Genomic DNA, 69340 nt, shown 5'->3' on the forward strand with positions numbered 1-69340 from the left:
AAAGTCCTAAATGGCCTCAGCCCTGTATCCTTCAAGGAGTGTTTCCATCCCCATCGTCCAGCCCGGACACTGAGGTCCAGCACTGAGGACCTTCTGGTGGTTCCCTCCCTGTGAGAAGTGAGGTTACAGGGAACCAGGCAGAGGGACTTCTCGGTAGTGGTGCCCACCCTGTGGAACGCCCTCCCATCAGATGTCAAGGAAATAAACAACTATCTGACTTTTAGAAGACATCTGAAGGCAGCCTTGTGTAATGAAGTTTTTAATGGTTGATGTTTTATTGTGCTTTTAATATTCTGTTGGAAGCCACCCAGCTTGGCTAGGGAGGCCTGGCCAGATGGGCGGGGTATAAGTAATAAATCATAATCATAATAACTACTACTACTGGGAGCCACCCAGAGTGGCTGGGGCAACCCAGTCAGATGGGCAGCTAATAATAATAAAAAATAGTAAATGCATTTTCTCTCTTCCAGGCTCCAACTATAACATCATCTGTGTCCCCCCACAGACGTCGGGCTCCGATGACTCTAGCCTGCAGGGTGCGAAAGTGCTGTGTTCTATTGAGCCAGAGGATAAGATGAAACCTTCCTATTACCACAGCTTTGGTGAGAGTTGCCAGCCCTCTTTTTAAGTGGAGCAGATGTACCCATAGTCGATGTTGCAAGGATGGAACATCTCTGAGTCAAAGCCAGACGAAATGAAAGCCTAGTCAGTGGGTTGGAATAGAAATTCATCAAATCACTTTAACACAGCCAATAGACTGAAAAGAACAGAAGGGCACCGGAATCTCAGAGCACAACAGATTCAAAAGTGTAACATAAAGATTACCAGTTAGAGCTACAGTTATCTTGGACTGGTCCCTGGAGATAGTCCTTCCAGTTTCAGATGTTGAGGAATCCTATTGTTCTCACTGATATTAATAGAAATTTAGCCACCATCAGTGATACCCTTGGGTTTTTATCTTCCATGGGATATTTAACTTATCATTTTACTGACCTTCCTGGAGATTTGGTTACTAAAGGGCCAATCGTATGCTGCCAGACTCCAGCACTGAAATTATAAAATAGGACATGCTCTACAGATTCTACCTCCTGTCATGTCCCATATGGAGGAGGAGGAAGGGTGAGAGCCGAACACAGACAGCTTGGAGGACAACAAGCTTTGTCTAAGCACTGCAAAAGGTGCTCCCAGGTAAATGTGCTAACAGCCCTGTTTCCATTAAAAAAACACAAAGCTCTTAAGCCAAAGGTTTAAGGTTGGCAACCATGCTCTTATCTCAGAAGAGCACTGTCCTGTTTCCAAAAGTGCAGCTGCATTAGGAACACGTCTTGGGATCTGTATGAATTTAATTTGGACAATATTTAACTAGACCGCACTCCTCTAGTCCAAAAAGCAGCTCCATAAAGAAATGGGGAGGTTATCCTATTATTACAAACTTTTAATAGCTGCAGGAATATACTGATCACTTTTGGTATTCTTTTTTTTTTTTTAAGCAGACTAAGCACAAATCACAAGCGGTGAGATGTGTAGTGAGATGTGCTATAGAAATAGTGCAATCAATACTCTGATTAAATATATTTTATTCAAAGCTTTACACATTGAAGCCTTCCCCAACCTGGTGCTTTTGGACTACAACGCCACACGCTGGCTGTGGCTAATGGGATCTGTAGTCCAAGATCGTTTAGAGCATACCAGGTTGCACTGGATGCAATTTGAAACTCCTTCGGCAAGGAAAGGTCAAGATAGCAGGAGGAAAGTTAGGCGTGGCCATGACGGAAAGCAAAGCAGCAGGGGCTTAGCAGTGTTGTTGGAAGCGTTTGTCCTGAGCCTTGTTGTCTCCTGTTTGTAGGAATGAGTGAAAACTATGTGATCTTTATTGAGCAGCCACTCAAAATGAACCTCTGGAAGTTCATCACAGCCAAGGTTCTTGGGAAATCCTTTTTGGAAGCGATCAGCTGGGAGCCTGAGCACAGTACCCGCTTCCATGTAGTGAACAAGCTCACTGGGCAGGTACGTCTTCTGGGTTCACTGCCTCATGACCTGTTTTTCTTTTCTGGGCAGTGCCTAGCTTTTGCTACAATAGGTTTACCTACTGAAAAACTGCCCAGCAGCCAAGTCTGCTGACTTCTTGAGTTTTGAAGGAATGAGCTCATGTCACTTACTCATAATGCAGCTGCAAGTATATAAGGGGTGAGGAACATTCTGCAGCTTGGGGAACCATCTGCCCTCATGGGCAAATGCACAAGGGATACTGTATGTATCACAGTATCCAAGGCCACATTTCAGCCTGGCAGAAGCACTCAAGGAAGATGCAGTGATGGGCCAGGGAGTGCATGGCCTGGGGGCTGATAGAGTAATGTGGAGGGCCACATACAGCCCATAGGCTGGAAGTTCACTACCTCTGAAGAATTTCACTTCTTCATAATGTACCCCTGAATACTAGCTTCTGGGAATAAACAACTGGGAAAGATCTCCTTGCATTCAAGCCCTGCTTATGAGATTTGAGAGGCCTCTGGCTATCAACTGGGGGGAAGTAGAAAGCTGCACTAGATGGAACTAAAGATTCACCTTCCTGGATGATATATTCTCAAACTCCTGCAAGGCTTGTGCAATCTGCCTCTGTTGTAACAACATGAATTCAGTTGATAGCCATGTCACTTTCTCAAAACCAGATTCTTGCCGGAGCGCCAAAACCTGCACACCTGGTACAAATTTTGCATGTTGGACAAACTCTGCAATCATCTACCATGGGCTGGGGAGCTTGAAATATCAGATTCCTCATACGTAGCTATCTGGCTGTTGAAGTTTTCAGGTATACAGTGGTACCTCGGGTTACATACGCTTCAGGTTACATACGCTTCAGGTTACAGACTCCACTAACCCAGAAATAGTGCTTCAGGTTAAGAACTTTGCTTCAGGATGAGGACAGAAATCGTGCTCCGGCGGCACAGCAGCAGAAGGAGGCCCCATTAACTAAAGTGGTGCTTCAGGCTAAGAACAGTTTCAGGTTAAGAACGGACCTCCGGAACGAATTAAGTATGTAACCCGAGGTACCACTGTATAAGGCACCATCTCATGACATTGCTAACTATTGCCCCCCAACCCTGCCCCCTCACTCTTTGTGAAGTGTGACACTTTAGCCACCTCCTGTAGCAGCAGAGGGCTATGAAGTAGAAGCTGGCTAGCAGACTTCCTACTTTTGCCCCTGTATTAAAAACCTTTCCAGCAACGCTGAAATATATAACTTAAGATTTTCGGAGGGGATGCTTTGTGGAATGTTCTCTAGGTGTCACTGAGGGCCTGAGATGCCATCACTGGCATGTCTTGTGTTCCTTGCACAGGTGTTGCCCGGGCAGTACTGCAGTGAGCCTCTCTTGTTTTTCCATCAAATCAATGCCTTTGAAGATCAAGGATGCATCGTCCTTGACCTATGCTGTCAAGATGATGGAGGGGCTCTTGACGTTTACCGGCTGCAAAACCTCCATAAGGCAGGCGAGGCTCTGGATCAGGTAAAGCCAATGTTTGGAGGCAGTTGGGGAGGCCAGTAAGCTGAAGCTGAATCCTGTCAAGATGGAGGCACTGTTGGTGGGTGGTTCTCATATTCAGGAATTGTGTAAGCAGCCTGTTGTAGGCAGATGGCATCAGTGGCAAGGAATGCCTAGGTACAGCTCCTGTTGCATTCAGCTATGTCTTTTCCTGGAGCAAGATTCCCTTTCCCTCTCATTACATGCTGTGAAGGTGGAGTTTAGTGCATAATTAACTATGGGGAGTACAGCTGTGCTGTTGTTGTGGGTGTGGGGTTGCAGTCGTGAGCGCAGCATTTCAGTCCAGTGGGTCATCTTCAGTGCTAGTCCTACATAAAATTAATGAACTTATAGTCATGTCCATTAACTTCAATGGGTCTACTCTGATTTGGACTGGCATTGGATATAATGCCATTCTGTGCCCAAAGCATGTGTAGCTTGTAGCTGCACTTGACAGCTAGTCATGTAGGCAGTTGAAATCTCCAGCTTCCAGAAGAAAGAAGCTTTGAATCACCAATGGTGCACTTTAACATTTCACCATCTTTAAATCCATTTTGTACAGATTATTTGGTTGGAGAACAGCAGCATAAAATTCAGAGAAGTGCAAATATCGAAGGGTAGCTATATTTTGGTTTGCATTTTATTTTAGAAAGTGCAGGTTTGCATTAAAATCAGAACTGAACCAAATTTATCCCAAGAAGGAGCCCAAGCTGGGAGGCCAAGGAATTCTATTTCTCTACTGGTTGGTTCTTGCTCCCTATCTCCATACCAGGCCTGCAAAAGGGGACCAGTTCTTCCTTTTGCAATGACATCCTGTCTCCTTGGCAGGCCTACAATTCAGTGGCAAGGCCGTATCCACGACGCTTTGTTCTGCCCATCACTGTGGATCCCAGTGCAGCTGTGGGACAGAATCTTAGCCCCTTGTCCTACACATCGGCGACAGCCACAAAAGAGTCCAACGGGAAGGTACGTAGTCTCTGTACAAATGGATGCTATAGGGGCTACCGTTTATGCCTGACATTTCCATATTGTGCTGAACTCGCTCTCCACGTGGTTGTATTGCCCACCAACATCCCTTTTGCTCCTATGTGCTGTAGCCGCCAAGCTGCTCCTTGCCAAAAGAAAATGTAAACACTGGGCTCCAATTTAGCAAGCATGTGAATATAGGAACTGACATTTCCAAAGGATCATGGGAAAGACCACTGCCTGGTGCCCTGAAGAGCTACTGCCAGCCAGAGAAGGCAATACTAGGCTAGATGGAGAAACAGGCTTACCTAGTATAAGGCAATGGCCAATATACCTATAACGTGCCGATTCCTTTTCCAGATCTGGTGCACATATGAAAGTCTACATAATGAGAACCTCAAGGAAGCAGGGGGTCTTGAATTCCCCCAGATTAACTATTCTTATTACAACACGAAGAAATATCGTTACTTCTATGGTTGTGGCTTTGGGCATATGGTTGGTGACTCACTGATTAAGACTGACATAAAGACCAAGGAGATGAAGGTAAAAGGATGAAACACAGTTAATTTCAGGGTGGGCGAGAGCCGGCTCTTAAAACCCACAATAAGGAGCCTGTTTTGTCCCCTTGTTTTTGCCTGCAAGATTTGGCGACAGGATGGAATGTATCCTTCTGAGCCAGTGTTTGTGCCAGAACCTAACTCTCCTGCAGAAGATCGTGGGATTATTCTGTCTGTTGTGCTCACAGCCAAGCAGGTAATTTGGTCTTCATTGCCTATATAAATGGGCCACTGTCTGAACGCTAATTTTAGGGCCAGGAATATATAATATATAATATATAATATATAATATATAATATATAATATATAATATATAATATATAATATATAATATAATAAACAACAACAACAATGATCTCTAGTGAACACTGGTGTGTACAGAAGGATCCTGTGTTCTGCTTCGAAACGCAAGAACTTTGTGGGTGCTTACACACAACAGTTCAGTGTGTGGATTTGGTGCTGTTCCTGCATGCAACCTTTGCATAGCTTCCATGTGACATCCTCCTCATCAAAATGCCAATCCCATATAGTTTTCTCTCATTTAATCTGAATTTACCATTTCTGTGGAATATCTGATAAGTGAAATAACCCGGGCAAGGTCTGGTTCAAATTTGGGGCAGGTGAGGATATCAAATGGAATTTTGATGAGGATGGCATTGGGAAGGTGCTGTGCAAAACTTGCACGCATGGACAGTGGTGGGTCCACAGTAAACTGCCATGTGGAAGCACCCTGTACAGCTTCTCTGTTCCTCTGTGTTTCACATTTCTAATTTAATTGAAAAGAGCATCGTGAGAGGGTGCATTGGTGGGAGATAATCCTGCATTTCAGTATTGTTGTTCGACTTTGACCATCATTCTTGTTTCAGAATCGAGGCACCTTCCTGCTCATTCTGGATGCTGAGAATTTTACTGAACTGGGCCGGGCAGAAGTCCCTGTCCAGTTCCCCTATGGTTTTCATGGCATCTTTGTTCCAGGTCAATAGAGATTAGCCAGTGGTCACATAGCAGGATGCGGAGGAGAAAGAGTCTGCTCTACAATGCTCTGCGCTTAAAACCTTTGACAAGATACTTAATCTTAACCTGTCTAGGGGTGCCAACAGGCTGTCACTATTTGAGGGAGGGATTGAAGTGCATCTGTGAACTTTAGGTTTGCAGAATTAAGGCGGATTAAACACAGGAATCTGTTTTATACCAAGTCAAACCATTGCTATGTAGCTCAGTATTATCTGCACTGACCCAACAGTGGCTCTCTGGGGCTTCAGCCCCACCAAGAGATGCTGGTGATTGAACCTGGCTTGAACTTCTGCATGCAAAGCAGGTGTCCTACCATTGATCTACAGCCCTTTCCTTGGTACAGAAAAAACCACTAAAAAACTGACCTTTTAAAGTTTGGAAAGCTACAGGGAAATGCATTGGAAAATTGTGGGATTAACAATTTATTAACGGGAAGATCCCACCAGCAAATTGCTGTGTAACCTTGCTACAGATTTGAAAGAATACTCTGCAAAGACCACTCCTTAAACTTCTTAAGTAAGCTTTGCGCAAGCAAATCAGCTCAATAAACAGGCCTTCTAGAGGAGTTCTCGGGACTATTCTGATCCACAGAGATGTTCAAAAGGAAATAGGTTAATGAGTGTGAGAGCTGTTGCCAATGAAAGAAAAACATTGACCATAAATCCGAGTTTTTTTAAAGGAGGCACTCAAGCAATATCAACTTCAAATCTAACCTTTTGGACAATTCTAATTGTTTAGCCTTTATTTTTGTATTATCTATATTGAGATTTACTTATCTAAATGCAATTAAAGCGCTTTGGACATATTCTGTATATTTTCAAATCTTTTCAATGATAACAGCAATGTTTTAATGTGCTTTGTACTCTTTTGGAGAAGTTGGCTGCTGAAAACGAAGGGGTGGAGAGAGAAACAGACAGAGGAGAGAAACAGAGAAAGGGATGCCCTGATTCTGTTAGGGATTCGTGTTTTGTTTTTTGGTAACACAACGTTGCACCTGCAGGAGCTGACAGGTGGAAATGAGGTCTTCTTCCCAGGGGCAGTATGCTAAGAACCAGACGACCGCCTCCGTGTCTGGAGGTGTTGCTTTCATTCATTAGGTCAACCTTCACCATATTGGTACCCTAAAAATGTTTTGGAGTACAACAACCATCAGCCCCACCCCACCCAGAATTGAGCTGTAGTCCAAAACATCTGGGAAGAGCACCAGGAACCTAGGAAACTGCCTTATAGTGAGTCGCACCATTTGTCTGTCTATTTATTGATTTATTTAATAAAATTTATATACCGCTTGGCGTAGATAAACCTCAAAGCGGACAACAAAAAGATAAAACAATAAAATTGTCACTAAAGACTTGCAACCATAATTTAAAACATAAAAATGTAAAGGTAAAAGAGCCCTGACAGAAGTTTAAAACGGCAAAAAACTAGACTTAAAACAAATTAAAATCAAGAAGGCTCAAAAACAGAGTCTGCAGTGTGGGAGCCAGGGTGGGAGCCAGAAAGCCCTGGCAAGGTTTGTAGTGCCACCTGGTGTCTTGCTGACCCAGTGACCAGCATGTCTGTGCCTTACATGTATTAGAATTGTATTGACCTTAAAAGGAGTTGTGTTTCCTCTGGGCAGTGTTGACCCTATATGGTGTGGGTGGGTTTAAGCTGGCCAGATGAGGTAACATGAGACACTGGCAAGCAGCCATGCGGCTGGAGAGAACAAAGGGTAATAAAAACGGACTGGAGAGGAGAAGATGTCTGAAAGAGCTGCTCCATCAGTCCAAGGAAATAAGCTAGCTCTCTGCGTCTTTATTTTATGCTGAAAAGCGCCATTTGTAACGGCTGGCCCGACAAGTGGTGCCCCGTGTGAGGCTGAATAAAAGATACGACTGAGGTTTTTAAAAGAGAGCTAAAGAAGCAAGATTGAAGCAAACAGTCTGGGCAAGACTGTGAGAAGATTTTTGATCCAAGCAGTGGATATTCATCGACTTACCTCGCCTGGAAAAGGCTGCAAGCGCTATTCATCTACGGATCCAAGGTTAGTCGATCCCTTAAATATTGATTTTAGAAAAATGGGCAGCTCTTTGACTACTCCCCAACAGAAATTTTTAAAAGACTTAAAATTTCTCCTCTCCTGCAACAAATTGGAAGTCCCTGAGGGAGATTTGATACAGCTCATTCTGGCAATCGATGAACATTGCCCCTGGTTTCCTGCAGAAGGAACTTTGGAATTAAAACATTGGGACAATATTGGAACACATTTTCATGGGCTTCCCAGCATTGATGTTCGAAATTTAAATGCATGGTGCAAGGTTCGATATGCTATGGGTTCTTTATCACCAAAAAATATCTCCATAGCTGCATTGCCAACACAGGCTTCAGCTTCTTTAATTCAGCCTGCTGTCCTGCCATGTGTTCCAGCCCTTGCTTTGCCTGCAGCCCCAGATCCCAAACCTCCAGACTGCAGTTCCTCACCAGAAGACCCAAATCTGCAAAAATACCGTGGTCTGGCTGGAAATGATCCTGCTCTTTCAGCAGCAGCAAAAGCAGCTACCCCTTTGCAACGTGCAGTATTTGCCTGTTCCTTAACTCAGGATACTAAGGCATTCCCTGGTGTTCCAGCAGGAATTCAAGCCCAGCTTTTGGCTCCAGATGAATTCAAGCCTTTGGCACGTACAGTTTTACCCCCATCAGCTGGTGTATTGTTTGCTCACGAATGGGAAATTGCCTGTGGTGTTTATGCTCCTGCTTTACTGCAACAAATCAGAGGAAAAAATCCTAATCCTACCCTCGCAGATGTGATGGATGCTATGATGGAGCATGGCCCCATTGCTCAGGCTTCAGTACAAGCCACACTGCTGCAGATCTTATTGAGGGATACAGCTCTTGCTGCTAAACAAGCAATGAGAAAAATCCCAGAACCTAGAGAATCATATCCTTCCTTTATGGACAGGCTGATTACAGCAGTGAGTAGCCAAATTGAAAATCCTGAAGCCAAACAAATAATTATCAAACAATTGGCCTTTGAAAATGCCACTGAGGATTGTAAGGTTGCGTCGCGCCCGATAATACACCTTCCTGCCACTACGATGCTACGCATTTGTCAGTCTGTTGGTACAGCCACCCACAAGGCTCAATTGCTGGCAGCAGCGCAAGATAAAAACCAGCCTGTAGCCATGAATACAACATTTCCAGCATGGCAAACCAAGATCACTGATACCTCAGTGTGGGTAGAACAGTGGCCTCCACCAAAAGAAAAAACCGCAGCAATGGCACCATCTCGTTTCTGAACAGCTTATTTCTGAACAATTAACTTTTGGCTACATTGAAACATCTCTATCCCACTGGATCCAGCAGACAGGAACAGTTTGCTTTTACATTGCCAGTATATAACAAATTGCAATCCACCCAGTGATATCAGTGGATTGTTCTGCCACAACAGCATGCGGAACTCCCCTACACTTTGCCAAAATTTTGTGAATGAAGCATTGAAACCTTTCCACATGCGCCACCTAGAGGTGCTGAACACAAGCTGCATCTGGCAATATTTGCTACACCATTGTTGCCAACAGGAAATTTATATGCTCAGACGGACAAGAAGAAGACTATCTGCATTATAGAATGGTTACATTTACCTCATACCCCTTTGAAGAACATTTATTCCGCAAATGAATCCACATCAGACAATTGTTATCAAAGGACGTTCACGTGCTATAACTTTGAGCAGTTTTGATGTTGCATCAATTTATATGCCATTTTCACAGACTGAACAGCAGCATTTATTGATCACAAATGCTGCCATGCAAATTGTTTTGGCTGATTTTATAGGTCATCATTTTTAATCCTCCAAAGGATGACCGTTTGACATTTCTGACACAAGTCACTTATGTTTTGACAAACCCCTTGTCTCTCACACTTCTCCCCTCTGCATTAATCCTCTTCACAGATGGAACAAGAAGTATGGGGGTGGTGATGTGGGAAGAGGGAGGAAAATGGAAAAGGTTATTTACCTCTTCACAGTCTTCTGCCCAGCGAGCAGAGCTAGAGGCTGTGATTCTTGCCTTTCAATCCTTTCCTACTCATTCTTTCAATCTTATTGTGGATACTCAGTATGTATATCGCTTTTTGCTATTTTACCAATATCTTATATAACTCCTTCCTTGGATTCTGACTTGTTTTCCTTGTTTCTTGCCCTGTAGGCCTTACTTCAGCACAGAGAGTTCCTTATTATGTTGCACATCTTCGCTCCCACACATCACACCCAGGGTATTTAGCAGAGGGAAATTCAAGAGCAGATTCAGCTCTGAAGAACATTTCTGCCTTCTCTCTTTTCTGATCCTATACTATGTTATAACAACCTTCATCTCCCTGCAAAAGCATTGGCTAAGCAGTTTTCTATTCCTTTGGCCCAGCATATATTTCTAAAACATTTTCGGAATTTTGTATGTTGTGGAATGTGAAATTAACTCATGGTATACACTTTAACTCCATAGGGCAAGCGATAGTGGAAAGAGCGCACCTGATGTTCAAAACACTATTGCTAAAACAGCTTGGCGGCCGAAACATCCAACAGCACTCATTCCTTCAGCTGTTCACCAAGTTCTTTTTGTGTTTAACCATCCTTATATCCAAATACTAGGACCCATACTCCCGCGGAATTGCATTTTAGGAAGGAGGAGGCACTCCCTTGCCCCTTGGTGGTGTACAGACGCTTGCCTGATCCCGCATGGCATGGACCTGTCCCGCTGATCACGTGGGGACGAGGGTACGCGGCAGTGGACATCGAGGACAAGCCTTTATGGGTTTCAACTGCAGAAGTGCTTCCTAACCATTTGCCTTGCCATCCTTTGCTGCACCATTATACAAGGAAGAGAAGCAGACGACACGGTCCAGTTGAAACCACCATATTTCACCTTATTGGCTGGCAAGCAGCAGTTGCCTGAATCCTACACTGGCTGGCAGTATTCACGGCTCAGCCACTCTCGAACTAGAAGAACAGTGTTGTTGAATAAGACTTTTAGGGGTGAAATTATCATAAGATATAGAGGAATAATATTTTTGTACAAGTTATGATTAAGTTTACTAGTTTATTGCATGCTTCTACATGTTGGGTATGTATGCCTGCCCCCAGTTATTTTCAAATTAAAGAGGGAAAGAATCATGGGGCATATATCCAAACTGTCAATATACATTGAAATTCATGTTTAATAGCTCTTGTTGTCTTACAGGAACATACAGTGACCAATCTCAGTGCTATAGAAGTGACACCAGTGCATGGCTAAAAACTAGAAAGGAAGCCTACCATGCAGCATGGAATCAGAATTCTTATATTCTTATGGAAGTTGGCTTCGACATTTATTGATTATAGTGATTATTATAGTAGTTATTTGCATTATTTTGTGTTGCTATATACAATGTATTCATTCTTTAATTTCTGTATGTACTGCATGGTTCTCCAGTCCACGGCCCGCTTCCGGTGTCAAAAGAGTCGCTTATCACGCTCGACAAAGCCATTGGTACTGATATATATGATTATGCTTAAAATATAAAGAAAGAGGGCATGTGGGAGCCAGGGTGGGAGCCAGAAAGCCCTGGCAAGGTTTGTAGTGCCACCTGGTGTCTTGCTGACCCAGTGACCAGCATGTCTGTGCCTTACATGTATTAGAATTGTATTGACCTTAAAAGGAGTTGTGTTTCCTCTGGGCAGTGTTGACCCTATATGGTGTGGGTGGGTTTAAGCTGGCCAGATGAGGTAACATGAGACACTGGCAAGCAGCCATGCGGCTGGAGAGAACAAAGGGTAATAAAAACGGACTGGAGAGGAGAAGATGTCTGAAAGAGCTGCTCCATCAGTCCAAGGAAATAAGCTAGCTCTCTGCGTCTTTATTTTATGCTGAAAAGCGCCATTTGTAACGGCTGGCCCGACACTGCAGTGTGTGTGTGTGTGTGTGTGTGCAGTGTGTATGCGTGTGTGCAGTGTGTATGTGTGTCTGCAGTGTGTGTCATTCTGAACTTTTTCTATGGTTTATTACTGAAGATCATGGCACAAATAAAAAGGTTGACATAAGGAGATCCCCATTCTGAACTTTCTTGACCTTGGTACCAATCTTACCTCAAACATGCCCTGGAAGACTCCTGAGCTCCTAATACCTTGAATAAAGATCAGTACATGTAATCTAGTTACCAGTAAAATCTAATCAACATCTCCCGTTAAAGAATGCTTGCTACCAGGCAAACTGCCATGATAACAAGGAAGCAAAGAAGGATAACCAGTTTAGTCATTGCTCACTAGGATTATACTTTTTCAACTTTTAATTAAGCAGAATAAACAAAATGGGAAATTTTGGGAAGAAACAACATGACAATCAAACTATTGGAGTTATAGAAATCTCTCCTCTCAAAGCCCATTTCCCGTTTTCATTAGATTGCATTGGCTAAAATTACTACAAAAACCTTATATTCTCAATGGTTTGTCAGCGCTCCAAGGTCCAATAACGAACCTAGTCACACTCTTAAGGAACCAACATATGTTTTGCCCTTAAGGACAGGTATACCCTTCCCTCTTCATTCCTTGACTTGCTATTAGCATGGGGTTCAGTGGCAAAATTGTCACTTCCCACTCACTTTCTGTAGGCTTTTGAGAATAGTTAGGGATTCTTTCACTCTTTAAATCAAGGTGTCTATGTACTGTAAGATTTGCTGGCTGCTTAAATTGAAATTTTGCTGTCTGAAGCAGCATTTATATATTCTGTCACTTTCATTCCATGTCTTAAACCAAGCTTTCTTTATTACTTTTGTATACGAACCTCTTGGGGGCATTGGGTTAGAGAAAAATGCACTCATAATGGATGCACATCATAACTCTAGCCAAAGATTCTAAACCCCTTGGTAGTGTGCGCATGAATACATACAAGTGCTGGACACGCCTGTGGGTTCAGACTTTGTAACCTGTGAAGGATCAGTGGATTTTCCCTAAGCCCACAAATGGAGCACATGGCAGGAAGGGCGCAATTGTGACCAGCAGTTACATATTTTTAGGACTGCTACAAAGCTTCCTTTGGTCATCTGTGGGGGGCATTTTGCAGGCGTTCACAACAGTCGATGGAGCTGGCATTTCTCCCCTATAGACAACGCTGCTCTCATCTGTATTGTAGAGTTTTATTTTATGAAGAGCCGTTGCAGGCAAGTGCTTTTGGAGGTTCTCCCAGATGAATACAGCGAGATTCTCGGTTGTGCTGGAGATTTGACAGAGACAGAATCAGGGCATTAGGCTTGTCTGCATCTTTCTTGCATGCGACTTAGAGGAACACAAGAGAAAGTGGCGAGTGGTTTGCTGAGGCTTTAATAAAAGATGTGAGAGCTGGACAAAAATTGAACACAGTTGAACTATTCCTGTGATTTGTTTTAACTCTTTTTAATAGCGAATTTTAAATTGTTATAACCCTCCCAGGAACCTCACAGGTATCACACTGGGTGCAGAGCCTTGGGGGGCACTGCAACTATGTTGTAGAATGGAAGGCGAAGGTTGGGGGAGGGCACTAAATTTTGGTGTTGCACAGGGTGCTGCTGAAATTTGAGACCCCGTGGTCCACTACTGACAGTGGGTAAGGTATATGACTATCATTATCGTGAGCATCATCCTGGTTTCTTACCTTACAATGTTGGTAAAGTAGGAGACATCTCGGTCAAGATCCTTTTTGTCAAGGGGCTTTGTGATGGCTTCCTGGGGAAGGGCAGAAAAGGATACTAAGCAAGATAAGGCAAAGGATGCGAAGTGAGTAGCAAAGAGCAGTAAACTATTATAAATTCATTTAGTTTTCACAGAGCTCTATTGAAGAATTCTTCACCAAAACAAGTCAAAATCTTACACCAAGTATAATTTAATTCTTCAGTTTGAACGTACTATATGAATGTGCCTATAGGGATATTCATATAAGCCTATATGAATATGAGTTCTTGCTTTGAAGAACAGGAGTTTGGACTTGATATCCCGCCTTTCACTCCCCTTAAAGAGTCTCAAAGCAGCTAACAATCTCCTTTCCCTTCCTCCCCCACAACAAATACTCTGTGAGGTGAGGGAGGCTGATAGACTTCAGAGAAGTGTGACTAGCCCAAGGTCACCCAGCAGCTGCATGTGGAGGAGCGGGGAAGCGAACCCGCTTCACCAGATTACGAGTCCTCCGCTCTTAACCACTACACCATGCTGGCTTTGGGCAGTGTGCAAGGAATTCTGCTTTTATTTTTGCTACAGGGCAAAAAGCTATGTATAGAGTATCGAATTCTTATCATCAGTGCAAGAAAATGTTACCCCCAATCTCCTCCTCCCCCTCTGCTTTAACTTTGGAGAGTTCACCAAATATATTCAAGCCTAATAGGGCATTTATTTATTTTAAAAAACTGGGTCTTAGAATGCTGAACTTTATGTTCAGCACCAAATTATGAATTTGTGTGGTATGACTGCAAAATATATGCAAGGCCCTGTATCACAGAAGAGTTTTTTTGCTGAACCTATTCCTTGGTACTTTGAAAAGCAAGCAAACCAACAGCAATATTTTGATTAATCAGTTTTACTTTGTGGCATAGCAGGATTGTTAAAATAATTGTTATTTCCCTTATGCACATATGAGTTAACTCGGGAGTGGGGAACCTTTGGCTCTCCAGGTGTGGCTGAACTGCAACTCCTATCAGCCCTGGGGTTGATGGGAATTGTAGTACAGCCATGTCTGGTAGGCCAAACGTTTCCCTGAGTTAACATGAAATTCATTACAACAAGATACGATGATGGTCCTTAGATTGGGATGCTTTTAAAGCTACTAGTTATTATGGCTACCTTCAGGTTCAGAGGCAACATGCTTGGGAACATGAGCTAAAAAGGGCTATTATCCTCATGTCTTACTTACAGGTTTCCCATTGGGACATTTGGTCGAGCCACTCTGGGAAACAAGAATTGCTAAAACAGATGGAACCTTTCATCTGATTGAATAGTTTTCTTCCGACATTCTTAGTACAGTATATACTCATTTCTGCAATGTCCTTCCCTCTTTTCTTCTCCGCAAGGCAAAATAAAAATAGATGGCTCACTAGGCTGACTGAAATTGCCAAAGGTTTTAGTTTGCATTTCAAACAGACATGCCAGCTGCTGGTTTGCAAGTCCTTGAACAGACTTTGTGATTGACTGCTTGCGCTCTCAGAATGAAAGCTGGGTTACGCGAGGTCTTTTTCTAATAAACAGCAGTCATCAACCTTATGAGAGTTGGAAAGCTGGGAAGTGCTGAGCAGATTTGGGCTAGAGAACCATTGCCCTCCCCTTTGTGTTTACAGTTTCAGCCAAGAATCTCCCAGGCACAATCCAGCATCTTTACCTTCATGAATGCTTTCAAATCCTCCAGATTTATCACCATCCCAGAAGTGGGATCAATCTAGAAAGAAGATCAGTGGGCATCTCAGCAATCTATGGACAGGTGATTTTGTGGGAATACAATTTACTCTTTGAATTCCTGATGGCTGCTGGAGAATTTCTACAGCCATCTAGGAAAGGAAAGTCTGGGAGCTGGCCAGCACACTAAAGTCAAATATACACAGGCATGACCCAGAGGTTAGTGGCGACCCACTCCCCGCTAGAGGGTGTGGGCATGAAGTCTATTGCAATTAGTCTCAGAGCCTTCTGCATGGCACTCCCAACGACCCAGAACTTTGTGTCTAGTTTATAATGGCTGCCTCATGACATGGGTGTGCAACCTGCAACATTTTTTTAAAGCATGGTCTCTATGATCTGACGATGTGGGCTTTGCAGGTGGAAGCTTATGCCACAATAAAGCTGCTTGCCTTTGAGGTGTCACCAAAGCTGCAGCAATGGGCTAATGTGGCAACACCACTCAGAGTTAGAGACTTGGCTTTTACGGTTACAGGTTAGCAATATAATAGCTAATAGTGGGGTGGAAAAAAGGTCCATTGGGTACAATCGACCTTGCAAGCTCCAAAATGAATTGGGAGCTGCCTATTCAGTCTGGATCACGTAGGAGAACTTCTTGGGGGTTAATCAAAATAATAAATTTACATATACATGGTGTCTATGTGAAAAAAGCCTCTAGCTCTGTTGTTGTTGTTGTTGTTGTTGTTGTAGTAGTTTAGTCATTTAGTTGTGTCCAACTCTTTGTGACCCCATGGACCAGAGCACGCCAGCAGACTAGTTCAGTAGACGTTAGCATTTTCAGACCAGGGATCCATCATTAGCTCAAACGTGCATTTGGAAGCCCACATTTTTTTATACCATATATTTGTATGGTTGTAGGTGTTGCTGCTGCAATCCGCATTAGGTGAGGCTGCAACCCACCAACTAGACAGATGTTCTAGGCAACTTAGCAGCTCACAATATCATAAATACAACCCTTAACACAAGCCAACTAACCAACAGCAGAACCCTAATGCCTTTCCCCTCCAATGTTCTGTCAATTTAATGTTAGGATTATGCACATTCATGGGCTCCTGAATCACAAGCCTTTAATACTCTTAGTACCTTTAGTAAGGTAAAGGGACCCCTCACTGTTAGGTCCAGTTGCAGACGATTCTGGGATTGCGGCGCTCATCTTGCTTTACTGGCCAAGGGAGCTGGCGTACAGCTTCCGGGTCATGTGGCCAGCGTGACTAAGCTGCTTCTGGCGAAACCAGAGCAGCACACGTTTACCTTCCTGCCAGAGCGGTACCTATTTATCTACTTGCACTTTGATGTGCTTTCGAACTGCTAGGTTGGCAGGAGCAGGGACCAAGCAATGGGAGCTCACCCCATTACAGGGATAAGAACCGCCAACCTTCTGATCAGCAAGCCCTAGGCTCTATGGTTTAGACCACAGCGCCGCTCACGTCCCTATAAGCTTATGTGCTTTCCTTCAAACCACATAATGAAGACTTTCTGGAAGATGGTAAGTTAAGTCTCATCACGTGTACTGTAGAATAATACCAGCCTGTTGGTCAAATATAATTTTGGCATTCTCCATTTTTCATGATAATTCAGTGATGAGCAGGTTGTAGTGGAATGAATGATGTTCATGGAAGAACATATGAGCCAAAACACCTCTTGAGTCTGCCAGTCACACCTAGCTACTCATTTTTTCTTCCCTACGCCACCCATGGTTTTACTTACTTTTCCATGGACAGTTACCACAACTAGAAGAGAAGAAGAAAACAATTAACTCTCCAAGACCAGCAATGTCTGCAGATCCTCCTTTATTGCTTGTTCTGGAATGGGGACAGTGTTGGAATCTCAAGGCAAACCTGTCAAAATGTGAACTTGCACAAAGCTGAACAAAGAAAATTAAGTTGATACAGCAGCTAACACATACATCCCTTGAATGGTGAATGGATGCAATAGTGGTTGAAACAACAGACATCCGTTTTGCTTCCAGGCTATTAATTAACTCTGAAAATTCTCCATCTTACCAAGTTCCTCCTGGTTACCTTGATCCTGACTTATTCCAACCCAACTTTGCAAACACATCTTAATGCACTGGCACCTGGTGCAATTTCCATTTTAGTCCACCTGGCCCCATTGTTCACCCCTGATTCACCTTCCAAGAGTGATTCCAAAGCACTCAACCTCTTGTTCCTCCACCTCTCAGCTGTGTTTAGGCTCCTGCCATTCAATTTGGAGGTCTTCTACTCTTATTCAAATCCTAGGCTCTGTGAATCTTTTTTTTTTTTAAGAATAATTTTTTATTAACCGACCAATCACATCAAATCAAACCAAATTACATAAATTCCAAATTACACAGCCGAATTTTAAATTTTTGTTGGGGGTACCCATATTTCAAGTTCCGAAGGGATCCAATCAACTTCTTGCTTCTTACTGCTGTTTTAATGTCCACAAATCTAACCTTATGATGTTCACAGTACTATCCAGTCCTTTCTTATTATTTTTCCACATCTCTTGTTGTTATTTTCATATATTTTTCCTTTCTCTTTGTGACCTCTGATAGTCTCCCTAGGCTCTGTGATTCTATTCCTGGCCATTTATTGGCATGAGGAACCTTATGGGGATTGACTGTGTATTCAAGCCATGTAACAGACAAATATATCCAGCCTCTGCTGTTCCACTATGTATCTGCACAACAGATGGAGAGAATTGCAGGACTACCGGGAGGCTCGAATTGTCAAGAGAAAATTCAGGCGGAAACCCCCAAATAAATTTTCAACAGCTGCTCTACCCTCCCCCGCATGGTGGTGTTAAAAATAAGCAGGATCACCCACAAAGTTATTCAGACCACCTCACCTTTATAATTGTGCCCATGCATCTGACTGCACGGCCCAAACAGCTTCATATTCTCTGCATCGCTCAGCATCTTGCTAGAAAGAAAAATAATGTGTCACTGGTGAGCAAGCAGCAAGCCTGGGAGCCAGCTGACACTGTGCAACCCAAGCTGCTAGTCCTATTTCTGGTTTATTTTTTGCATCTGTTGTTCCGGATGGGTCCCACTCAAACAAGGGGTGCACAAAAGCAGCATTCCCTCACTTGGCACTAGCACCCAACAGGACAGCTGTGCTTCTCTCTCATAACAAGCCTTTAAGAAGCCTGGTATTCACCAGAATGACCTTTCAGTGGCACATAATTTGGAAGGGACTGGTTCTTCGTACCTCTGGGAATTTACATTTCTAGCTGAAAGATTCCCTCCCCTCTGGTCCCATTCCCCAAACCCTCCCATGTCTTCAGTGAATTCAAGATGCTGAGCATTAGTGCTCCAGTGTTAAGATAGTGCAAACCCAACCCCAGCCACTAACAAGGCTCACACCTCTCTTTGCTTTCAAGCATTCCCAGCCAGCTCCCCCCCCCCACCCGCCCCCGGCTTTTTAATACACCATCAACTTGCTTTGCATATGCTTGCTTTCCCAAGTGAGCACTGGACAGGCACAGGTGACTTATGGGTAGCTTTCCTAACATCCAACCAAGGCTGCACAGATGGACTCAGACTCATTACTGTACACACATTCTGCACAGAAGGGGCTGCATTCATCTCCATGCTCCAGCAATTGTGTGAGCATTGGGTGAAACTTTGTGCACAAATTATTATGTTCCAAAGATTTAATTTCACAAGCTGGAGGAAAGAGGCTAGTGCGAGGTACATTTAAGAAATGGAAATGTTTCTGAGCAACACCAAAAAACAGCAGTTTACAGTCTCTCACCCCAACCCTTGCCTTGTTACCCATGCCTCTTTCATTCCTCCCTTCTTCCAGTTTTCTTCTCTTACCCTGTTGCTTGACTCCCACACTTTTTCAGCCTAGATGGTAAATTCCTTGGGGCAGAGAGCTCCCCTCTCTCTTTGGCTTATGCTACGCTGCAAAGTGCACTTCCATTAACGGTGCAGCACAGCAGCAAGAATAGCAAGATTTCCAACAAAGCGCTTTACCTATGACTGTGCCACAGCAGTGAATGCGGGGAAAGCATTTCTATTTCTTAGATGCATTAGATATTAAAAGCATCAACCTGCAGTTTTCAAAAGTTTTAAAATCCCCCAAAGTCCCATTTTTCCAGCCACTGGGTACCAATCCTCCAGCCAACAGCTGTGCATCCCAGATGTATCCCCTGTCAGAAACCACCAAATCATTGGAAGCAAGTTACCAGGCCAGCCTATGGGAAGCACTAAATGTAGTTATCCTGGAGAAGGTCGCTGTCCTCGCAGGAGAGGTTGTTAGGATCGTTCTTTGAGACCCCTGGTTCTGCATTGCTGGAGTTGAGCTGATCTTCCGTCGGAGGGCAGGAAGAGTGAGAGGCTCTGCTAATGACAGCAGCAGAGGAGCCACATCCTAGATAAAGACCAGCCGCTCATCACATGATCAAGTCACAGAAGAACTTTATACACTACATCTTGGAAGCTGAGATCATGGGATGGATAGAAGAACCAATCAATTGACCCAGAAGGAACGTGGAGCGCATGATTGGCATGCTGAGGTTTCTGGGTTATTATGTGGCAGCTATAGTTAAAAGGGTCTCATGTGACGTCACAGCTGTTCCCAATCCTGTACTCAGTGGCCAGCTACATGCGAGTGGGAAGCAGGACCCGGGTGCAACTGCACTCTCAGCTTCTGCAGTTTCCAGAGACTGTTTTTCAGACACATACAGCCTCTGAACTGTTCTGTTGAACTTACTGGAACTTACTTATGAGTAAACATGAATAGGATGGTAGCCATGTGTCACAATTTCTTCAGTGTTGGGAGCAACAATAGTGGACAGACTTGACAGTCAAAAATGTTTGTTTCTTCGACTATTGCCAAAAATTGTTCATTGCCAGCATCTGCTCCCTGTGCCTTTATTTATTGTCGCAGTAGGACAAAATAGTGGCTGCAATCCAACACAAGACTGGATTTATGCCTGTCTGGAACGCAAAAAACCACAACAGCAACAGGGCCAGTCAGAGACAGGGCCAAGAAAATGCTGCATTCATTCATACTACGGTTGTTGTTGTAGCATTTCAATGCCAATATCATTTCAAGCCAACTGACATCTATTCAGAGTAGACCCATTGAATGTGCACCGATTTAACAGGTCTAAGAATGACTAGCGTTGCATGCAAGCCTAAACCTTTCTACCTAGTACAGTGGTAGCTCAGGTTACATATGCTTCAGGTTACAGACTCCACTAACCCAGAAACAGTGCTTCAGGTTAAGAACTTTGCTTCAAGATGAGAACAGAAATCGTGCTCCGGCGGTGCGGCGGCAGTAGGAGGCCCCATTAGCTAAAGTGGTGCTTCAGGTTAAGAACAGTTTTAGGTTAAGAACGGACCTCTGAACGAATTAATTACTTAACCTGAGGTACCACTGTATTTCATCTGTAATTATAATGCGCATGCTTTCAGCCTTTAAAGGGCACTGGGAGACTGGGCTTGCCCTGCCTTTTGCCAGCTCTGCAGCCCTTCACGCATATTCCAAAACTTTTCCGAATGAAGCAAAGCCCCCCCCCCACCTGCGTCATCCTCTTAACAGGCTGACACAACAGGTCTCCTTTCCTTTGCTTTTTCAGCGGCAAACTTTCTCCATCTGTGGGCAGAGGATGGGGGGGGGGAAGAGGGATAAGGAAGAGGCTTCAATTGCCGCTACTGAGCTTGCGCCTTCTGCCCGCCGCGCAGGCTCAGTAGCGCCCCCTCGGGAAACCCAGAAGCGCGGGGCCCCCGGCGGCGGAAAGCGAAGACCCCCGCCCACCTACCCGGCGTTGCCATGGCGCCGCCTTCGCGCTTCGCCGGGCCTAGCCGCCTGGCCCGGGTTTCCCGCTGCGTCTCCTTCAGCGCCTCCCACCGGCTGCACAGGTGCCGGGGAGCGGGGAGGGAGCTGAGAAGCGGCCCTCTTCGGCTGCTTTCTGGGAGCGAGGGGGCAGCGGGCGAGCGGAGGGCGCGCGCATGCGCAGGGGGAAGGGGCTTGTGTATATATGTATGTATAAGGGGAGGGGGCGTTCGTTTCCTCCCTTTGCACCAAGACTCGGCTTTCTTTGCAGCAGGATCGTGGCTGAGATTCCCGATGTGACGTTAAGGTTAAGGGAGATGGTGGCTCTGAGCATGTGCAGAGTGCTGCCCGAAGAAGCCGTAGGGAGGCACCCCCTATACATATCCCCTCTATATGGAGCCGTTCTCTGTGTGTGTGCATGTGAAATTTTTTGGCTCCAGGGCTCCACCTCAGAATGGTTGGTCATACCAAAATCCAGCTCTAAGCAGGCTTTGTGAAGTTAAGGGGGATAGAAAGGATGTGGGGCTTCCAAACTTTCTTTCCTGCAGAGCAAGGTAAATGTGCTGCTTTGATGGGTCAGGACTGGGTTCAAGGCACAGGTTTCACTTAGACTAGGGCTGAACTTCAGCACCTGTTTGCAATACCAAAGTGTGTTATGCATCCTCCCCACTCGCCACTGAGCAACCATTGTCTAAATTGCTTGGGTAAAGGTAAAGGGACCCCTGACCATTAGGTCCAGTCGTGACCGACTCTGGGGTTGTGGTGCTCATCTCGCTTTATTGGCCGAGGGAGCCAGAGTACAGCTTCCGGGTCATGTGGCCGCTTCTGGCGAATCAGAGCAGCGCACAGAAACACTGTTTACCTTCCCGCCGGAGCGGTACCTACTTATCTACTTGCACTTTGACGTGCTTTCGAACTGCTATGTTGGTAGGAGCAGGGACCGAGCAACGGGAGCTCACCCTGTCGATTCAAACCACGACGGGGTGAGCTCCCGTTGCTCGGTCCCTGCTCCTGCCAACCTAGCAGTTCAAAAGCATACCTGGTACTAATTCATCCCTCTTTCCAAAGCATGGTGATGACGACGACACACATTTGTGTTTCACAGTAGCCATGTAAAAGAGGAGAAGTGGAGATTTGTGTTTCCACACATGCAGTGGACATAAACTCGGGTGCAGCACCCAGCTGTGGGGCTTCATAGTTATTTGGGGGGGGCATGGCGGGAATGATACACCCTTCCCTTTTTCCTTCTGTCCCTAAAGCTGAAGAGGGGTTGTGACTCTTCAGCTTTTCCCATCCTTACACATCTACTAAGAAATACTCGGTGTACTACTCGGTGGGGCTTACTTCTGAGTAAATATCTTTAGGGTTGGGCTGTAATCCTTACATGTGAAAATGTACCCCAAATTGTTTCTGCAGCTATTCAAACAGCTATTTCAGTCCTTTAAAAAAAATATCTCTTGACTAATTTTTTTGCTTCTTAACTGTGTTTGATTGTGGGTTGTCCTTGAATCAGTCTTGAATGACTCCCGTGTTTTAAAAATTATGCAATTTACAACTTTGGAAAGGAACTACTGGTTACGAAAGTTCAGCCCTCTTGTGATACGTCTTAGTCAGAAAAGATAAGGGACAAAAACCTCTTGTTTATTCTCTAGAGATGGGCGTGTTTAGAATAAGACCCCATGCAGAAATGTGTGTAAAACTCGCGTTAAAACTGTAGCAAAAACAAAAGTTGCCCCACCAGGTTAGTGAGAAAGCACGTGTGTATGCATGCACACACATTTTCACATGCTTAAATTGGTGAAACTGGATTAGTAACAAGCTCTTTAATGCACTTCTCCACAGTAACTTGCTGAGTGAGGAAGAAAACAAGAAACTTTTTGGGAAATGCAATAACCCCAATGGACATGGGCACAACTACAAAGGTGAAGACCAGCTAATCTGAGCACTCATGTACAGCCATACCTGTGTGTAGTTTTAAAACTCATGGCATCAGGATGAGATTTGATCCTGGGCTTACTAACTTAAGTTCTACTAAGCTACGACTTGTTGGTACTTATGCCTGATAAACTTGGTGTATTCCATTGGGTATATAATGCAGGAGATATTCCTGTGTGGGTGATAAATCCTTTGCAGGAACTTCTTATGCTTGACAAACTCAGTGAGAATTCACAGCTCAGTAGCTGAGCAAGTGCTTTGCACACAGAAGTTTCCAAATTCAATCCCACGCATCTCCCAAGTGGAAACTGTGGAGAGCCACTGCCAGTCAGTACAGATGATAATGATCTAGATCTGGGATGTCCCACCGGTTGACCACGATCGACAGGTTGATCCCCGGGTGCTAGTGGTCGATTGCGGTAGATCATGGGCTCATTTTCCTCTGCATGGGAGAAAGAACATCTTATTGTTTACTGAGCGATCATTTGGGGAGCCCCCCCTAAAAAAAGCTCAACAACTTTGGTTCCGTTCCCACCCCCAATGGGTAGATCACTGCCATTTGTTTATACTGGGAGTAGATCTCAGTCTTTCAGAGTTGGACGTCCCTGATCTAGGTGAACCAATGGTCTCACTCAGCACATGGCAACTTCCTGCATCCTTGTGTTTTAAATTTGAGGAGGGGATGCTCAGCTATGTGAACCACTCCCTACCCAGCCCCCCCTACCTTGATTCTGCTCACATTCTACAGCTCAGATGGGAGTGATTTGGAGGGCTGGGTGGGGGAGAGAAACCCACCCCCAGGGGACTCTTAAATCACAAGACTACCCCATATGGGCCGAGTGTGCTCCCCCAGTAGCTTTTCATAAGCAGGCCTTCAAATAACCCCGGCCACAAACTGATGTACGTTCTCCTTCTTGGTTTGCATGTGGGAGGTGGGGAGGAGTATTTGGAGGGCTGCTTCTGGGGAACAGTAGTCCACCCACCACAGGACATCCTTTTGCCATAATGAACACCCTCCCCACTCCTGGATGGGGTGGGCTTTTCCCCTCAACATCAGTTTTTTACCAGGCAGGAGCAGTCCTTGTTATTCTGAGTGTTTGTGTGGGGTTTTTTGTTTGTTTTGCTGTTGCAAGCATTTGTTTTGAGTACTCAGAAAAGTTGTGGAAACTGGGTGCTTGCAAAGACACAGTTAGGTAAATGCAGAACTGTTTTGCTCCTGTATTGCTAGTTAAATGCAACAGAGGAGAAGTGTCTGAAATGGCTTTTCCATATAATAGTGCCTCTTTGTGGCAGAAAATCAGAGGAGTTACCGGTACTTTGCAAGCGAAGATTTAGGGAAAAAGGGTTCTTTTTTGAAAACTTTTGGCTGAACTTGATGAGTATCTCTATGTACGTCATCATAATTGATTTGAAACTCACTGTGACTTGATCTTTTTCTTCTCTTTCTGCTTCCCCACCCCAGTGGAAGTAACTGTACACGGAGAGGTAAGTGTAAACTTTTCAAGGCTTTTGAAGTACATTTCAGATTGTTTGGCACCAATGTGCCATTTTTTAGATTCTAGATAACAACCAACCTGGGTTTTATCCAGTCTTTATTTTGCAACATTTTGGTGAGTCACAGCCCATATTGTGGCTTTTGGATTTCAGCCTAGAAAGAGGAAGCTGTTCTCAGTGAGTGCTAGTTGTGAGGGCAGAAAAAGGGATTTCCTTCATATTGTGGGAGTGACTCATAAGAACATACACAGATCCCTGAAGGAACAGGCCAAAGCATCCTGTTCTCACAGAGGCCACCAAGATGCCTGTTATGGGGAGCCTGCAAGAAGGCCCTCAGTGCTTCCTACTTAGTTTGGATGTGATATCCTGCTTTTCACTCCCTTTAAGGAGTCTCAAAGCGGCTAACATTCTCCTTTCCCTTCCTCCCCCACAACAAACACTCTGTGAGGTGAGTGGGGCTGAGAGACTTCAGAGAAGTGTGACTAGCCCAAGGTCACCCAGCAGCTGCATGTGGAGGAGCGGAGACACGAACCCAGTTCCCCACATTACGAGACTCCCGCTCTTAACCACTACACCACACTGGCTCTCAAACCTCAGCAATTAGTGTTCAGAAACATATTCCCTCTGACAGACTCAGTCATAATTTTGGATTTCCAAAATTTCCAAGGCACAAAACTGTTTGTCTTGCACATCCAGGATTTTCTTCCTTTCTTCCAAGGTGTGGTGCGTCACCCTCTGACCTCAGAACTCGCCATGGGGACTGGGCATCATGCCCAAGTGAAGTTTTAGGATTATCTCAGCACTCAGAAGGCTGCATTCATGTATACTTTACCTTGCAATGCCTGCAGTTGTTTTTTCTTACTCAGATATGTGAAACTGGTGCTGTGATGGTTATTGTCATGGAGAGGTGAAGGCAAAGTGGTCCAGATTATGCCAGTGCTCAGTAGCAGAACATAGAAACCTGTCTTGAGTCAAACCATTTTTCCATCTAGCTCAGTATTGTCTACACTGACTGTCAGCAGCTCTGCAGGGTTTCAGACATGGAGTTTGTCCCAGCCCTACCCAGAGATGCCCAGAATTGAACCTGGGACCTTCTGCATGCAAAGCAGATGCTTTATCACTGAGCTACTGTCCTTCCCTTGCTATGCACACAGAAATTCCCAGGTTGGTTCAACACCCCCACATCTCCAGCTGAAAGGTTTTAGGTAGCCAGTGGTGGGAAAGCCCCCTGCTTAGAACTCTGTCTACCAGAGTAGACTGTGGGGCTCAGTGGGCCAATGGCCTGGATCGGGATAGAGAGTTCCTTGTTAGGGGTTCTGAAGAGTTATAAGGGGCGCAAAGCTCCAAACATTCCCCAGATCATACTGTCTTTTTCTTAAGAGATCTTGTTACCTAAAAAAAATGCCCAGGAAAAAATGATTTGATGGCTTAGATCCAACTGTACCGGGAATCAGATAAAACGCCTTTTATCTGAGAGATGTCAAGTTTTAGAGAGTAAAATACTGATTCTGTTGTCTTGAGTAGATCTAGCCTGTGACTTGTAGGAAGGAGAACTAAAGCAAAAGAAGAGCCATTCCTTTGAAACTTATTTCCCTTCTCTTCCCTGCCCTGTACCCTTTCCTAGTTTTGATTCCAACAACAAGCTTTGTGATAACAAACTTGGACAGAGGAAACTTCTGTCCAGCACCAGAAATTCCAGAGAGGCTTCCCTGATTCATTGCTGCTGTTGAGGGTGCTGTGATGTTGCTCGCAGATCATGACTACAAAGTCCTAGGTCTATAGCAAATCTCATAATGCAGAGCTCTCTGTTCACTCACCCATTGCACCAGACCAAAGTCCAGTGTACTTGGCAAGCTGTGAGCTTCAGAAATCTTACATTTTGGCTCTCAACAGAGTGGCAAGGCCTTCTGTTGCGGCTGATTTTTGAACAGGGGCTATGAGAGGAGCAGTTTAGCAGCATGAGATTTCGGGTACCAAGTTGTGTGCCTTTCTTTGGACTAAGACTTAGAGGTAGTCACCGATAGGCAAATATCTCTGCTGTTTATGTTATCGAAAACATAGCTATTTGCTTCTCGTCAGGCTTAAGAACATAAGAAAAGTCCATCTGGTCCAGCACTCTCTGTTCTCCTTTGGCATCTGGTTCAAGCTCTGTTTGTGCTTGTCTTGTAGATTGATCCTACGACTGGGATGGTGATCAACCTCACAGATCTGAAAGACTACATGGAGGTAATAATGCCATATTTTTTTCATAGTTGAAACTTTGTCTGCAGTACGCCCCCAGCCCAGTGTATGTTGCAGGGAATAGTGGGTTGTGGGGGCAGGAGGCTGATGCAGGAGAGAAACATGACTGGGAGAGCAATGAACACAACCTGAAAGCTTTTGCATTTTCCTTCAGACAGGTAGAGGAAAAGAGACAAGGGACGCACCAGTTCTCCTAAACTAAGGCCAGAGGGCGGGGGAGAGAGAGCAGACCAGTTGCTTGTCTTTCACGATCTGGACAAGGAGGGAATTCTTCCAGATCAATAAGTGATCAAGACACCTTATAATCCAAGCAGTGAAGTATTCATCTCCTGCTTTGCTACAGCCTAAGAAGAAATGGCCCGTTGAAACAGTTATGCATCATTGCAGACCTGTAATAAGAACCAACAGCATTCTTATTTACGTTTTATTTATTATTTATTTCCATTATTCCCTTTTTCCAGGGAGCTTACCGTGTCTTAGGTTTTATCCTCAGAACAACCCTGTGAGGTAGGCTAGACTGAGAGACAGTGACTGGCCCAACGTCATTCAGTGAGCTTCCTGGCTGAGTGGGGATTTCAACCCTGGCCTTCCAGGTCTTTAGTCTAACACTACTATGCCACACTAGACATGGACATAACTGTTTAACCTCCTTTCCTCTCTATCCTTAGGAAGCTATCATGGAGCCTCTTGATCACAAGAATCTGGATAAAGATGTTCCCTACTTTGCTGAAGTTGTAAGGTAGGGGAGCTTTCTGTATCTCATTATGAACTGGGGCTGTTGAGTTCCTCTTACACAGCTAGTCCTTTTTTGCTTTTTTATCACTGAATTGTGGGAATACTGTGGACATAATTGAATTTTGATTTCATTTGACAAAGTCCTCCATGATATTTTGGTTAGCAGGCATGTTCAATACAGGGGTTGGCAACCTGTCACCCTCCAACATGGTCAGGGATGATGGCAGTTGTGGTTTAGCAGTATCTGGAGCAGTACCTAGGACTGCAATACATCAAGGACCGCCTCTTTCCATTTGGACATACCTGGACCCTGAGATCATCTTCTGAGGCCCTTCTTCGTGTGCCCCCTCCTTGAGAGGTCCGGAGGGTGGCAACGCGAGAACGGGGCCTTCTCTGCAGTGGCTCCCCATCTATGGAATGATCTCCCCAGGGAAGTTTGCCTGGTGCCTTCATTATACACTTTTAGGTGCCAGGCAAAAATGTTCCTTTTTAACCAGGCCTTTGGTTGATCTGATTTACATCCTATGCCCTTTTAAAATGTGTTTCTTTTGGGGGGGGGCTATTGGGTTGTTGTTTTAATTTTTATTACGTATTTTGTGGTTTTATATCTTGATTTTATTCTGTGAACCACCCTGAGACCCCCAGGTATAGGGCGGTATATAAATTCAATAAATAATAATAAATAATAATAGAGGGCGCTAGATTTCCCATATCTAGGTAAGTGATAATGTGGTCAGCTGGGTTCGTGGTGGGTTGGAGAACCATACTCAAGAGAGTGTTTATCTATGGCTCTCCTCAAACTGGAGGGAGAGTTCAATTCAGGTGCCATAATTCTCTGTCTTAATCCTGAGACTCCATAATTTTTTATCAGTTACTTAGATTGATAGGGGGTGGTTGGGATCCTTATCTTACTTGCAAATGACACGATACTGGAATGGGATTGCTAGCACGTCAGAGGGCAACAACAGAATAACAAATTAAAAATGGCCTTGACCAGATGGTAATTGGGCCAAAACAACCAAAATGAAATTTTGCATAGGTATAGAGGGGATACCTGGCTTGGCAGTAATATTTTATTTATTTTATTTTTAATTTAATTTAATTTATTTAATCCCCACTCAGCCATGAATCTCACTGTGGCCTTGGGCCAGTCACATGTGTGAAAAGGATCATGGGATTGTAGTTGGTCTCAAGCTGGACATGTGTTAGCAGTGTGATGCTCCTATCTAAAAGGCTCATGCAATTTCAGGCTGCATTAACAGAATCGTAGTTTCCAAGTCACAAGAAGTAACAGCTCTACTAATTAGGCATAATTAGGCTGAACTAACTAGGCATAATCTGGAATATTGTGTCTAGTTGTGGGTGGTGCACCTTAAGCAGTGTCTGGACAAGCTGGAAATGGTTCAGAGGAGGGCAACATAGAGGATCAGCGATATGGAGAATATGCCCTACGGGGAAATATTGAAGGAGCTAAGAAAGTTTAGCTTGGATAAGAGAAGACTGTGGGCCAGAGGGACGTCACAGCCCTCTCCAGATTCCTGAAGGGGTTGTCGCAAAGAGGGAAGGACTAGATCTAATGGCCGCTGCATAAGAGAGGGCAAGTTTTGGCTGATCATTAGGATAAGCTTCTTGATAGGAAGCCAACAGTGGTAATTTAATGGGACATTTTATGTAGCTAGAAGTCTTTAAGCAGAGCCTGGACATCCATCTGTTTGGGGGTGGGGCGCAGGGAAGGCTCGTTCTATGGATTCCTTTCACTGAGCAGGGATTGGACCAGAAGACTTCCAAGGCCCCCACCAGCTCAAGGAACTTGTGATGCCGCTTGCCATTCTTTTGTGCATGTCCCATTGGGTGGGAAATCTGTACATGCAATGCTTGTGGCCCTGTCCAACTCTGTAGACTTCAAACCTTCCTCAGCAGTATATTCTAATGCAAGCGCCCAGATAATCTGTTTTGGGTGAGTGAAAAAAACTTTCTAAGTTTATGCAACTCAAAAGTGAATCGGTGAAAATGCTCAAAGAAGCACAGGCGTGGACATCAAGGGTACATCTATAAAGGATTCTTGTAGATCGTTGTGCAGTGATCCACAGCAGCTTCTCCCTCTGGTGTAGGCCTGTCCCGAGTGTCTGTGAGGATGACAGAAATCTAACTAGAAGGGCAGAATGGCTAACTCACTGTTCTTTCTTGCAGCACTACAGAGAATGTTGCTGTGTACATCTGGGAAAACCTCCAGAAGCACCTTCCTAAGGGGACTCTTCATAAAGTCAAAGTGTATGAAACAGACAAGAACATTGTTGTTTACAAGGGAGAGGGGACCGTTCTGGAGAAATGAAGATGCCTTTGTCTTGATGCCTTTGATCTAGTGCTGGTGAAAGAACCCAATCAACTGGAGGATTAATGAGCTTTTATCTGCTAAGTGTAGCCATGAGAAATCTAGAATGTATCTTATTTGTTAAAGATATGCTATAACAGAAAGACAGCAAGGCTTTTGTGAAGGAAGTGAATCTTTTGTGCAGTTCTGTGCTGTTGGAATTTGTTGCTGTCTTGATGTGTCAAAGTGTCCTCTATTTTTCTAGGTAGCGAGAAAGATTTAGCTTCTCTGCCCTTTTGTATCTGTTTCCGTTTACATGGCACAAGAGTCACACCAATTCAAAATCCTGAGTACAGTGGTACCTCGGGTTACAGACGCTTCAGGTTACAGACGCTTCAGGTTACAGATTTTACTAACCCAGAAATAGTACCTCGGGTTAAGAACTTTGCTTCAGGATGAGAACAGAAATCGCATGGTGGCGGGGCGGCGGCAGCAGGAGGCCCCATTAGCTAAAGTGGTACCTCAGGTTAAGAACCATTTCAGGTTAAGAACGGACCTCCAGAATGAATTAAGTTCTTAACCCGAGGTAAGTAAAGGTAAAGGTACCCCTGCCCGTACGGGCCAGTCTTGACAGACTCTAGGGTTGTGCGCCCATCTCACTCAAGAGGCCGGGGGCCAGCGCTGTCCGGAGACACTTCCGGGTCACGTGGCCAGCGTGACATCACTGCTCTGGCGAGCCAGAGCCGCACACAGAAACGCCGTTTACCTTCCCGCCAGTAAGCGGTCCCTATTTATCTACTTGCACCCGGGAGTGCTTTCGAACTGCTAGGTTGGCAGGCGCTGGGACCGAACAACAGGAGCGCACCCCGCCGCGGGGATTCGAACCGCCGACCTTTCGATCGGCAAGCCCTAGGCGCTGAGGCTTTTACCCACAGCGCCACCCGCGTCCCTAACCCGAGGTACCACTGTACTTATTCCATCTGGCAGCAGCTTTTCATGGTCTAAGGCAGAAAAGGTGTTTCACTGATCCCATTTTCTCAGTGGTGGGGGGACCTCCAGCCCGCAGGCCTCATTAGACCTGGAACAGATCCCATGTTTGGTCTACAAGGCCATTTCCCCCAAATCAGAGGCACCCTCCCCCCATTTGATGGAATATGTGGCACCGTGTGTGGCAGTTAAGGACTTGACTCTAGAGGAACAATTGGGGTACTTAATGTGAGCTCCCAATTGCTCCTTGCCAAGTGGGGCTCGCTGACAGCTGATTAGCACTGAAAGAGATCCTCGTTGGGATCGGCTGCTCCAGACCGTTCCCCATTGGGAGCTCCCTAGTGCAGCTCAGGGGGCCTTATTGATAGCTGGAGATCCCATGGATTAAACTTGGGAGTGTCTGGAGGCGGTTGGAGGATGGATGGCGGCTAACAGATTGAGATTGAATCCTGACAAGACAGAAGTACTGTTTTTGGGGGACAGGAGGCAGGCAGGTGTGGAGGATTCCCTGGTCCTGAATGGAGTAACTGTGCCCCTGAAGGACCAGGTGCGCAGCCTGGGAGTTAATTTGGACTCACAGCTGTCCATGGAGGCACAGGTCAATTCTGTATAGGGCAGCTGTTTATCAGCTCCATCTGGTACGCAGGCTGAGACCCTATCTGCCTGCAGACTGCCTCGCCAGAGTGGTGCATGCTCTGGTTATCTCCCACTTGGACTACTGCAATGCGCTCTACGTAGGGTGCGCTCTTTGAAGGTGACCCGGAAACTACAACTAATCCAGAACGCGGCAGCCAGACTGGTAACTGGGAGCTGCTGCCGAGACCATATAACACTGGTCTTGAAAGACCTACATTGGCTCCCAGTACGTTTCCGAGCACAATTCAAAGTGTTGGTGCTGACCTTTAAAGCCATAAATGGCCTTGGTCCAGTATATCTGAAGGAGCGTCTCCACCCCCATCGTTCTACCCAGACACTGAGGTCCAGCACCGAGGGCCTTCTGGCGGTTCCCTCACTGCGAGAAGCCAAGTTACAGGGAACCAGGCAGAGGGCCTTCTCGGTAGTGGCACCCGCCCTGTGGAACGCCCTCCCATCAGATGTCAAAGAGAACAACAACTACCAGACTTTTAGAAGACATCTGAAGGCAGCCCTGTTTAGGGAAGCTTTTAATGTTTGATGTATTACAGTATTTTAATATTTTTTGGAAGCCGCCCAGAGTGGCTGGGGAAGCCCAGCCAGATGGGCAGGGTATAAATAATAAAATTATTGTTATTATTATTGGGACCTACATAGAAAGCATGTCCTCTCCCACTGAGTTGGCTGCGGTCTTTTCCCTTTACTCCTATCAGGGTCCCCAGTTCAGATCTCACTTCTGCCATGAATTTAGGCTATGTTCACATACCACTTCTCGAATTGATGCAGACCGAGCACTTGGTTTTTCTACGTAGTCCACACACAATCTAGCTCCGTTGCATATATTTTTTTGCCCCTGAAAAGCACTAATTAAGAAAATTGGTTCTATTCCAAAAATAAAAGGTCGTTGCAGATTGAGCCTGCATTACCCTGCAGTGTGTCCATTTGAAAACATGCAGGTGGTCCCAGATATGTGTGTGTTTGGAGCAGGGCAGCTACACCCACCCAATGATATTGTGGATGGGTGTATACCAAGATTGCTGTCACCATTCTCTTCATTCATCGGGGCTTGTGCTGGGAGGATAATAATAATAATAATAATAATAATAATAATAATAATAATAATAATAATAATAATACTTTATTATTTATACCCCGCCCATCTGGCTGGGTTTCCCCAGCCGCTCTGGGCAGCTTCCAACAGAATATTAAAATACAATAGTCTATTAAACATTAAAAGCTTCCCTAAACAGGGCTGCCTTCAGGTGTCTTCTAAAAGTTTGGTAGTTATTTTTCTCTTCAACATCTGCTGGGAGGGCGTTCCACAGGGCGGGTGCCACTCCCAAGAAGGCCCTCGAGAAGGCCCTCTGCCTGGTTCCCTGTAGCTTTGCTTCTCGCAGTGAGGGAACCGCCAGAAGGCCCTCGGCGCTGGACCTCAGTGTCCGGGCAGAATGATGGAGGTGGAGACGCTCCTTCAGGTATACTGGACTGAGGCCGTTTAGGGCTTTAAAGTGAAGGAATGGGTTTCCAAAACTGTGCAGGCGGTTTTAAACTGCACCAAAATCCCTATTTTTCCTTAGCTAAGATGCATAAACTTGAGCCATTGAGCAAATCCATAACAAGAACAAAGCTCTCTCCCTTATCAGTCCGTGGCGGCAGTGAGTGACCTTGCCAAGTTCCAGTACAGCAGGGATGATGCGTGTGTGCCTTATCTTATGTGCTGACCACAAAGACGCACAGACCCACGTCTGGGAATAACGCCAGAGTGTGTTCTCGGAAATGGTGACCTCTGCCTCCAAGATAAGAGTAGGAACAGGAATATCCTTTTATGGTCAGAAGTACAGGAAGGAAGATCTTTTTATGGTTAAGAGTACCAGAGCAGGAACATATGTGATGTCAACCTGCGTATACAAGCTGACGTGATTGGGGACGGTGGAGAGGGTGTCTGGAGGATATATATACTGCATGAAACTTCTCATTTCTTTGGACTTGCTGCGGACTTGATCACGCAAGTGCCTTCTGCTATCCGGAGAGCAGAATAAACTCTTTGAACCAACTCGGTGTCATTTGACTTCCTTCCTCCTGTCCCGGAGCAACGCAGACCCAATCGGTAAACTCCAATAAGGCTACAAAAGGTCAGCACCAACACTTTGAATTGTGCTCGGAAGCGTACTGGGAGCCAGTGTAGGTCTTTCAAGACTGGTGTTATATGGTCTTGGCGGCCGCTCCCAGTTACCAGTCTAGCTGCCGCATTCTGGATTAGTTGTAGTTTCCGGGTCACCTTCAAAGGTAGCCCCACATAGAGCGCATTGCAGTAGTCGAAGTGAGAGATAACCAGAGCATGCACCACTCTGGCGAGGCAGTCCACAGGGAGATAGGGTCTCATCCTGCGTACCAGATGGAGCTGATAAACAGCTGCCCTATACAGAATTGACCTGCGCCTCCATGGACAGCTGTGAGTCTAAAATGACTCCCAAGCTGTGCACCTGGTCCTTCAGGGGCACAGTTACCCCATTCAGGACCAGGGAGTCCTCCACACCCACGCGCCTCCTGTCCCCCCAAAACAGTTCTTCTGTCTTGTCAGGATTCAACCTCAATCAGTTAGCCACCATCCATCCTCCAACCGCCTCCAGACACGCACACAGGACCTTCACTGCCTTCACTGGTTCTGATTTGAAAGAGAGGTAGAACTGGGTATCATCTGCATACTGATGAACACCCAGCCCAAACCCCCTGATGATCTCTCCCAGCGGCTGCATGTAGATGTTGAAAAGCATGAGGGAGAGGACAGAACCCTGAGACACCCCACAAGTGGGAGCCCAGGGGTCTGAACACTCACCCCCCCCCCACTTTCTGAACACAACCCAGGAGGAAGGAGCGGAACCACTGTATAACAGTGCTCCCAGCTGCCAGCCCCTCTAGACGGTCCAGAAGGATGTTATGGTCGATGGTGTCAAAAGCCGCTGAGAGATCCAGCAGAACTAGGAAACAGCTCTCACCTTTGTCCCTAGCCGGCTAGAGATCGTCGACCAGTGCGACCAAGGCAGTTTCAGTCCTATGATGAGGCCTGAATCCCGACTGGAAGGGATCCAAATGGTCCGCTTCTTCCAGGCGTGCCTGGAGTTGTTCAGTAACAACTCGCTCAATCACCTTGCCCAAGAATGGAAGATTTGAGACTGGGCGATAGTTGGCCATATTGGCAGCATCTAAAGATGGTTTTTTAAGAAGCGGTTTGATAACCGCCTCTTTTAGCGAGTCTGGGAAGGCTCCCTCACAGAGAGAAGCATTCACCACCCTGCGAAGCCCATCGCCCAGCCCTTCCTGGCTAGCTTTTATATGCCAGGATGGGCAAGGATCTAGGAGACAGGTGGTTGGTTTCACTCGTCCAAGCAGCCTGTCCACATCCTCAGAGATAACAGATTGGAATTGATCCCGCGCAACTTGACTAGACAGGACTCTAGCACTCTCCTGCCCCGGCCCTGCTCCCACGGTGGAGTCTACCTCTTCCCTAATCTGAGCGACTTTATCTGCAAAAAACTTTGCAAAATCATTGCAGGAGATCATGTGGCCCGTACTGGGCCCCGATGTAGCAGGTGGTTCCGCTAAATTGCGAGCCACCTGAAAAAGTCTCCTGCTGCTGTTTTTTGCAGATTCAATAGAGGCGGTGAAGAGGGAGGTTTTTCAAAGTATCAAGTAACCACAGCCACCCTTGTGCATGGCAGTATGTGGAATTGATCTACACTGAAAGCAGCATGTTGTGGATGAGCGTGAACAATTCCAGCTTCAGAAAAAAACTACACTTTTGCACTTCAAATGGGTTAGTGTGTACTCAATGGTAGCTCAAATGGTAGCTCTCAGCAAACCACACTTTTGAGTGTCATTCTTGGGATATGGGAATAACCAGTGCTCTTTTCTTTCTTTTTTAAGTGCTGGTACTCACCATGAAGTTGTTCCAGTAAGTGCCACACTTTTAACATTGGGGGTTGGGGGAAGGTGCTGATACTGCATTCCCTTTAGTACCCCTAGGAAAAAACACACTGGAAATAACCATTTTCCCCTTCCTTGCAAGGTTGTTGAAAGGACCACAGAGGTAATGTAACATATAAATGCTCTATAAAAGCTACTTACGTTGTGTGCTGCTTCCACTATGTGATTCTCCTGACCAACAGTCATTAAATGTTGATTTGTTAATGGATTTTGATTCTCCACGTCTCTTCCTACGGTAAAGAGAAAATTGGGAGCAGTCGCGAAAGGTGGAATGATTATGTTGTGGGGAAAAGGATTAAGGTACTTGGTGGACAGATGACTCGGCCAGTAGATATTGGCTCAATGGATGCACACCTGACTATTGAATTCTGGGGATAAATGACAAGCTATTACTCTCATGCAAACCGTCAGGTGCCAAGGTGGCGAATTTGGTGTGTGGCAAAACATCCCTTGTTTGGATGCTGTGCATGTGGTTGTGGTTGTACACAACAGTCCAGCAGGTAGCTGGGCACCCTTGAGCTCTTTGAAAGCCAGTTGAGTGGTGCTGGTTCCAGAAGTTGGCAAAATTGGGTATTGTTGCCATCTTGAGCGGAAAAAGCCACCGCCACCCTGGCCATTCTCACCCTGCACCTCTTACAAACTAAAAAGTCTCACTGGTAGCGGTTTGCTTGTGGTACCCCAGAGCTCTCAGCTGAAACAAAGCCTGTCTTGTGTGGAATTTTGGTTAGGAAGTTAATTTGGTGGTATTGCCTCTCCATTGATCCTGGCGTCTCTGGGTGTGAACTGAGGACTCCCATTGCAAAGCGCTGTGTTTGAAGGAAAGTGCCACAGCCAGTGGAAAACAAATGCACATTAGTGGAACGAATGCATGTTCTTCCCTGAATTATCCCTGCTTCTATTTCCCTCCTCCTCCCTCTGTTCTCTTCCATGTCCTGAATTTTAGACTAGAAACCACTTAAGAAAGAGGCCTACCTCCTGTACCATGCATAATGATCATTGCACTATGGAAATGAACACCAGAAGTCTCTGCAGGGGTGCAAGGAACAGCATTTTCTTCCTTGGCGTGTTGGTATTCCTTCCTCTAAAAGTTGCTCAGAGCAGCATCTGAGCCTCACAGCACCCCCTGCTCTCTCTGATTCACACCCTCCTTGTGTCTGGTTGAAACATGCCATTGAACTCTTGATAATATCTTTTGCTTCTCTGGATGGAGTATAGATGCAGGGCCGGCCCACTCATGAGGCGGACTGAGGCAACTGCCCCTGCTGCTGGAGAAGCAAGAAATGGCTGTGGCTTCCGGTGAGATAACATGGACTTCACCAGAACCCAGAAGCCACAGCCATGTGACTCCAGTAATCAAGGCAGTGGTGTCAGCGGGACCTCCCCACTTTGCCTCAGGCGGCAAAATGGGATGGGCTGCTCCTTTATAGAGGTAGGGGTGTGTGTGTGTAGGAAGTAGTCTACTGTATGAAGGTATCCTTTGCATCTGATGCTCTGCTTTGTCTCTGACCCTGCTCACAGTCACCACTGCCATGTGCCCCCCAGAAGGGAATGAGACCCTTGGTCTGAAAAAGGTTCCCCAACTCTCTTTGAGCTGGAGACCCAGGGCAAATGGCCTGCCTGCTGTCCTGCCCCATCCCCCCCCCCCAAATCTGTTTGGCCCTGGCTGCATGTTAAGAGTTGTGTTTGGGTCCAATTCCAGCCTCTGCCCTGGATTTATGGAGTGGCTTTGGGCTAGGCATTCTCACTGAGCACCAGTCTTCCATCTGTAAAATGTGTGATGGTAGTGGGGGAACAATGCTCTTGGCAGGGTGGCTGTGATAGGGAAAAGTCATCATTAGTTACTGGTTTTAGTTTTTAAAAGGTAGCTGTGTTGGTAATTGAAAACAACAACAATCCAGAATTTGGCCATGCTGTTATTATGACCAGTGATTAGTAATCGAGAGTATGTGGACTCTCTGTTTTATGGACTTAACAAGTGATTGTTGTAAATTCGTCTCCATTAGCAATTTAATTCTGTGTGTACCTAACGGTGGGGAGCAGACCCTGCAGTGCACTCTGCGCTGACGGAAATGCAGCGAAGACCAATTTGTGCAATCAGACGCCTGCTGGGGACTGTGTTTACTCTGATGTTATGTGTACCACCTAGAACCTGGAATAAGTCGATGCGGCGCAGCAGCGGCTGTGGTTCTGCTTGTCTGATTTTGGAGGTGTACTTTTGGACCGGGAGTGCCAAATCTGACATGCATCAGGATGGAAGGGCCGGGCGTGTTTTCTCAAGTGTATCTTCCAGGTTCCACACCTCCAGCGTTGATCCCTCAGTCGGTTTTCAGAAGTGTCAGCAGGGTGTGTTCAGACCTCTGAGGATGGATACTGAACTCCTTTTGGAGCTGCCACTCAAATATGGGTCAGTTTGCACAAACACCTGTTTCTTCTCTCTTTTCCAGTCACGTTGCTAATGGCACTGTGCGTGGTAAGACACTGGCTGCGTATACACCATGCATTTAAAGCACCTCCCCAAGAATCCTGAGAAATGTAGTTCGTTACAGATTCTGGGAACTGCAGTGCTGTGAAGGATGAACGACAGTTCCCTGGATTCTTGGGAATGCTTTTCATGTATTCACATGCAGAAATTCTGGGTTGGAAATGCCTTTTGGGCATTAAGCAAACTGAACTGTTTCCCTGATAGACGATCTCCCTGCCCCTCCATAACCCACTGTTCATAAGCTTCATAGCCCTAGAAATGATAGATGCTCTTTTTTCCTTTGGTTCTTTCAATAAAACCTCAGCTCAGCAGCTTGGGCTGAATGTATTGTGCTAACAATCCTGGCATTATGAAATTGCCCATTTAACCTTATACAGTGTGATGCATCTTAACGGAGGATGATTAGCAGTCGGATTATGAGCTGGCTTTATAAGGATAACACAATCGCTGTTGGGATATAAAGTTGTATGGGCTCCATCACTTGGTCATCAAAGAAGCCCCACCTGACGGCCTTTTGCGTGTGGTCCACTTGCAGAGGCAGAAGATTATATCCAATGCTAGTCCTTTTCAAAGCAGGCCTGTTGGATTTAGTGAAACTCGTTCATCCATACTTCTGCTTGTCCCATGCTTTCTTGGTCTGAGCGGTTTCCCATTTGCCCAACCACTTTCCCTGGGAAAACCTGCTCTTTAGCACTGAATCAGAGCAAATGTCAATCTGCAGAAACCCTGGTTGACGTTTGCTCCACTTTAGCGGTAAAGATTGGGTTGCTGTCAGGGGAAGTGCCAGGACAAGCAGAAGTCTAGATGAGTCCTCAGCCATGCCCATTAGCTTCAATGGGTTGACTCTGAGTAGGACCAGCATTGGCTCCAACCCAGGATTCTTGCATCTCTTTGCACCCAGAGCTTTGCAACGGAGCCAGTCTTATATTCAGCACCCAGCCTTTACGCATGTGAACTTTCTTAATGTAATGGACTATCCCCTTGCTGGATAATGCTGTGATGAAGAATGAGATCACACACATGTCACAACGTGGCTTTTGCAGATCTTTTTAACCAACAGATTAAACAAAGCTGCAATACTGCAGTAAAAGGCCCTGGAGGCATCTCTTCACTGTAGACACAGAATAGTTTGCAAATGTTCTGAGAAGGGGTTTGTCACATTAAATCAACAATGAGTGTTAATACAATATATGGGAGAATAACTCTCCTAGCCACCCCCCCTTGTTCCTTGTGGATTTTTAGTCCCCCTTGTATACAATAAAATTTCTGTCAGATTCATAGACCTTGACTTTGTGCAGGCATCCATCTGGTAGGATTTTTTCAAGGTTGTTCCATATGTACACGGCTAAGTTCTCTGTTGTGCTGGAGGAAGAGAAGAGGTTGATATGGAAAAGGAAGAGACTTCACTATATAGGTTTTTCTGCACAAAGGTAGCGCTGCCTTCAAACCTGCCCTTCTTTACCCCTGTTGCTTCTCTCGCCCATGACTTCAAATCAAATCTGTGTATATTCTACTCTGATGTAACCTTAGTCTGGATAAAGCACAGGATGTCTCAGGGCAGACCCACTCCAAATATTTAAACACACATTTAAAGCACATGGCTTCTTCCCCCAGAGAATCCTGGGAACTGTTGTTTGTGAAATGTACTGGGAATTGTAGCTCTCTCTGTGCATGGGAAAACTACAGCTCCCATGATTCTTTTGGGGACGTGGGGAAAAATGGGGCCACCATCTTCCAGGCCACGCTCACACGACCTGCATAAGAAGGCTTTTTCCAAGCATGGTGGACAAAATTGGGAATTTGGGGGAGCCGTGTGAGATCACGTCCTGAAACTGCGCAAGAGCATGGTGCCCAAAATGGCTTTCCTGGTTTATCCAGGACAGTTGTGGGTTATATATATATATGTATGGTGTGGATCTTCTCTCAGACCTCAGGCTGTGACAAACTTACACAAGCCAGGCATGGTCTATGCACCTCTGTGCCAGCTTTCTGGAAGAGGGAGCAACCAGCCTGCTTTTTGCTGTCCTTGAGGGTCACTTATGCAGCTGACCAGCAGGTGGCTTTCCAGCCATGTGACATAAAGGAGCCAATCGGGATCCCAATGGTCCTATAAAATGGAAACCTCTGGCCTGGTCCTTTAGTCTGAGCAACTTGTTTCTAGAGTAACAGCATTAAGTTGTTCTGTCTATGGCTGTTTGTTTTGCCCTCTTGGCCATCCCTGATAGGTCTCTACAAAGCAGCTTGGGGAGGAGGCACCTCTAGCCTGTGGGTCCAATGAGGCTGTTTCCCCAAAACCAGGACTATGACCCACAACTGACATTGTATATGGATGCAAGTCTCCTGCACTCTTTACAAATGTGGGCAGTGGAGACTGCACACAAACTTAACAGCTACCCACCTCGCAACGCTGGCAAAAAAATCAACATCCTGGTCAAGGTTCTTGTGGTCGAGTGGATCCATAATGGCTTCCTGAAAATAAGAGCAAAGATCTGGTTGGGAACAGGGATTGTGAAGTTCTAAACCAGGGGTCAGCAAACTTTTTTTGGAGGGGACTGGTTCACCGTCCCCCAGGCATTGTGCACGCGGTGGAGGGGGCTTCTCTCTCTCCCCCTCTCTCCCCCAAATCCTCCCCGCCCCCTGCCTACCTATGCTGCTGCAAAGTCGCTCGTCTTGCCACTGCAGCCAGCCTCTGGCACTCGCAAGGGCAGGCACAGGAGCTGCAGTTGGGAGAGGCGCTGCATTGTGCGCTGCCAACTGCGTCTCCTGTGCCTGCCCTTGCGAGCGGCAGAGGCTGACGGCGGTGGGACGAGTAGCCCCGAAAGGGCTGGCTGGCTCTGAAGAGGCGCTGCCCAAAATGGCGCCCAGCCCAGCCCCTTTCCTCCACTACGTAGGGCGAGGAGAAGCCAGGAGGAGCCGCGTTGTGTAAGAGGGAGATGGGGGGAAATGGCACCGAAAACAAAATGGCGGCACTGGAAAAAAATTAAGGGAAAAAATTAACAAACAGAATTGCTGATCCATGGCATGCCCGCAGGCCAGATCCTGAGGGCAATTGGGCCTGATCTGGCCCGCGGTCCGTAGTTTGCTGACCCGTGTTCTAAACTTTGCCTCTGAGGTTCATAACTCTGGAATTACCTTCATATATTCCTGAAGCTTGTAAATATTCATGAACATTCCACTGATGGGGTCAATCTGTAAGACAAGTTAAATAATAGCAATAGTAATAATGGTGATGATTTTATACCAGGTATTTGTATATCATTTAATATTCAGAATTTCTGGTGCTGTGCATATAAGAACATTAATTTTTTGTTTCTAAAAATGACATTAATAATAATAATTTTATTTTTTAACCCTTGGAGTGTTCAGAGGACAGGACTTAGAACTGCTCTTGAATACTACTACTATGATAATACTATTAACAACAATGGGGGGGACCAATGCTAGGAACTATCACAAGAGGTTATGATTAGATAAATGCATGAAGAAGAGATTTATCAGTGGCTATTGGCTTAAAATGGAACGTCCATTTGCAGATGCAGTCTGTCTCTACATATCAGGTACTAGGGACAAACAACAGGGGAAAGACATGGTCATTGTGCTCTGCTTATATGTGACCTATAAGGCACTGGGGTGGTCAAATGGTTGGAAACAGACGGCTGAGCTGGATGGAACTGGTTCTGATCCTGCAAGGCGGCCTCTAGTCAAGGGATCCGATCCCACAGGAGTCAGTGGTGAATTGAAACATGGCAGCGGCATATCTCAAGTGCTGCTGAGAATCTCAGACTCTTGGTAAAAGCACAAAACCTGTTTTCAAAATAAAGAGCAACAAAAGGAAAATGCCCTACCTTTCCACATATGGTCACTGTCACTGCAAAGGAGAAAGAAGAAATTGTGAGAGAGGGATGTTGTTAGCATTAATTGCAGACCCAATTCAGTACCACAAGGTGGTAGCAAAGAGTTGGGTAAAACACGTCTCTTGCTGAAACACATAATCTCTGCAATGAGGGAAAATACAGGTATGAGGGTGGGGGAAGTGGTAACGCTCTCCCACTTGCATGCTTTAGCGCTGCCCCACCTCCAGAAAACATTGAAAATGAGCACGTCAGAGAGAACTAGCCTGATGTGCTGCTACATTTCCGCATGCAAGGTCTCCCCTCTTCCCCAACAGAAGAGCATTCAAGTGTGCAACCCCAAAGGGGCAAAGTCCTGGGGAATTTGACCACTCAATTTTGCCAGCTGAAGCTGAGTACAGTGGTACCTCGGGTTACATACGCTTCAGGTTACAGACGCTTCAGGTTACAGACTCTGCTAACCCAGAAATTGTGCTTCAGGTTAAGAACTTTGCTTCAGGATAAGAACAGAAATCGGGCTCCGGCGGTGTGGTGGCAGCAGGAGGCCCCATTAGCTAAAGTGGTGCTTCAGTTTAAGTACAGTTTCAGGTTAAGTACAGACCTCCAGAAAGAATTAAGTACTTAACCCGAGGTATCACTGTACACACTGCTGGATTCTAAGCCCCTGGTGAGAAAAATCTCCATTTGGATTCCAGCAGGAAAAACACTGAGCAGGGTCTCTTCCCACCGGAAAGTGGAATGCCGTTCAAAGCTTTATCACTGCTCCCCTTCCCCTGTTTGCCTGTAGAAGAATTTGCTCCAGTCTTTACATGGAGGTAGTATGTATCATTATCATCATCATCAATGCTAGAAAGGCTCACCACTCTTTACCTTTGTAGTTATGCCCGTGGCTCTGATTGCATTTCCCAAACAGCTTCCTATTCGCCTCCTCATTCAGAGATTTGCTGTAAGACAGTGGGTGAGGGTTGAGAAAAAGAAGCAGCCAACAGGAATAAGATGAAAACAGCAAGAGAGGCAATCTAACTGCAGATGGGCACAGAGAAGGAAGCCTTCTGTACATGGAGACTGTGTCTATTGTCAGTGACTAGCAAGGATAACTCAAAATGGACCCTCAAAGGATCCATTACTTCTGAAACAGCCCTTATTTTTTTAAAAAAACTGAGCCATACCCAACCCAGCTTCTTTGCGGCTATTTGTAAGTCTTCTTTGTTTTATTATTACATTTAAACCTCACTTTTTCCTCCAAGGAGCTCAAGGGTGGCATTCACGGTTATCCTTCCTCTCACTTTTATCCTCACAACAATGCTGCAATGTCATTGGCTAGACTGAGAGAGACTTTATAAGAGCCTGGATTATAGAGTCCAGTACTTCTATAATCAGGGACATGGGTGGCGCTGTTGGTTAAACCACAGAGTCTAGGGCTTGCTGATCAGAAGGTCAGCGGTTCAAATCCCTGCGACGGAGTGAGCTCCCGTTGCTCGGTCCCTGCTCCTGCCAACCTAGCAGTTCGAAAGCACATCAAAGTGCAAGTAGATAAATAGGTACCGCTCTGGCGGGAAGGTAAACGGCATTTCTGTGCGCTGCTCTGGTTCGCCAGAAGCATCTTAGTCATCCTGGCCACATGACCCGGAAGCTGTACGCCGGTTCCCTCGGCCAGTAAAGAGAGATGAGCGCCGCAACCCCAGAGTCGGCCACGACTGGACCTAATGGCCAGCGGTCCCTTTACCTTTTCCTTTACTTACTTCTATAATCACCATATCTCTTGTGCCACCTCTACATTCGGTGATGATTCCTGACTCTGCTGAGCCCTATCCAGCCCAGTTAACATAAATCATAATGCCAAATTATTGCTGTTGCGGATGGTTGCTGGACCTATATTGCATGCAGCTGCCCTTTGCATAGATCAGGGAGGAGCAAGCTTCCAGCATCTCTTTTGACTTTTTCTTCAAACTCCGAGACCCACAAACTGGATGCAAAACGTTCTCAGAACAAAAGGACAGGGCCTCTGAGCACATGCTCAGCCCAGGAATTTGCTTTCAGTTCCAGAATTGAGCACAAGGCCGTTATACCCCAAGCGTTCTTCATTACAGCTGCATAATTTAGAAGGGAAAAAAAGAACCCTTCTCTTGCAGGAATGCCAGCAATTTTAACAGAAGAAACATGATAACTTTAAAACAAAAAGAGCAACGAAAATCCATAGCCACTTGACCTTGACAATAAGGATATTCCATCAAGGCTGTTTTAAATGTCTATATTAATTGAGGCAGTCCAAGAAAACAGCCAGCTGGATCAGAGCAGTGGCCAATCTAGTCTAGCATCTTGTTCTCACAATGGCCAACCAAATGGCTGTTGTGAAACAACCGGGAGTCCATGCCCTTGTTTATCTCTGACAAGTCTACCAGTAAATCCTGATCTACCTCGTCACCAACTCTGGAGAGAAACAGCACACCTCGTACCATTTGCCTTTTACTGCCTTTTGCTGTGTGTGTGTGTAATGCAACGCTTCATTTATACGAGCTTTTATTCACAAAAGCACTTTCTACAATAAATCTTTTAATCTGTCTTCCAGGTGCCGCAATACTCTTGTTATATGCATGTGTGTTTTGCAAGAGATACTCAAATGTCCCCCTCTGGAATACGTCCTCTCAACTCGGGTGGGAGACTCTGCCTGCAATCTAAGCAGCATTAGCTACAACAATCACGTTGCCTTTCCCCCAAGTACAAATAATTTCTTATTCATTCTTCCCCACAACTCGAGTTGCTATCTTTCATATACCAACCCCAGTTCCTGTGCCTTTAACTGTGAATATTAGTAGGTGGGAGAAATGCTTTTTTTTCTGGGCCATGAGAAGCTTTGCCACTTGGCAACCTTTCCCAGAACCCTGTTTGTCAGTATATACTGACACTCTGTAGCCGAGTGGTTAGGGCATCCGTTCTGCATGCAGAAAATCCCAGGTTCAGTCCCCAACACCTCCAAGTCAGATAATGATAATAATAATACTGTAACAATAACAATAACAATAATAATAATTTATTACTTATTATTTATGCCCCACCCATCTGGCTGGGTTTCCCCAGCCACACTGGGCAGCTTCCAACAGAATTAAAAGCACAATACAAAATCAAACATTAAAAACTTCCCTAAGCAGGGCTGCCTTCAGATGTCTTCTAAAAGTCAGATAGTTGTTTATTTCCTTGCATCTGATGGGAGGGTGTTCCACAGGGTGGGCACCACTATCGAGAAGGTCCTCTGCCTGGCTTAAAGCTGACTTGGACAAAAGTGTCCATTTTCCTTCTAGTGCCATCATTGATGAAATCCTCTTTTAATTCCCCTTTTTACAGACATCTAGGCCCTGCTCTCCAGCTTCTTCGCCATCCCATCTACTTTCTTCCTGTCTTGCTTAAGTGACAAATTGGCAGAGTCCTGTTGGGCCCTGAAGACTAGTCGACTGTTGCACAAATTTTTGTCAGCTTCGTGAACAGAGTAAACAGCGGAAAGAATGAATGGCCACTGGAGACAGAAACCTATGACATAACCTCCAAGCTTTCTCCGAAGAAAATATGGATGTCCTATTATTATTATTATTATTATTATTATTATTATTATTATTATTATTATTTTCTTTATACCACACCCATCTGATTGGGAGCTTCCAACATATATATAAAAACATAATAAATGAAAATAAAGCATTAAACATTAAAAAACTTCCCTATACAAGGCTGCTGTCAGATGTCTTCTAAAGGTTGTATAATAATAATAATAATAATAATAATAATAATAATATAATTTTATATCCCGCCCTCCCCGGCCAAGACCGGGCTCAGGGCGGCTAACACTGAATATAAATACAATAAAAACAAAACAAAACAACAGTTACTTATCTCCTTGGCTTGGGGGTCACACAACTCTATACCCTCCAACATTTCTCCAATGAAAATAGGAACGTCCTAAGGAAGAGCGGGACATTCCGGGATCAAATCAGAAACCGAGATGGATTCTGTAAGTCCGGGACTGTCCCTGGAAAAGAGGGACACTTGGAGGGTCTGTTATGATAGCTTCTGAACCTCCTTAGACATCCTTTCTCACCTTTGTTGCAGGGTGGGGCAGGTCATACAGGGGAAAGTGGGGAGAGCTAGAATGCATTAAGAAAACCAACGCTTCATATTGCATAGCTGAGATAAAGGTTACAGATGAGTCTCTTTCCTGAACTTGGGAAGGAAACTGCTGCAATAACACCCATCGTTCTTACCCTTCAGACCAAACCTGGTCAACATTTGCCCTTTGGCTCTATTTGCCCTTTGAATGATATGAGTATCAGAGATGCTATCTTGGGCAACTGGTTCCTTATGTCCGGAGAATTGTAGGGACAGGAAATACTCATTAGAATCCATTGGGCAGCCAGTCTTCCGAGAGGTTGCACATCTATGCTTCCTTCCAGGGATGGGGAAATCGTGGGCTCCTTGGTCACCAATGACTTCGAAACATGTTTTTTTCCTCTCAACCCTCCATCCTCCCTCTTCCCCGTTGTTACCTGTTCAGCCTATGGGCGGCTGCAAATGTTTCGGTGCGAGAAAGGAAGGTCATCTTGCCTGCGGTGTTCGGCTTGCTATCTTTCGCCACACGCTCCATTGTTAACAGAGGGTTGGTAGCTGAGCTGCCGTTAAAAGCGGGAAACCTTCATGCGGGGCCCAAATAAATATATCCACAAGTTGTCATGTGGTGGATGGTAGACTGGCCAATCGGATGCAAATTGTTCGACAGACAGCGTATCTCCTGGCCTAAATTTCTTTACACAGAACAACCATCAGCATTGTTTTTTGTTTTGCATCAATTAACTCAGCGTATTTCCTTCTTGATGAAAGCCATGGTTTAATGGGAAATAAATAAATAAATAAATAAATTAGTCAAGGCTCACATGGATTGTCTAATTTGGGTTGGAATTTTTTGGAAAAGGACATTGTTTCACAGGGTAAGTGCAGGGATAAGGACATTTCTCCTAACTGCTTGTTGCTTGTGAATGCATACCCCTCAATATTACTGGGTCTTTACTTAGATTTTTGTGTTTATACTGTAGAAGTTCTGTCATGGATGAAACAAATGTGGTTTTGGCTCTAAGATGGGTCTCCAGCAAATTACAACAAGTTAGGTAGCTCAAATCTCCTTCCTTCCTTCCTTCCTTCCTTCCTTCCTTCCTTCCTTTCTTTCTTTCTTTCTTTCTTTTTCTTTTGTGAGTCTGCAAGCTCAGCTCCATCCTCAGGGGCAATTTACTTCAGCTAACAAACTGCTTAGGAGCTGACAACAAATTTACCATAATTGACAATAACTTAATGCTGTTTTATGGTTTCCAAGACAATCAGACTGTAGGAACAATTGAGCACTCACTTTAGAAATCTGAGGGAGAAGAGTCGGTAGAAGAAGATTGGAAGAAATTTAAAGATTATCTACAGAAACACTGTAAAATTAAGGAATGTTAGAAGGATGTTGGAATGAAGTTATGTGGTTTTAGCAGCAATGTTACAAAGGGGTATGTAAAAATGGATTGTTAACAGCTGAGAATGTAAAGTTACAATATATTAAGATAAACTATTAAGATAAAGGAAAAAATGGTAAGGATTTGCTGAAACAACTATTGAACTAGAATACAAAAAAGGGAGGTGTGAGGAGGTCAGGGAAACAAGCAAATGAAAGATAAGACATGGAAGGATTGATTTGTTTTTAATTGGTTTTACTTCTTTGTATTTTGTATTTTGTATTTTGTATTTTTTTATTCTTTTTTGTTTTGTTATTTTTTTCATTTTTGTGATTTGTTTGAAACTCTAATAAATATTATTTTTTTAAAAAATAGAAATCTGGAGCAAGGAAGATTAGACTTAAAATCAATCAAGTGTTTCCCACCCAGATAGGGAGCACTGGACTGTATCTTTTTTAGAGTGCACACTGGAGGATGAATGGGGTGCGGGGGGTGAGGTCTGCCCCGGGTGCCATCGCTGAGGTGTGTGTGTGTGACAAAATGAAGTTTTGTTTTTTTTTTTTTTAAATTGGGCTCATGAAACTTTTTAGGAGTGATGTGGTGGCTTAGGTGCCTGCAGGTTCAGCGCTGCCTGAAACAGCAGCGTGGGACTTGCGTCTGCCTGGTGCCTCTCCCTCAGCCGCCCTACAGCTGAGGGGAAGGCGGTGGAAAGGCTCCAAGCATCAGAGAGGCTCACCCCGCCCCCATGGATGGATTGCCCCGCCCCCTGGCTGCAGGACACACCCCTGCACGAGGCACCCGAGCCTAGCTATGCACCGCTACACACCTAGCTATGCCGCTGCCTCAGTGACATGGAATTTCAAGAGATCCCAGCCAGCCATTATAAGTTTGGGTAAGATTCCAGCCTCATCACATACAAGGGCCTTCCCTTGACGACCGTTCAAAAACTTCAACAAGTGAAGGATGCTGAGTCCTGTTCCCATTGAATATGAGGGATGTCCCTTGATGACTGTTCAAAAGCTTCAGCTGATGGAGAATGTTATGAGTTGCCAACTGAAGGAAGCGTGTCAACGAGATACACTGGTTCGCTGTTGCCTTTTCCCAGGTAAGGTGAGCTCTAGATAGCTTGAGTGACAATGGTCCACTCTTCCCATGTCCCATGAGGACCTGGGATATCAACAGAGTTCTCCTTAAGTTTGGAATCCACCAAGAGTGCCCAAGAGGTGGCTTTTGAAAAGGATTAGACACTCTCGGAGTTGAGAGTGAATTTCATGCTCTTTATTCAACTCATAGCGGTGAGGAGGAAATGGAAGTTCCCCCAGAATGTCTGCTTTATATACATTATTTACACAATGGGCCCTGCGTGATTGGCTAATTCTGGGATTCTCCTGTAGGCCAATCAGGTTGTGGATTCACTTCCACCTGGAGCTGGATGGGGTGGCTCCTGTGGACCAATCAGACTGCTGCATTCTGAATCCTATTGTTCTAGGACGAATCAGACTGCTGCATTTTGGATCCCATTCAACTCAGTGCATAACACATGGATATAAGAATCAATGGCAAACTTCATATTCAGAGGCATTTCACCTTCACTTCCCAGATGCTGGGGTTAAACAACAAGGGAACCTATCCCCATCTTGCTCTGCCAGTGAGATTCCCACCACTTCGTTGACCACTTTGGGAGCACAGGGAAGCAACTGGGATTTGGAAGTGGGGAATTAATAATATGAACACTCTTGGTTTGGAATTTCCCAGCTAATTACAAATGGAGCCCACATTCCTCTGATGTTTTGGCTCAGGTTGCAATTAACCTGACCACAATCCCAGAATCAACTTTCCCTGCCGCTACAACTGTTCCATTCTATTTCTTCACTGATTCTTACTTGGTAGAAACAATGAGAATGACCTCTGCTGTGGCCTATGTTAGGCCATGTAGTGGTCATCAGGGCTGAAGTGTAGGCGGGTTCCCAAGAAGCAAGACACAGTGATAACAGCAAGAACTTCTATTGAACTAACAGAACTGGACAACAGGGGCAAAGCAACTGCTTATATACGTTTCTGAAGGCCTGGGTTGCTCTCACTCTCAGCGTGACTGGCTGTCTAAACTCCCAAGCTGTGAATCATAATTCAGAGTTTAAGGGCCAATCGCAGTGGCCCAAATCCTGCAGTGTTCTGTGATTGGATATTGTGTCTTGAATCAGAGCACAGGGGCTCAGAATTCAGAGTCCAGGCTCAAGCTCAGGCAAGCATAGACCACTGAAAGGATAACAAGGGCATCTAGGAAACATCGTTTCTTGGGTCTTCTGGCTATTCCTACTGTTTCCTAAGGCCTAGTTGAGCCTGCAACAGCTTTTCTTGTTATTTCATCTGCCGCCACGAAGTAAGAAAGGGGAGAAATGGAAGGGAGCATTGAATTGGGGATCTTCTGAGGGGTTGGCGTCGTTAAAGCCTCTAGCCTTTGGCAGCCTTCTCTGCCATCCATCGCTACAAGCTAAATGGAAAAGGCATCAAAAGGCCTCCAGGGCTTTTGGTCATCGCCAGCCTGCTGAAGTTGCGCCCCATGTAGGTCTCGTCTAGACTTTTTCTTGTGATTCAGCTGCTGGCCGGGAGAAGTTAGCACAGAGGAGCAAAGGGCCAAGCTGAGATTAGGCCCAGAATTGGGTACAATTTCCCTTGTGGTCAATTATCTGATTTTGCATCTCCCACATGAGGTTCTCTTCTCCCGCCCACCAACATCAATGTGGGCTCCCCACCCAGCAGGGAACAAAAGGACCTCTGTGTTGTCTGTCGCAGCCCAGGGAGCTGTTGGTCAAACCCTGGTGTCACAAGACTAGGTAGAAGTCTGGAAGGACATTGCCATGTCAACCGCTTTAGCAAGGTCACAGCCCTTCCATCTACAATGAATCAATTACTCTGTGGCAAATCAAGTGTGCCTTTTCAATGGCTTCCACCATAGGTTTTTTTTAAAAAAAAACTAAATAGAGCTCTTCTTCAAGAAGTTTCATCCATATTGGGTTGGCAGGAAGCCAAAGCCTTCCATCTCCTGAGATCTGACAGTCCTTTTCTCTCTGAGGGACCTCACTTCTGTTGGCTGAAGAGCATCCTCCATACATCGTATCTATGATGCATGGATATTGGGATGGTTTACACTTGCAAAAGTTTCAAGGTGCTCATACTGCTTGGTTTCCAGTTGGTGCATGTCCTGTAACTTCTTGCTGACTTTTCATACCACATATATTCTGGATTTTTTTGGGTCCCGCTTTTGTTGTGCTGTAGCAAGGGATGTCAGCTTCCACACAGCTGTAGTGCAATAGCATTGGGGATGGGTTACAGAGCAACTAGCAAAGCAGTCCGATATAAATCCACCAATAACACTATTAATCTGTTGGTGATGTGGGAGAAAACCTGTCAGTGTGAGAACTCCCATGATGGGTCACATTGGAGTCCCTCTAGTATTCTGTTTCTAATAGTGGACAGCTGGATGCCAGAACCATGGTGGTTTGGGGGGCAGGGGAGGGGCAGGGACTACAACTCTCATCATCCTTGACCCATAGCTGTCAACTTACAGATTTGAAAATAAGGGACCAGCAGCCTTGAAAATAAGGGACCAGCAGCCAAAATAAGGGACCTGCAGCCTCACCTGTTCCAGGCACTCCAGTCTTCCTGTCCTCCTGCAGTCTGGTCAAACTCATGCTGGGTAGCTTCGAGAACACTGTCCAACCAACTTTGTAACCAGAGGTTCAACTGAATAGAATCTGAATCACATGAACCACAAGGCCTATGCAGCCTCAACTTAAGATGGCTCCCCAACCTGGCTTTGCACTGCAAAGTTTGCAGCAGCATGTGCAACAAAATGGCATCCAGCATTCAAAAAAACCCTCAGCTTGCATTAACTAGCCACACACAAGGCATGCAAGCTCCACCCCCCCCCGTCGTTCTTAGACTTCTTATTGGGTGAGCAACACAGCCAAGCAACACAGTTGGAGCCTCCCTCCTCCCTGGCTGGCAGGGAGGGAGGGAGAGGAGCTGCTTTATTTGAAATTTAAGGGACATCATTTAAGGGACATTTAAGGGACATCCATCAATAAGGGACAGCAGCGGGACAGCGCTGGAATAAGGGACTGTCCCTTCAAATAAGGGACACTTGGCAGCTATGCCTTGACCATCCATGATCACACTAGTTGTTGACTGATAAGGGTTGGAGTCCAACAACATCCACAGGAGACAACAACGACTCCCTGTCAGTTAGAGTGTGAGACTAAAACCTGGAAGATGTTTTCAGGAGAGGGAGTTGGGTGAAGGACAGCAATTAAGAAAAACCACTGGTTTCAGTGAAGTTAACGCTTTATTCCAAGAAACCAAAGCAGCACAGGCCTAATGATCCCTGCAACTCTTCCCATTAGGTCTTACCCCAATGTGGCAGTTGTGCAGACTGAATGTCTCTACCTTTGCACAGCTGCCTAAGTCTCCTCCTCTTCAGGTTTTTTCCAAGCAGTTATAGACTGCGTCTGTGCACAGTCAATCTCTTCTCTGCTCTTTTCATTTTTCTGTGTGTTCTAGTAGACCAGGGGAGGGGAGCTGGTTACAACAGGAGGAAGAGACCCCCTGGCTTCTTCAGCTGCCTGTCTCATCTTTGCCACTTGGCCCCCTCCACTCCAGCCTCCTCTTCTGCCTCTGATTCTGAACTGCTCTCTGCCATAAGCTCTTCCTGCTCACTAAACCCTGTTGCCCCTTCAGCTTCTGACACCTCCTCCTCCCAGTCAGCTCCCTCTTCTCCCTCTGACCACTCAGCGTCATCCCACCAGCATTCCCCGGCCTCTGAGCCTTCTTCCCTTGGGGGCTCCCTCCCACCACTCCTCTGCATCCAGCCAGTCCTTGACAGATACGAGTTCAAATCCCCACTCAGACGTCAAGTTCATTGAATGACCTTAGGCCAGTCACGGCCTAGCCCACCTCACAGGATTGTTGTGAAGATAAAACGGATGTTCCTTTGTGTTCATCTCCTTTGCTTCAATGGGTGACCCTGAGTTCTAAGGAGGTGGAGAAAATAACGCCTTCCTCTCCAGTCTGTTTGTAAATGTTATAAACTTCTGTAAATGCCCCCACTCCAATTAAACCTTGAAGCTAAAGCACATGAAATTGACACAGGTCCTAAGACATTTCAAACGAACATTCTGTGTCTGTAAAAACCAGAGGCACTTGGTTTTGAAGAAACGTCTGATTTAGAAAGGGCTCGCTCTCTGCTTTTTAGAAAGCAATGTGTGGGAGACCAAAAAAAAGTGGGGTGGCCTTTTAAAATAAAACTGCACAAGGCAACAGGGTTTTCTGATCACCAGACGCCTCTTAGAAGGATGGAAGGAAGCTCTCTTCCTGGGGATTTGCCTTCCTAATTGCAAGAGAGGAAAAGACCTGCTAAACTGGCTCCAGGTGGGTGGTGGGTTGTACCCAAGTGGAATGGGGCTCCTTTGTGATTCAGATCAAAGGGAGTTGGTTTTTGAAACCTTTGCACAGCATGGAATTCCCTTGGAGAAGGAAGAAGAGCTGTGGAGGCTGCAGTTTTAATGGGAGGCTTTATAAAAGAAACAGGAAGTTTTAGGGAGGGATCCTCCTGGGCCCAGAGGATGGAATTTATTCATGAAGGGTTATCAAGTGACAAAGCAGAACCTGGTCCACACACATGCAGTCATCATTTGGTGGTTGCAGCATCAAGCGATGACCATCTATTGCAGTCATGGGCTATTGCATATCTAGCGCCGGCAAGATGAATGTTTTGTATCACCTGGGCATCTAGGGTTGCCAAATGCTTTCCCTGGGCCCTGCTCCGATGCTTTGAACAGTAGCAGGTGTGGGCAAGTGGTTGTTCTTCTCCCCATTCCCACTGGCCATTTCTGCAGAACCAAGCATAAGAGCAGGCCGGGTGGTGCTTTTGGAAGATCAGTTGGCAACTCTACTCACATGGCCTGAAGTAGAATTGCTTTTCTGCTTGTACATTCAACTTTCCTCATTAAAGGCAGTTTCACGCCTTAGTGTGATAGATTAAAGAACCCCTAACATGCACAAATCAAGTGATGGATGTGTATCTCCGCATCCTACTCTTGGCTTCTACTTTAATTAGTTCATTCTTTACATTGCTTTTTTAAGATTCTGCCTTTTTTCCAAGGAACTTGAGGCAGCACACATAGACCTGTCTCACAGCCTTTCATTCTCATAACAGTTCTGTGAGACAGGTCCATAGCTCAGTGGCAAAGCATCTGCTTTTCATGCAGAAGGTTCATTCCCCAGCACCTCCCGCTAGGGATGGGGGGCAACTCCTTGCCTGAAACCCTGGAGAGCCAAGGATGATGGGGGCTGGAGTCCAACAAGTTCTGGAGTTCACGGTCTTTAGAACTTAACTCTGTAGATGAGGAATGGCTGCACCTTGACTCTAGAGCACATAAAACTAAAAGGCACATACATGGATGAGCAGTAAAGAGTGACAGGAGCAGAGGTGCCAGGTTGCCTCCAGATGGAGACCCCTGATGTGCATCATGCCAACATGACGTCATGCATGTTGCACATCATGTGCAGGGAACGTCATGTCCTCTGGAGGAGGCTGAGCGCTCTGGTGGAGCCTGATACCGAAGCTGCAACACACAATGCTCACCATGTGTGAACGACAAGTGCTGGGCCACCTCAAAATTGAGGGGGCTGAAAGCTCCTCAGCCCCCTAGAGTTGAGATGCCTAGACAGGAGTGAACAGCCTGCCATATTTGGATCTGAAGAGTTTGGATTTGATATCCTGCTTTATCACTACCCGAAGGAGTCTCAAAGTGGCTAACAATCTCCTTTCCCTTCCTCCCCCACAACAAACACTCTGTGAGGTGAGTGGGGCTGAGAGACTTCAGAGAAGTGTGACTGGCCCAAGGTCACCCAGCAGCTGCATGTGGAGGAGCGGGGAAGCGAACCCGATTCCCCAGATTACGAGTATACTGCTCTTAACCACTACACCACACTGGCTCACTGGCGCTCTCCCTCCCTCCCTCCCTCCCTCCCTCCCTCCCTCCCTCCCTCTCTCTCTCTCTCTCTCTCACACACACACACACACACTCCCACACCCACTCACCCCCCCACACCCACCCAAACCCCTGCACCCACACAAACACACCCACCCACCCACGCACACACACACACACCCTTCCTGCAACTGCTGAGGGAAATTTTGTCGAAAACATGCTGAGAGGACAACTTCATTTTATCAAGAGTATCTTTAATCCAAAGAACAAACACCCCTTTGGTTTTTCAATTTAGGGGTGGGCCGTGACTGCAGAATGAATGAACGTCACAGAACAGTGTGTCCAGCAATGTTGAAGGGTGCCACGGGGTGAGGCCATGGACTGTGAGCCTTGACTTGCAGTTAGGAGTTGTGGTTGCAAATACATAGCTGCCTTCAACTGTGAAAGCTGGCGATGGTATTGTTATGGGCTTGCAGGGGGCAAGAATCCCCTAAAATCCTGGGCACCAGGTTCTCCCCATAATCTCTGAAATTAGTAAATGTGGGGTTTGAAGTCAAGCTAACTTCTCCAGTAGCTGGGCTTAGGGAAGAGAAGGATGGAGTGAGCAAAACTCCACGCAGGGCAGCAGCCATGCTGGCTGGCTGGTGCAGGCTGTTACAGAGAGACATAGGGATGGCGCTTAGGATGCTTCTGAATCCATTCCTGTGCTGCTGGGAGCTCTCTCTCCATAAAACTCAAGTGTAAATATGTGTGAATAAGCCATGTTTCATAAAGACGCAGTTGTCTGCTGTGTCTCGTTCCAAAGGAACACAAACCTTGGTTAAGTGCCAAGACTCCTGGAATCTTTCTCCTGCTTGGCAGACATTGGGGTGGCTGGGAACAGTATCTTGTTGCATTATCTCCTGTCTCCAGATTATGATGAGGATGATATTTTTTTGAAAGATTTTCATTTATAAAGGAATAATGTGATAAAAAGGGAAGGAGGAAAGAAAGGAGGAAAAAGAAAAAAAAACACGTGCAAAAAGTACAGTGTACAGTGGTACCTCTGGTTGCGAACGGGATCCGTTCCGGAGGCCCGTTCACAACATGAAAAGCCCTATCTGCGCAGGTGCACGACGCGATTTGGCACTTGTGCGCATGCGCGAAACATGATTTAGCACTTCTGCGCATGTGCGAGTGGCGAAACCTGAAAGTAACCCTTTCCGGTACTTCCGGGTCGTCGCGGGACGCAACCTGAAAAAACGTATCACGAAGCAAACGTAACATGAGGTATGGCTGTAATACATTAAGTAAAGTCAATTTCATTTCTATCAATTATTGTATGTAAGCAATATTATATGGTTGCTAATTGCCCTACTACATTCTGTATAAACTCACTGCAGATATCTATATCTCCTGTCTCCAGATTATGATGATGAGCAGGCTGGCATTCCCCTCCCCCCCTTTTTTGCTCGGCAACAGGAAAGATTGTCTCATCGGCTGGGTTGGAGGGAAGATGGTTTTTAAAATAGCCATTTAGCCGAAACAAACTGCTCACCACTTTTACTTAGTCATTCCCGAAATAGCTGAGGGCCACATTTAACATTCCACCGTGGTAATTTTTCCTGTCTGAGCTGCAGGCTTACAAAACTGACAAGAGATATTGTGGGTGCCCTTAGGATTTATGGGCCCAAGAGCTCAATGGAGGCAGGTGGGAGAGTGGATAGAGCAGGGGGAGGTAATGTGATGCTGTTGGACTCCAGTTCCCATCATTCCTGACTATCGGTCATACTGGGTGGGGCTGATGGGAGTTGAAATCCAACAACATCTAGATAGCAGTACAATGGCTACCTTGGGCTAGAATGTCAGAGTAGGAGGTGGGCAATCCAGGTTCAAATCCCTGATCAGCCATAGAGGAAGCTTGGTCTACGTCAGTCTGTCACACCTAGCCCTACCTCGCAGGGTAGCTATGTTGATCAAAGAGACTAACATTTTAGCTCAAAAGTATTTTGATCTGCAATGTGTACTTAAGCAGTTTCTCATCGCACAATTATTAAAATGTGTATTTTTCCGTAACAGGAACCAGCAACTCTGTATATTATACTTTTTTTGCAGAGTATTTTCTTTTAAAGGAGGACCATTTTTTCCTTGATAGACACTGGCTCATTTTTACCATTTATCAAAAAACTAGTGGGGGAGGAATAGAGAGGATTTTTTTAATAGTTTTTTTATTTAAGTAAAGATAATTTTTATTTTTTTACAGAAATCTACAAGTTCTGTTGCTGGTGCAGGGCTGCTTCTACTATGCAATTAGAAAGTGGGAATCAGTTGCAAATCCCCCGTTTTAATAATCTCTTAGGATTCAGCAATAGCACAAAAAAAGAAGAAATAATTTGTGTGTGATTCGTGAGACTGAGTCTTTCAAACCCTAATGACTTCATTCAGCAAAGTGTAAGGAAGATAGGAATCTGCCTTACACTGAGAGCAGATCTCCACTGGTTGGTTATAACCTTAAAAAACGTTGTAAAAATGTGACACCAGAGGGCACTGTACAGCAGCGATCCATTGGCAATGGGAAATTGCATTGAGAGCTATATGACTTTTTTTTTACAGCATTTTTACAGATCAGTGTAGATCCAGCCCGAGTCACAGATCTTTGGTTCAACCTTCTGGCAAAGGAAATGGACAAGGTGGTGGAGGCAGGCTGGGCATAGATATCCCAGAGGTGGATCGGAGTGAAGCCTGTTGGCCCAGTCCAACCCATCCTGGGGTGGAACCGGACATTCAGCCCACCGGTCATTGGATAAACAGCTAGCAGGCCAGAGTCCACTTTCTAGGCTGGCGTGAAGCTGATCTGGGGTTGTGCCGGCCCGGAAAAACACCTCAAGTCTATGTCCCATGACAGATCATGGGGGGCACAGAAGGCACCGTCGTGCAAAGGCGGCAGACCCTAAAGATAAGTGTCATTGTCAATGCTAACTGGAAGTCACTCTGCAAGGTTTCGGGCAGCAGTCCCTCCCAGCCTTACCTAGAGATGCTGGCTGGGGTTGAACCTAGGACCTTCTGCATGCAAAGCAGTTCTGCATGCAAATAATAATAATAATAATAATAATAATAATAATAAATTTTATTTATACCCTGCACTTCCCAGTTCAAAAACTGGGCTCAGGGCTGCTAACAACAAATTTAAAACACTTAATTGTAAAAGCAGCATAAAATACAGTATAAAAACATGAATAACAATAAAATTCAAAATTCAGAAATCAATTTAGGGGAAATAAGCATTAGATAATCTCCAGGGCTAGCTGGCTGAATTGATCCTACTTGGGCCAGCGAGGAGGCCAGGGGAGAATTAGCTGTGGGGTCTCAGAGCGGGTAATCTTCATAAAAGGGGAGGGGGAGGGAAGAAAAGGGAAATAAAAGATCAGGGTGAATTCAAATTAAAGGCCAGGGGAATAGCTCTGTCTTACAGGCTCGATGGAAGGAGGTTAAATCCGGAAGGGCCCTAGTCTCATGGGACAGAGCATTCCACCAGGTCAGAGCCATCACTGAAAAGGCCCTGGCCCTGGTAGAGGATAGTCTGACTTCCTTAGGGCCCGGGACCTCTAAACTATGGTTATTCATGGACCTTAAGGTCCTCTGCAGGGCATACCAGGAGAGGTGGTCCTGTAAATACGAGGGCCCTAAGCCACAGTTTCCATAGAAATAATAACAGTTTCCATAGAAAATGTCCTTGCATAAACAAAGCAATCTTAGCCTTCTGCTGCTTCTTGAAACTTCTTCTCTGTTTCTGGAACAAATGATCCTCTCACACAAAGAGAGACTATCCAACACTACCACTGAGCTATGGCCCCTCAAGAGAATATCTAAATCATGTAGGCTGCCACGTCCGTATCTAAAGGCAGTGTGGCTCTGAATGTATTTGGCACACATTTTTACATCTCTTATAAAACCATTGGTTCTTCTGGCATGGAGAAAGTAAACGAAGAATTCTCTCTTTCTCTCATAACTCGTGGGCATCCAATGACGCTGAATGTTGGAAGATTCCGGACAGACATAAAAAAAGGACTTCTTTGCACAGGGCCTAGTTAAACTATAGAATTCACTCCCATATGGGGCAAGGATGGTCACCAGTGTGGGTGATTTTAAAAGAGGGTTAGACAAATTCACAAAGGAGGTGGTTATCACTGGCTCCCAACTACAGTGGCTGTGCTCTGCCTAGACGGTCAGAGGCAGCAATGCTTTTGAATGCTAGATGCCTATGTAAGAAAGGGCGCATGCCTGTGGTGGACGTGCCCCAAGGTAAAAGACTTCTGGGAAAGGATTTATAATGAACTGAAAAAGGTGTTGAAAAACACATTTATTAAGAAACCAGAAACCTTTTTACTTGGTATAGTGGGGGGTGAAATCCCAAAAAAGGATGTTACTTTTTTCCTGTGTGCCACAACAGCTGTAAGAATATTATTAGCGAAGAATTGGAAGAAACAAGATTTACCAACTATCGAAGAATGGCAGATGAAGATGATGGACTATATGGAACTTGCCGAACTGACTGAGAGACTCCAAGACCAGAGAGACGAGACGGTGGAAGAAGTTTAAAGAATATTTGAAAAAATATGTTAATATTTAAATCTTAGAATAGCTTTGGAAGTGGATATAGGCTGTAGGGTTAGAAGTAGAAGATAGTGTATTTTAAAATATTTTAAAAAAGCTTAAAAATTATGATATATGTAAACTGCTAAAGATGAGGTAAAATGAAAATCAGATGGGGGGACTTGGGGAAGATCACCTGACATTGTTTAGAAAAATTAACGATAAGACAAGAATTTGTTTGTATTGTTTGTTTTTCTGTTTATTTGTGCTATAAAATGAATATTTTTTTTTTGGAAGAAAAGAAAGGGCGCGTGCCTGTTGTGTTCTCCTCACGCAGCCATGTAGCATCGCGAAGAGGCGTGGAGCTGGCAGGGCAGTGTGAGTGCAGACTTCAGATGCATGACTGTTGCCCACTCCCCCTGGGATACGGGCGGGCAGGGACGCAGCTGTACAGGGCTGGCAGAGCGTTGAGGAGCAAAATGCATTCCCTCAAAATATGCCCGGGGCCACTGCCCCTCAGGCGCTCCCCCTGAGACGCTGCTGACTAGATGAACCATTGTCTTGATCCAGTAGATTCTTATGTACACTTTTGTGCACCAGCTGCTGCAGAACTGGTGTGTGTGTGTTGGTGTGTGTGTGGAGGTTGCCATAACACTCTGCAAGTGTATTCCTCTGTACCCTCATCAGCTGCAGTGGGAAGAGGGGCCCTATTCAGCTGTCCATCAAGCTGCCACCAAGAACCATGCTTTATTTGATTATTTCCCCCTTTGGCACACATTTGCGGTACACTGCTGCCGTCGTTTTGCCCAAATGCTAAATCCATTTGCCAATGGAAAGGCAGGATATGAAGTAGAAAATAAGGTAGAGTTGTTGAAAAATAAAATTTTGAGGGCCTAAGATGGTACGCTGAGCTAGGAGATTGGAGAGCCACACCTGCTTGGCACGGAGCAGTTTCCAAATTCTCTCTCCCCTGGTCTGCATCGCAAGAGCGTGAGAGGGCATTGCTGTAACAAATCTGTTTCTGGGTGGATGTTTCATGGGCCAGGTTTGATCTGGGGAAAGAGTGGAACTGTTTTCCCATGAGGAGGATTGAGGATGTTTTGAGCAAGAAGGCTAGGCAATTGAGCAAGCGAAACTCATGGATGGAAATGGGAGAAGCTGTGTGGGTAGAGATCAGCAAGTGACTTCGTTCCGTACTATGAAGCTGAATGTTGGAAGATTCAGGACAAAGTAAAAGGAAGTATTAGTTATGAAGTGCATAGTGAAACTATGGAACTCACTGCCACAGGAGACAATGATGGCCACTAACTTGGATGGCTTCAAAAGAGGATTGGACAAATTCATTGAGAAGGCTTAATAGCCACATTGGCTGTGCTCAATGCCTCTAAATACCAGTTGCTGGAAATCATAGCAGAGGAGAATGTTCTTGTGCCCAAATTCTACAGGCCGGTTTCTCCCAGGCATCTGGTTGATCACTGTGAGAACAGGATGCTGAAGTAGATGGGCCATTCACCTGATTAGCAGGCTCCTCTTATGTCCTTGTGTTATGGCTCCTTAATAGCCATAACAGTGTGTGGGTGTGAGAGAGAGAGGGAGAGGGAGAGGGAGAAGGCAAAGGCAGAACATTTTGTTCCATCAAGGGAGGTTTCATCCCATCATCTGACTGTGGCACAGCTATTGCTGAACAGGTGCTGGGGGAGAGAGGCATTACTCAGATTGTTAATGCTAGTATTTTTGGTTAATGGTTAATGCTAGTATTTTGTTGTGGGGTGTGGGAGGACTTCAGCAGTACTTAATGAGAGGTTCTTTCACTTGGAAACCCTTTCCCTAATCCTGAATGTGTGAGGGAACTGGCTGTGGTCCTGTGGCAAAATTTGCATGACGCTTCTCAAGATGAAGGAGCAGGTTTTTGTTTATATTTGAATAAAGTTGGACGCCATTTTGAATTGAGTTGGCCAGCTGAATTTTTCAGAACCACACTGATTTTAACCACTGATTTCAAAATTGTACTGATTTTTTTAAAAAATGTGGTTCCTTAGAATTCTACTTTCCACTAGTGCTCAGTAAATTGTGTAGTGGAGCCTTCAGGATGACCGAAGTTGGAACCCATAGCCTCTCAAGAGCACCTGGTTGAGTAACCCTGAGCTAAGATGAGGGAAGCTCCACAGCAGCTGACTAACTTCTGAGCGTGCTGTTGAAGACGCCTGATAGGAATGCAAGATAAAGAAAGCAGCACCTCCTCTGTGCATCCCAGCCTTTGGGAATTTCCCTTGTTGTTTACCTGCCCAGTAACATCACCTGAGAGAGGCGGACCCGTGAGAAGCTGCAGTTCTGGATGGTGAATTCACTTGGGCTACAATCCTGTGCAGACATAAGACTTGTTGGGTATTTCCAAGTAAGATGTGCTTTTTTATCTGCGGCACAATCAAAGAAAAATCTATCCTGTTTTGGGAAATGACCACAAGGATTTTGTGGAGGAGTCTGGGGTTGTTTAACTCTCTGTCCCTTTTACCATACAGAGTGACACCACATCCAGTAAGCCCTCCCTTGCCCAGAGTCCAGTCTGAGGGCCACACTTCACTTCCTTTGAGGGGGGGCACATGCCAGTGTTGGGCGAGGCCAGAGCAAAGCAGGTGGTTTAGTGAAGTTTACCTTTGTTCAGTAAACTTATTTCTATGCACACCGCTCTCTGTCTTCCACCCCGAAAAGCAAGAGGCGTTATCAGATTTCAAATTCATATTTAAGGACTGCTTCTCTCCATATGAGCCCACCTGGACCCTGAGATCATCCGCTGAGGCCCTTCTTCATGTGCCTCCTCCACAAGAGGGCGGCAGCACAAGAACAGGCCTTTTCTGTGGTGGCTCCCCATTTGTGGAATGCTCTCCCCAGGGAGGTTCGCCTGGCCCCTTCATGATACATCTTAAGGCGCCAGGCCTCTTCAACCAGGCCTTTGGCTGACTGATATTGTTTTTATTTTTATTATGTATTCTGTGTTTTTATATTGTCATTTTTTTCTTGTGGATAATCAATCAATCAATCAATCAATCAATCAATCAATCCAGGCTGGCAAAAACACACAATGAGAGTATGAAACAGGTTATCTTATTTCAAAAAAGAGGATTAGAGAAATTAATAAAAAGAAGATGTCTGTCGGTCTCTATTAGTAATGATAGACAAGTAGAGCCTTCCAATTCCAGTTGCCAGAAGAGGGCTCTTGCCTTTGTGACCTGCTTGTAGGCTTCCAGGAGGTGTCCTCCATCCATGTGGGACTCGGGGGGCTGGGGAGGCTGGGTGAGCATTGTCCAGACTAGGGAAGGGAGCAGGCAAGACTCCCATACCAGAGGAGTAGCTTGTCACTCGAGCCTCTGTGGTTACTTGAAGGATTGCCATTTTTCACATTTCCAGAGAGTTTCCCCATCCTAATCCAACTTTTGCCATGCTGGACTACAATTCCCATCAGCCCCAGCCAGTGCATGCTGCAAGGGTGGCGGTGCAGTCCACAAATATCAGGAGGGCGCTGTTATAAGAATTCCAAGGTCTCAAATATACAACAAATGCACACATATCTTAATATATGAACCATGTGTCTGAGCAGGAGAGCAATCCTGAAGCCTTTTCGACTCTCCCAATGACCTCTAATACTCCTCTGCAGTAAGGGAGGCAAATGGGGAAAGCCTTCCCATTGTCTTTTTGCTTACAAATCCTGTTTTAAGGGCATATTTGTGTATGAATACCAACCTAGCAGTTCGAAAGCATGTCAAAGTGCAAGTAGATAAATAGGTACCGCTCCGGCGGGAAGGTAAACGGCGTTACCGTGCGTTTTTCTGGTTCACCAGAAGCGGCTTAGTCATGCTGGCCACATGACCCGGAAGCTGTACGCTGGCTCCCTCGGCCAATAAAGCGAGATGAGCGCTGCAACCCCAGAGTCGGCCACGACTGGACCTAATGGTCAGGGGTCCCTTTAACTTTTTAGGGTGAGCCTGTGACCTGAATTCAGGAACTAAAGTATTAACCATCATAAAGGAATGGCCAGGCTGCCCAGGTAATGCAATCAGTGACCATTATCCTGGCAGACAGAATTTCTGCTGTAGACTGCCTGCTATGATGTATGTATGTTGATTTTGGGGTGGCCTTTGGCGAAGGGGGTTGGGCAATGTCAAAAGTCTTTAAAGGTTCCTGCTCACATTTGGTCAGGGTCTCTCCCTCCTTGGAAGGCAAGGAGGGAACTCTTGCAACAGAAAAATAAATATCTGCCTTGCTTTCCACTGGATCCTGCCTCCATCCATTCTTCTTTGACTGATCTTGAACTTAGGGGACTCAGAGTCCCATGGGGAGATGGGCAGCAAAAGCTAAACCCCAATTTTTACATCAGTGCCAGGTTGGCAAAGACTCCACAATCAATCCTAAGTGTGCTTACTTGAAAATTAACTCCATCAATACCAATGGAATCAATCCCAAAAAGTATGTCTGGGAGTATTAAAATATATCATGCTTTTCCTTTCAGAAATCTAACATGTGAGACCATTTCCACACCACCAAGAGGCACTTGGCCTCATTTTTGCTGCTGACCTCCCCTGTACCACAGCATTATTTTTTTCTGGTGAACTATACAGAGTTTTGACCAGTTGGATCCTCTTGCTGTTTCTAAAGTACACAGGGTAACAACTCCCGTTTGCCAATGTGCCGCTGAATGAAAAGGGTATAATTGTGTTCACTTCTTTTAGCACCCCAAGTGATCTGCAATATCCTAGTCCTCATTAAAATGGATCAGGCGTCCCGCGGCACCAATAAATCCCGTTGTTATTCTGCAGCCTCAAACGAATGTCAACATAAAGCAGGGGAGGTCGGTTTCCTGGCTGAAACTGGCTTGGAAAGGTTGTTACAGCAAAAGAGGCAGCATTTGCCCGGGGGGCAGGGGAAAAAAACCCATTCCAAAAAGTCATGGCTGTGACTTTTAACGCTGGCATAAGTAAAAAGGGAGGATTTAACCTTGTTCTTTCAGAGACTTTTGCTCACGACCTTGAGAAGTATATAAACCAGTTGAAAGTGAGCCACTAATGTGCTCCTTTTCTAACCCTTTGCTCAGTTGTCCATTCCTCACTCACTACCCTCTCCCCACCCCCGCAACACCCCCAAAAGAAGGCCACAGTTATATATAGGACATTAGGAAGCAGTTTTATTGAACCAGGGTCTTTCAAATACAATACATTTCCAAAATACATTTCCCTGAGGAAACACAGTCTGTAACAAAAGCCACTGGCAGCAAACCCAGCCTATCTTTCTGTGGAAGCCCACAATTAACCACCAATAGTCTTGGTTCATCCTTCACCCCATTTTCCTCTCTGCGTACAACCTATGGAGACAGTAGGGTGAGCACTTCTTAAGGAGCAGAGGAGTTATCCGAGTATTTCAGAGCAAATAAATATTTTACAGTCCATGGGGGTTGCCCTGCCAGCAGGGGGCTCATAATATACAGTAAATGAAGGGGCCTCCCTTAATCTGCATAATGTCTACTGATGGTTGTTTCAGAAGCTGAAGAAAGGGTGCAATTTCAAATTTGGCATATGGGCATTCGGATCTGTGTTTAAATGGAAACGCCGGGTTTTCTTTCCTCTATCGCAGAAAATAAAATATGGGAAAGGGGTGTGTGCATGTGTGTGGTGTCAGAATTTTGGAACAGCCTTCTTGAACTACATGGAGGTACAAAATGCTGCTTCCGTTGTTCGTGGTGTATAGTGGATATTCTCAATGGATCAGCCTTTCCTTCCATCCTGCCTGTGTCATCCAGTCAAATATCCTCCAAGGATAGATACCAGTTTCCTAGCACTTCTCTTTCAGAGAACTGGAAGAATTTTTTGGGGGAGTGGGGAGGTGGGATGCACAGAAGAAACTGTTGAGACGCTTCCTTTCCTAAGGTTGCATCATTTTCCCGAGCCTGATAAAATAATATTAACTTAAAATATCTGGTCTATTCCTACTCTTGCCATGGAAGATCTTAGCAGCACTGGATCCATATGCAACAGGCAGAGTTAAGTCTGTTGATTATTTAGCTTATTATTATATTTTTGTCCCCTAGGCAGGGAAAAAGAAATAAAGAAGAGACAATGTTTGGATCTTGCTCCCAGCCCCCTAAAGGCATGAGCCCTCTCTCTTTAGACGTCTCTCAGTACAGCTACCTGCTGCCGTATCTTCTAAGTCAGCAGCTGGGCTATATTAGGGATTGATGAAATAAATGTGCAAATAAAGATGCATAATGGTGTGGAAGGGAAAGAGAGTTGCAGGTGAAGGCAGAGAGGGAGGGATTTCCTTCTCGAGAAGACCAGCCACCCGCCCTTCACGTTCTGTTTGGAAGGGAAGGTGGCCACGCACGAGAGGAAAGCAGGGAATGCGTTGTTGTGGGGATTCAGGATTCAGCTTAGGAGAGGAGCTTGAAGCCGAGCGAGATGGAGAGGAGCTGCAGGAATGCCAGGAGGAAGGAGCTGCCTTGAGCTGCAGAGGCCGAGCCTTTGGGACCTTGTGTCCACTGGTGGGAGGAAGCGAAGTTATGGTGGTGGACGGTGGAGGCGTTGAAGAGGTGGGCATCAGTCGGGTTGATGTGATGCGTCGGATTGTAGGAACCAGGGGTGCTAGTGTCAGGGCGAGGGGTGGCGGAGGGGGACACCGATCTGATGCTGGTGGTTGTTGTGTCTGAAAGAAACAAATCAGATTAGCCAAGCTGTTGCGGCTTAGCAGAAAAGGATCTGTAGGTGGACTGGGGTGGGGGGAAGGCCTGAGTTCAAAGCCCTCACATAAATCAAGGCCTGAGGCGGCAGGAAGGGAAGTGGCTCAGTGCTCTGTAGGCAGAAGGTTTCCAAGGTCACTTTCCAGCCTCTCCAGGCAGGTCTGGGAAAATACTGCCTGGCTGAAAGCCTGGAGAGCCCTTGCCAGTGAGAGCAGTGTACAGTGGTACCTCAGGTTACAGATGCTTCAGGTTATAGACACTTCAGGTTACCCAGAATATAGTTAACCCAGAAATAGTACCTCAATTTAAGAACTTTGCTTCAGGCTGAGAACAGAAATTGTGTGGCAGCAGCGGGAGGTCCCATTAGCTAAATTGGTACCTCAGGTTAAGAACAGTTTCAGGTTAAGAACGGACCTCCAGAACGAATTAAGTTCTTAACCCAAGGTACCACTGTATATCAGCTTTCCCTAACCTGGTGTCCTTCTGATACTTTTGACTCCAGGTGTTTTGGACAACAACTCCTATCAGCCCCAGAATGTGAGAATGCACAACAAGCCTGCTGGATCAGGCCAGTGGCCCAGCCAGTCCAGCACCCTGTTCTCCCAGGGGCCAGCCAGACACTTGTGGGGGGAGCCTGAAAGGTATGCAGGAGGAAATCAGCACTCTGCCCACCTGCAATTTCCAAAAGAGTGATATTCAGCAGTGTAATAGCCAGCTCAGCAGCCTAAAATTTTGGGGGAAGCCTGGTGCAGATAATACTGGTGGTCTGACAGTATAAGACAACTTCCTAGGTTGTTTCCCACTGGCTAAACAGGAATTGCATCAACTTCCCCTCCTGCAAATGTTTGAAGGAATTGCCCTGAGACTGAGATTGAAGTTGGGCTATGTTAGCCAATAGTAGCCACCTCTCCCCCCACCCCATTGTTTAGATGGAAGAGAGAGGGTGGGGTTGAGAGAGAGGTTGCTTTGGATGTTACATAAGAAGAGCTCTGCTGGATCAGGCCATTGGCCCATCAGTATCCTGCTCTCACAGCAGCCAACAAAATGTGTTCTCTTTTGGGAAGCCTTCAAACAGGATCTGAACGCAACCGCACTCTACCCATTTACAATTCCCGACAGACTGACCCTGGAGGGAGACCCTTGTTTTCTCACAAAATTACCTCTTGCCAGGGTCTGAGTTTGCAGCAGGGTTGTTCCGTTGGCAAAGATGACAAAAGACCTGTTGGGAAACAAACAGAAAATGAGAATCATGAATGGTGGAAGAGAGAAGCTGTGAAATGATAGCCAAACAGCACTTCTGCTAAAAATGGGGGAGGGGATGCAGTGATGCCCGAACCCCATTTTAGCTGGCATTTGGAGAAGGGGAACAAAAATAAGAGCTTCCTTTTCATGTGTGCCTGTGCAACTATGCTGATAACTTTTAAGAGCAAGAATAGGAGATATGGATAGTTATTGCTAGTGTAATTTATCTGCATATGATCTTTCTTCAGCCAATTGGCATTTCTTGGTGATCATTGCAAAAAAAGGGGGAAATGAATCTTAAGCTTTGCTATAGAACACTCAATATAAATTAAAGCAAGCATATCCATCAGACAGGCATGAGGTGGCAGGCTGATATATGCCCCTTTGGATAAAGCAGTGCCTCGTTACACAAAGCCACATTTTGTGCCGTAAATTTATGTCTTACGTTTTGCACTTAGGAGTCACACAGCTCTCCCTGCCAACAAGGAAACATCAGGCTTTGTGTCTAGAAGTGTTGCAACCTCTCCACAAACCCTTTGCCTAAAGCAGAAGGACTCCCAGGTGCAGTCCCCAGCAGCTCCAGGTAGGCCTGGTACAGATCTCCTGTCTTAAACTCTTTACGGCCGCTGCCAGTCTGGGTAAGCAACACTAAACTAGATAGACCAGTGGTTTGATTTGCTGTGAGACAGTTCCTATGAAAGCAGAGGATAATATAAGCCCTCCCCTCAAAGGAAAAACCAGACAATTCAAAAAATTACGGCTAATTCAGCCTTCTTGATTTAAGTAATAAATTTTGATGTCTTCTCATAGGAGAAATAAGCAAGTTCTGCCACTGTTATCGCTTACACCCACCCACCCACCCAACTATCTATCAAATAATTGCTCTGATTAGTTCCCCCAGTCTCACCCTTCCGTTAAAATTCAGTTCTAACTTAGATTGGCATATTTAGTGCCTTTTGGCCTTGCAGAAGAAGCCACCCCACTATCTGTGAGAAGCTCACATGTCAGGCATGAAGGCCATGGCCATTATCCGACATTTCCTGTCCACAGGGACCTTCCCTTTACACATGGAGCTTTTGTTTAGGGGCTGAAAGTGCTAAATAGACCACAAATTTGTCCAAGCTTTTTGGGGAGGGAGGAAAATTCCTGCATCTATGTCACTGTCTCTCAACGCCGACGCCATTTTAGGAACCCTAAGCTCCTCTGTGGTAATTCAAGAGACAACTGTATTGAGAAACAATACATTCGTTGGTAGTGTGAGGCTGTAGACCCCTTGGGGCAGGGACTCTTCGGTGCAGAAAAGGCCCAGTGGTCAGGATTCTTACTTTATGAGCACAGATTCCATGTTGGCATTGGGGGCCGTCCAGCGAGTTCGGGTGCTGCCGCCGCTGGAGACGTTTTTCTCCACTAGATTCTCGACGCCACTGCAGCTGATTGGTTTGTTTTCACTTTCCCACAGACCGCTGGAGCCGTCTTCAGACGGCACGGCTTGCAGGATGACGGAAGTGCTGTTGTCAATCCCAGTAATGGTGACTGCAGAGAGAGTGGGAGAAATCACATTTTTTACTGGGAAACACAGGGAGGGGGGGCAGAGGGAGGAAAGACCTTGATGTGATGATGGGAGAAAAAATCCAGAAAGCCCACAGCAGGGCCAAAGGAAACCAAGAAACTACAGAAAGGCAAAATCTCTGCATCATTGTGGGATGTGCCGTTGTGGCATCATTTGTACAAAAAAGCGAAGACTAACAGCAGCTGCTGTGTGTAGCAATGGTGATCTGGGGAAATCCAAATCCTTTGTCTCATGTGGCCTTAGGCAAAGCCCCTCTTAAGCATCAGTTTCCCTATCTGCAGTATGGGTGCAATAAAACTGACTTATCTTAACAGGGTTGCATTGGAAGGATTACAGCGAGATAACGCACACAAACAGCTTTAAGTTCTTCTTATCATTGCTGTTGATTTATTATTATTTCCATAGCTTTGTGTGTTGTGATTTAGATGGTTAGAATTCATGGAGCCTAGAAGCCATCTGAATCTTTTGACTAAATTTATTCAAAATGTGGTGTTTTGTTTTTGTTTTAAATCTTGCCTCTCCTAAGCTTGAGGCAGCTTGTGACATTGAGGGGAATGAGTGTAAATACAATATACCATTTCATTAGAAAAGAAGCAGGAACAGGATATCTGAGCATATGATATACTTTTCTAAAGGGGAAAAAAAAAGGCACTAGGTTTCTGCTTGCCTACGCGCCATATTCTTCATTCGAGACCCCCAACTCTAAACTCCTGGTGTATGGAGACTGGCATAAGAGAGCCAGTTCAGCGTAGACAGAGACCAAGGATCAAATCACCACTCAGACATGAAGCTCCTTGGATAACCTTGGACCAGTCGTTTTCTCTCAGCCTAGACTACCTCACAGGGTTGTTGTGGGGATAAAAGGG

The 69340-nt window shown here is 45.6% G+C and overlaps 5 protein-coding genes across 8 annotated transcripts in view; 2 read left to right on the plus strand and 3 right to left on the minus strand.

Moving 5' to 3' along the window:
- The window catches only part of BCO2 (beta-carotene oxygenase 2), a 24445-nt gene extending 17942 nt beyond the window's left edge, over positions 1-6503 (plus strand). Inside the window, exons 6-12 of the mRNA XM_053366978.1 lie at positions 471-602; positions 1847-2007; positions 3339-3506; positions 4350-4487; positions 4848-5030; positions 5130-5240; positions 5911-6503. Coding sequence (XP_053222953.1) covers positions 471-602; positions 1847-2007; positions 3339-3506; positions 4350-4487; positions 4848-5030; positions 5130-5240; positions 5911-6027 — 1010 coding nt within the window. The 3' untranslated portion in view covers positions 6028-6503. The remainder of the gene's footprint in view (positions 1-470; positions 603-1846; positions 2008-3338; positions 3507-4349; positions 4488-4847; positions 5031-5129; positions 5241-5910) is intronic.
- A 5519-nt stretch (positions 6504-12022) lies between these two features.
- On the minus strand, positions 12023-21317 carry LOC128402574 (6-pyruvoyl tetrahydrobiopterin synthase-like). 2 transcript variants are annotated; one of them, XM_053366799.1, is made up of 7 exons: positions 21233-21317; positions 19656-19840; positions 18312-18385; positions 17187-17209; positions 15409-15465; positions 13699-13769; positions 12023-13281 (listed from the first exon to the last, which is right to left on the minus strand). In XM_053366799.1, exons 2-7 carry the CDS (start codon positions 19757-19759, stop codon positions 13071-13073), a joined length of 540 nt encoding a protein of 179 aa, XP_053222774.1. In that variant the 5' UTR covers positions 19760-19840; positions 21233-21317; the 3' UTR covers positions 12023-13070. The 2 variants fall into 2 exon arrangements, with proteins under 2 accessions (XP_053222774.1, XP_053222775.1); XM_053366800.1 differs by lacking the exon at positions 15409-15465.
- LOC128402575 (6-pyruvoyl tetrahydrobiopterin synthase-like) lies at positions 21233-30154 on the plus strand. Of its 2 annotated transcripts, none has more exons than XM_053366802.1 (6): positions 21233-21336; positions 23093-23172; positions 24648-24670; positions 26849-26905; positions 27589-27659; positions 29846-30154. In XM_053366802.1, the coding sequence occupies exons 1-6, from the start codon at positions 21248-21250 to the stop codon at positions 29985-29987; spliced, it is 462 nt and encodes a 153-aa protein (XP_053222777.1). In that variant the 5' UTR covers positions 21233-21247; the 3' UTR covers positions 29988-30154. The 2 variants fall into 2 exon arrangements, with proteins under 2 accessions (XP_053222777.1, XP_053222776.1); XM_053366801.1 differs by lacking the exon at positions 21233-21336 and adding an exon at positions 21616-21804.
- An 8921-nt stretch (positions 30155-39075) lies between these two features.
- LOC128402576 (6-pyruvoyl tetrahydrobiopterin synthase-like) lies at positions 39076-46581 on the minus strand. 2 transcript variants are annotated; one of them, XM_053366804.1, is made up of 6 exons: positions 46439-46581; positions 42774-42847; positions 41898-41920; positions 41185-41241; positions 40451-40521; positions 39076-39414 (listed from the first exon to the last, which is right to left on the minus strand). In XM_053366804.1, exons 1-6 carry the CDS (start codon positions 46534-46536, stop codon positions 39291-39293), a joined length of 447 nt encoding a protein of 148 aa, XP_053222779.1. In that variant the 5' UTR covers positions 46537-46581; the 3' UTR covers positions 39076-39290. The 2 variants fall into 2 exon arrangements, with proteins under 2 accessions (XP_053222779.1, XP_053222778.1); XM_053366803.1 differs by lacking the exon at positions 46439-46581 and having other exon boundaries at positions 42774-42977.
- Positions 46582-64100: 17519 nt separating this feature from the next.
- LOC128402816 (uncharacterized) overlaps positions 64101-69340 on the minus strand; it is a 7074-nt gene continuing 1834 nt past the window's right edge. Inside the window, exons 2-4 of the mRNA XM_053367209.1 lie at positions 68230-68437; positions 66823-66881; positions 64101-65628 (exon numbers count right to left, since the gene is read on the minus strand). Coding sequence (XP_053223184.1) covers positions 65357-65628; positions 66823-66881; positions 68230-68437 — 539 coding nt within the window. The 3' untranslated portion in view covers positions 64101-65356. The remainder of the gene's footprint in view (positions 65629-66822; positions 66882-68229; positions 68438-69340) is intronic.

The sequence above is a fragment of the Podarcis raffonei genome, chromosome 15, assembly GCF_027172205.1.
Source record: "Podarcis raffonei isolate rPodRaf1 chromosome 15, rPodRaf1.pri, whole genome shotgun sequence".
NCBI lineage: Eukaryota > Metazoa > Chordata > Lepidosauria > Squamata > Lacertidae > Podarcis > Podarcis raffonei.

What these genes read in the sequence shown, in the direction of transcription:
- LOC128402574 (XM_053366799.1), bottom strand. Translation starts at nt 19,759, where the DNA reads ATGCAGAACCAGGGGTCTCAAAGAACGATCCTAACAACCTCTCCTGCG. An exon ending in GCATGGGCACAATTATAAAG is followed by an intron (nt 17,210 to 18,311) that starts GTGAGGTGGTCT and finishes CTTCTCTTCTAG; the next exon opens with TTGTGGTAACTGTCCATGGA. An exon ending in ATTTGAAAGCATTCATGAAG is followed by an intron (nt 13,770 to 15,408) that starts GTAAAGATGCTG and finishes GCCCTTCCCCAG; the next exon opens with GAAGCCATCACAAAGCCCCT.
- LOC128402575 (XM_053366801.1), top strand. Translation starts at nt 21,644, where the DNA reads ATGGAGCCGTTCTCTGTGTGTGTGCATGTGAAATTTTTTGGCTCCAGG. An exon ending in AAGTAACTGTACACGGAGAG is followed by an intron (nt 24,671 to 26,848) that starts GTAAGTGTAAAC and finishes CTTGTCTTGTAG; the next exon opens with ATTGATCCTACGACTGGGAT. An exon ending in ATCTGAAAGACTACATGGAG is followed by an intron (nt 26,906 to 27,588) that starts GTAATAATGCCA and finishes CTCTATCCTTAG; the next exon opens with GAAGCTATCATGGAGCCTCT.
- LOC128402576 (XM_053366803.1), bottom strand. Translation starts at nt 42,963, where the DNA reads ATGTACAGAAGGCTTCCTTCTCTGTGCCCATCTGCAGTTAGATTGCCT. An exon ending in CCACGGGCATAACTACAAAG is followed by an intron (nt 41,921 to 42,773) that starts GTAAAGAGTGGT and finishes TCTCCTTTGCAG; the next exon opens with TGACAGTGACCATATGTGGA. An exon ending in AGCTTCAGGAATATATGAAG is followed by an intron (nt 40,522 to 41,184) that starts GTAATTCCAGAG and finishes TCTTATTTTCAG; the next exon opens with GAAGCCATTATGGATCCACT.